Below are 72,089 nucleotides of genomic sequence, written 5' to 3'. Positions count from 1 at the left end.
GTCGGGATGATAGTACGTAGTATCGCAGGCTATGGGGTCCATCACAAGTGAATTTTATCTAAACCAGTCTCATACCTAAATTTGGATAGTCAAACACAATGTGGTAAACTCCTAATCTCTGGTTGGTCGCGCACCCCAACCGAAATCCTGACCATTGCGAAGATATACGTAACAAATAGTTGCGCACCACTATCCTGAGTGGATAGTGAATGAATGAATGATTGAGTATGCAACTCTTGCTCAATAAGTCCACGTATCAGTACTGTACATCTCTGGGATCATCACCGGGGTCTAGTACACTCTACATGCAAATCGCCGCCCACTAAGGTGAGACCATGTAAGTTGAAGAGACCTCACTATCTGCCTGACCAGTAGTCAGTCAATATCTACCCCACACGTCGATAGTGGACCCATTCACGAGCTGGTCAAACTTAGCTTAGCTATGCCCCCTACTCTCGGGCGGGTAAAGCTACACCCCCTCCTAACCTACCATGACACAGTGGGAGACGCGGCCTCCTGGTATTCGGCACTCGGCCGTTCATGTATTCACTCGGTCTCGACATTGGGGCGTCTCCTGGCCACGGAGGTTTAGGACTTTCACCTACAGACATCCAAAGTGCCTAGATGCTCGAACTAAACATTTTCGGTGTCTCATCTATCTATCCACGACATGCTTGTGGAGGCAACGGCTCTGATGTCGTTGGGGCATATAGTAATCACAACACACAATGCAAGATGCATGAGTCATACAATCCTGCGCATACCGTGTGCTCATGTGAGACAATCTTCGCCTATTAGGGAGTCTCATAATAACTTGTCCAAGGACATATGCAATGGTTAACCACATCTCATAATAAATATGCAGATGATGCGTATGGGCATGTACATGATGCTACGCTGTCACATACTCATAATCGGTATCGACAATCGGAATCGGCTTTAATGAGAATGGGCCTAATAAGGCCTAAGGAAAGGTCACAATGTGGACGTTCAACCATCATTACCCATCAATATGGACATTTAACCAACATTGCTCCCAAGGAGTGGCCCACATCAAGCTAAACATAAAGTGGGCCCATGGCCTCATACAAGGGCCTAATATACATCACAATGGGCCTCATACAAGGGCTATATACACAACAGGTGGGCCCTGCACATGTGCCTCAAATACATTGCACGGGCCACAACCCATGGGCCTCAAATACAACAAGTGGGCTGTATCAATGGACCTCACAATAGGTGGGCCCTGCTCATGGGCCTCAAATACAACAAGTGGGTCCTACACATGGGTCTCGTATGCATCGAATGGGCCACGTATCTGGGTCTCGAATACATCAAATGGGCCACGTGTTATGGGCCTAATACACGTCACAATGGCTGCACGATAAGGGCCTAATACACATCATAAGGGGCCTCATGTTCTTTAAGTCGGGCCTCATCATATGGACCTTATATACGCCAAGTGGGCCGCATCAACGGGCTATACCAATGGGCCTTATACATCACATCAGGCCTCACCACTTGGGCCTTATATACACCACATATGGGCCTCACATATGGGCCTCAAATATACATTAAGTGGGCCGCATCAATGGGCCATAAATACATCACATGGGCCTGATTCAAAGGCCATAAATACATCACAATGGGCCTTACACAAGGGCCTTATCATATCGGGGTGGGCCCTACACATTCTAAATGGGCTCCATACACATCATCTGGGCCTCACGTGGCAGCCAAAACGGATGGACGGTGTGGCAGTGAAGTACCTCAAAGTGGGTCCTACCGTTAAATGGACGGTGAGAATATTATGCATACATCATGGTGGGCCACACCTGTCCAGCAAACGGAATGGACAACATGGCTGAAAATACATAACGTCAAGGTGTGCTCCACGACAAATGGACAGTGTGGAATATATTACATAATTAAGGTGGGTTTCAACAACGGGCCTTGTACAAATCAAGGTGGGCCTCAACAACGGGCCTTATTAAATGGGCCCCAAGTACATCACATCGAACCTTACCAAATGGGCTGCATTAATGGGCTAAGTTGAATGGGCCGAGTTGAATGGGCCAATTCAAATGGGTTGAACACAATTCATCTATTTTTAGAGATCAATATAGGGTATTATAAAAAAAAAAAGAAAAAAAGAATCATATCAAGAGATTAACTGGACCATACCATATCTAACAGTGGAGTTAGTGATTTCCACGGTTAAATTCCAATGGGCCCCATCATAGGGTTTATTTTCCATCCAGTCTATTCATAAGGTTAAAAAGACCTGGATTTAGAGGAAAAACAAATATCATATTGGTCCAAACCCTGTAGCCTAAGGGTTTTAATGGTGGACGTTCAAACCCAGTGTTTTCTGCAATGTGGTCCACTTGATCCTAGATCTGTCTTATTTTTAGCCTCAAGCCTTAAGACGAGCTTGCCAAAGGATTGGACGGTTTGGATGCAACACATGCATCATGGTGGGTCCCATAGATGGACGGCGTGGATGAAGCAAGTGGGACCCACAGAACTTGGTGACGCCACTATAGCAGCAGCTATGCAGCTGAAGTGAGATACACCAGTTGTCCCACTCACACATGTGGGGACGGTGTGGGATAAACACAACATCAGTGGGTCCCACGTGGGGCCCATCATAACGTTTATCTGTCATCCAGTCTATTGATAAGGTCACACGGACCTGGATGAAAAGGAAAAACAAATTTCATAATGATCTAAAACTTTTGTGACACCCAAAAGGGTTTCAATAGCAGGCGTTCAATCCCATTAGCCGTCCCACTCACACACGTGGGGACAGTGTGGGATCAACACAACATTAGTGGGTCCCACGTGGGGCCCACCATAACGTTTATCTGCCATCCAGTCTGTTGATAAGGTCACATGGACCTGGATGAAAAGGAAAAACAAATTTCATAATGATCCAAAACTTCTTTGACACTCAAAAGGGTTTCAATGGCAAGCATTCAATCCCACTGTTTCCTGCCGTGTGGGCCACCTGAGTTTCACATACGGCTGATTTTTGGGGTGGCCCATGGCTAGAAAGGACCCGACAAATGCACGATGTTGATGATCAACACACATCATGGTGGGGCCCACGACTGGGACCCACGGTCCCTGCCTCTCATGTTCTAGCTTAGCAGGATGCTGCTGCGCATCCTCTGGACGGCAGCAGCAGCACCTGCTGCTTCATTTATATATATCTTTTTAAAAAAATTATTTTTCTGTGGTTTTTCACAGGTGGGGCCCGCATCAGGGGAATCCGACCCAACCGCCCATTAAGCCCAATATTCGAGGTATTTTGGCGTGTAGAAACATCAGGTGGATTTCATTAGTAGAAAACATTGTTTGTTATGTTATGGCCCACCAGAAAATCAGATTAGCTTCATTTTTCAGCTCAACGCCTAAAATGAGTTGGGAAATAGGATGGACGGCGTGGATTAAATTCATACATCAAGGTGGGGCCTGCATGAGCAGCCCGCCCCAAAGCTTTGAATCAATCTGATATATATATATATATATATATATATATATATATATATATATATATATATATATATATATATATATATATATATATATATATAATGTCAGTACACCCCACTGTCAGCTCACACTTCGCTGTGTGGCAACGTCCAGTGTCCCTGGACGCTGGACAGTTTGCATACAACACCTTTTAAGGTGGGCCCCACCTACAGACGTGCTGTCCAGGTGGGCCACCAAATAGTTGGATGGTGTGAATAAGACATACATCAAGGTGGGGTCCATCCGGGTGGGCCACGCAGCCACATCGTCACACAAAATAATGGAAAAGAGCAGGAGAGATAAAGAGGAGGAGACACGTGCGATGGAGGGACCCCGACATTATGAGCCCTCCGTTCCATGCATTCAATCATACATCAAGTGAGTCCCAATACATGTGGGCCCACCAAATCAAAAATCAACAGTGGAGATTCCTTCTCCACCAAAATGGAAGGTCTAGATGACCTCTTTCAAACTTAGAAAGTAAACATCATGATGGGGTCCATGGAGATTCGCCCCATCATGGAATGATCATGTGAATCATAGTGGGCCATCGGTCACATCTAGGGTCCAAAGTGAGATCCATACCATCAATCGGTAGGCCTCACTTGGCCCATTATCAAACCATGAAAATCTAGCCTATAAAGCACCCACCTTTGATCATGGACTTCTTCTTCCATCAACGCATCCTAGAGCTCCAAGGGATGCATTTCAACAGTGGAGATGATCTTTGCATGGTGGCATTGAGTGGTAGGAAGGTGGGCCACACTAGTTTCTCCTCACTCCCATGAAAATGTTGGACGTTGGTTGCTTGAAGAATGAGGAAGAGAGATGAGAGAGAGAGAGGGTTGTAAGAGAGTGATGGGTGGAGAGAGAGAGAGAGTTGACTTTGGGGATGGGTAGTTATACTTAGGGATGGGTGTGAGTGATGGGAGTGATGTGTACTTAATTGAATGATTGATAAGACTGATGTGATAGATTCTCTTAGGATTTGCAACGCGTGGTATTTTTCTCGAACTAAATACGGGCCTACATCTTCTGACCCGGGTATTGCCTCAGCGCGCGAGACGCGGCATCGGAACTGTGGCGACAACACGATCGCAAGGATACAAGTCTCGGGTCGAGCCGACTCTGATATACGGGACACGACTCAGGATCACGCATAAACGCCGATAACAGATCGCGGGTTGCCGAAATTCGACCAGGAGGACCGCGGAAGCATACGGAATGGTACGGGCTACGATACGGGTCTCACACTTCACCTAGGGCCATTTCTACTTCATTTATACCCCATTTCGAGTCCGTTATACCCTTTTCACTCTCAAGTCATCACCCCATTCTCTTCTCAAGCTCTCAAAACTCAATCCCTAAGTCTCAAATCCCCCTTTCAACCCATCTCCTTCGAAAATTTCACCATCCATTACCTTATTCTTCAAATCTTTCTAAGTAATTTCATATTAGACACAAAATCCTAAAGCTTAAATGATTAAGAACAATAATTAAACTAAAATTTACTATAAATAGTTAAAATATAAATAAAATAGGTTTTTTACCATTAACCTTATGGAATCTCACAAAATAACCAAGTTATTTGGATAGCTTAGCTTCTCCTACCCCAAAATCATATATTGCACGTCGAATAACTCATTCTAGATTGAGAGATACACAAATTTTTAAATATTAAGTGGCAGAGCCACCCCTAGACACCATAGAGGATGGTGGCGTCACCACCAAATCGGCGGCACACCGCTGGTGCACCGAATTTCAGCGGACCCTCGCTGAAATTTTCTGTGATTTTTTACGTTTTCAGGCCGACTTCAAAAAGTCATATCTCCCTTAATCCGATTCAGGTGATTTAAAAGCCAGATTGAAGCTTGATACATTTAGTTTTATATAAAAATAAATTAAAAATAAAATAAAAATTTTAATATAGTTAAATATAGGATGATGTGACAATTATCCAAAAATTATTAGTTCGGACAACTGGTACTTCCAGAATTTTTAGAATTTTTTTAGAATATGAAATGTAATGAAATTTGATGGACATAAAGTAGACCTGATGATGAACTACTAAAAAAATAATTAAAATAATATACATACTAAATGTGCTAAAAACATTATATGAAATAGAGTTATTGAAATTGTAAATTTTCTACAACTACATGTTGTCAATGGGCCGCCGTATCTTTTTCATCTTAGAATTTTTATACTTGGCGTCTTCTTAAAAATTGCTTGTAATTATACTAAGAATCATCCTATATGATTAAATTTAAAATTTCTATTTTAATATATTTTACTGAATCAGGTAGTTTCAAGTATAGTTGAATTAGGGTTCTTGATTAGGGTGATTATGAACGAATCATCATTCTCACTAGTTGCGAATAGTCTACACTATGAAATTAGCTAATCCAAATCCTAATAATTTCTCACAAGAAATCTCGATACCCAATTTATTCCGAAAAGGCCTTAATTATCCAAACAAGTTCTAGACAACTCGTTAGTAGGCCATTAGTTTCGAAATTGTAGAGTAATATCCATCTCACTGGGCTTGATGTCTCACGCGGACGCTAGACCGTAGAAGTTCCCAGAAATAGTCAAATTGCATTGCCCAGCCGACACTTACAAACTATGAGTCGCCTGGCCTAATTTGGGGAAAGTCTGAAATTTACCTATTTAGCCCCGTAGATGATGTTGCAATTGCGGGCTTTGTGTTCGTCGGATCTTTACTAAATTTACACCAAAGGCTGGAAATAAATTCAGGACCACGCCTACAAAATCTGGCCATTGATCGTGAAACAATGACTGTTAATCGCAAACCAGGCCATTCCGGTAAAACCCCGCATCCGTTTTCGATCAAACTTTACCCAGCCCTTCATCGGGCCATGGACCACCTATCCTATAAATTTCATGGCCAAGGGAGCATCAGAGCAACCCCTATAATCCAAATCAGGCCCCATTTGGCCATTTTTTGGATTTTTCAAACCTTGGGGCTAACTGAAATAATCCCACCCATATAAGCTCCAACCCTTCTCTCTCTCAGCCGTTTCCAGTAGCTAAGAGAGAGAGAGAGTGTGTGTGTGAGATAGAGAGAGAGAGGAGAGAGAAAGTGGGAGCCACCACCTTGCATGCACCGCCGGTGGTCGGATCACGCTATCCAATCCCTGTGCTTGTCGGATTCGTGCAAGACCTCGTCTCTATTCTCAATCTCATGTTTTCCATGGATGAAATCCGAAGATTTTGGGTCAGATTCTCCACTCACTTGCTAGGTAAGAGGTTTCCCTACATGTCTTTCCATCTTTTTCTTTCATTTCTTTCATTTTGAGCCATTAGGGTTAGAAACTCCCTCCCCCCCCCCCCATTTTTTTATTTTATTTATTTTCATTGATTCTCGCAAACCCTAATGGCCTGTTTGGGAGCATAGATTCGGAACCCCCAGGATTGGAAACCCCTGGATTGGCAATCCTCTCGATGTGTTTGGCACCCGGAGTGTGAATCAACTTTAATTCAAAAATACCAATGCATGGTATATTTACAGGGGTTTGAATTTAATTAATAAATCAACTATAATATCCCTAATTAGTGAGATATAAATTTTTTGACATTACGGTTGTGATAAGCCCGCTGAAATATACGTTTTGCCTGAAAATGATGAAATTCCAAGTCTCGGATGGACCGCAAGCACAAGATCATGTCTGAGTGACTAACCAACGATTTTTAATCGCTGATTAATATGGACAATGTTTGGACGATGCTGATTTACATGGATAATGTTTGGACAGTGTTGATCATCATTACTGGGCCATGTGCCCAATAGAATGATAGTGTACAGTGACATACATGTTACACATGCAACTATTGAAATGATTTTAGGTGTAATCCAAGCTCTCACCATGGATTGGAAACTCCCTCTAATCCCCTCCAATCCACGGTGCCAACCGACCCCTAATATTAAGATTGAGTATGTTAGGGCTTTAAGTTACAATTATTAATTGGAGCGGTCCATACTCTTGTGGGAGCCGTAATTGAGCCCCATTCCATTACGATTTAGGTTGTGCGCCGATTTCGAGTCCCGATTCGTCAAACCGAGTTGATGGATCAATCAAATTGAGTTAGTTAAGGCATAATTCATTGTTTAATATTTAATTATAAATAAATCCATGTCATTAATGATAGTATTATACTTTAATTTAGGTTTGGAGCATTTTTCCAAATTCTCGACGTTAGGGCCGTATTCAAGTTTTCGATTTTAACTCAAAGGTGAAGATCTACCCCCAAGCTTTTACTTGGCATTTTAGAATAATCAAATGCATTTATTTATTAATTGGTTGTTAACATGCTCAATAAAATGCTTGAATAACATGAAACTCTTAATATTATAAAATTCTTGGATGTTAAATGCTGGGAAATACTAGGATTATTGAATTGTATTGTAGTGGTGGACCGAGCTTTATAAATTATCCAAATATGTGGATAACCCACTTTAGGGAGGCTATCCCAGGCTTATACGGCCGACTGGAGTTGAACACGGACGATCGACAGTAGTTGGAGCTACATGGGATACTTTGCACCCAATGTCGGTTTGCCCGAGGTCCTCTGTAATCGTTCGCATCAGTCTAATGTAAGCTCGATCATTTTGTACTTGGTGATTGTATAACATTCAATAGAATTTGGGATACCACCGTTACTATTGATTTAGTCTACTCATAACTGTTATTGATATGATCTCAAGACTCATGAGCTAGGCATGGTGGCATGGGAAACTATGTTCGAGCTATTGGCCTACGCTGGGGTGATGAGCTTCCCTGTAGTGACCAGTGAGTAACTAAGACTTGGGAGCCGGGCATGGTGGTATGGGACACTATGTCCGTGCTATCGGCCTACGCTGGGGTGACGAGCCTGCCCGTAGTGACTATCGAGCATTAATGGAGGTGAAAGGTCCTTGTTCAAATGGCCCCCGTCAAATTACCCAGCCGATGGTTCCATGTCAGAGTACCGTTCGAACGACCTAGGCATGAATGAAATTGGGTGACGAGCCCCTTTCCTTTGTATTGATTTGGTTTAATGTGATAAGTCTGTACCTCGGAACTAAGCGATCATACTCGGTTTGGGTGACGACCCATATCAGGTTGATTCTCATACATTTAGGTATCATACTATACCTTTGAAATTGTTGATTTATGAAATAAACAGGTGACACCTAAATTTGGATCAAGGGACACTAGTAAGGAGTCGTTACGTGCAGCAACGAGCCACATGATCCGGATAAGGACTCGTGATATAACGTCGGTATCTTAGTTTTGCCAATATGCTAGATGAATTAAACTTAATAATTACTCAGCTAACATAACCATGCATCGCACTGCATTAGTTAGGATGTGCCAAAAAGGCGTTGGAATTGTACCATTTGAGGAAGTGTTGTCATATGCGAAATAGGCTGTCGGAGTCACGTGTGAGGGAGTGCTGTTTGGAAAGGGCATGCATCATGTCATATCTTCATATATACATTTAACAAGAGTATTTAGGAATTGTTTGATTTCTTATTTATCATTAACTGTGCTGATTGTGTTGGTAACATGTGTAACTTTTTTAATAATTGTGCATTAAAAAAAACATGCTTGAGTGTATAAAATGTACTAATATATATTTATTGTGAAATTGCTAATTACTAAAATGTCCCAAGTAACAATCTTGGGGATATTTCTTCACTATGTTATTTTTTGATGCCTTTTATTTGACATATGCAGATAACTCAACAATAGGACCATTCGGTGGTGTGCTCGGGGCGCCCAGTAGATCTCTAGATTCTTCCCACTTGGTAGTTGTTCTTCTGTTCTTATTACAATTATTGTGATTTGTATGATTCTCATTTGGGCGAACACTATATTTTAATTGTATCTTTACTGTCGGCCCCATATTTATTTATTTTTGTTATCTCTACCTCGCTTTGGCTCCGCAAATTTAAATTGTGCTACTCTGATTGCTCGTGTGTGGAACTGATGTGAATCCGAACGAGGTCACACGCATATTTTCATTTGGTTAACACTTGTAAACTCGGGATTAGAATTTATGTACTCAGGTGCCAATTTTTGGGTGTTACAGCGCACTTGATGTATATGAGGTCCATTAGTGCGGCCCATGTGATGCAACCCACTTGATGTATATGAGGCCCATTAGTGCGACCCATGTGATGTGGCCCACTTGATGTATATGAGGCCCATTGTGATGTATTTGAGGCCCATGGGTTGAGGCCCAATGTGATGTATATAAGGACCATGAGTGAGGCGTAATGAGACGTATGTGTGGCCTTTGGGTGGGGCCGAATGTGATGTATATGAGGTCCATTTCGATGTGTGATTCCACCATGATGTATGCAATGATGCTTATGGCGGGCCATGCCTTGGGAGCAATGATGGTTTGACGTCTACATTGTAAGAGTAATGATGGTTAAATGTCCGCATCGGAACTCTCCCTAGGGCCCGTTGTTAGGCCCATACTTGTTGTGTGTGGGCCGTCTAGGCCCATCTTCGTTATGAAAATAATTCATCACCATATAACACATTATTATAACTCCATGATTCATGCCCATACGTATCATATGTATGCTTGATATGAGGAGTGACTGATCATAGCATATGCCATTGGACAAATTGTTTATAGGACTCACTGATAGGAGTTGCCTACATGAGCGCGTAGTACGCATAGGATTGCTGCATGATTGGACAGTGTGATTCATACATCTTGCATTTGTGTGACATGATCACTATACGCCTTAGCGACATTAGGGTCGTGGCCTTCACTGGCATATCGTGGATGGTCGGATTGGATACTGAAAATATTGGTTCTAACACTGTGGGCACATAGGTTGTCTTTAAGTGAAAGTCCCAGAACCTTTTTGGTACCAGAAAATGCTCCAATGTCTAAATCGAGTGGATACATGAGCGCACGAGTGCTGAATACTAGTAGGTTGCATCTCCTACTGTGTCGTGGTCAGTTGGAAGGGGGTGTGGCCTTATTCGCCCAAGTGAGGGGGTTGTAAGCTAGGCTGAGTTTCACCAGCTCGTAAATGGGTCCGCTATCGATGAGCCGGGTAGGTATTGGCAAATTACTGGTCAGGCAGATAGTGTGGTTTCTTTCACTCGTTGGGCTGTGCGGCTAGGGAGGCGGCAGCCAGTGTGGAGTGTACTAGACCCTGGTGATATTCTAGAGAGGAACTGTACTGATATATGTACTTGATGAGGACTGATATGCTTGCGTTGCATCTCGCATATGACATTTAGCTACGTAGGCCCAGCATCGCATGGCCTTAGTATGACCGATAGCATTCATGCCTCGCATCGCATGGCCTTGATATGGCCGATAACATTCATGCCTTACATCGCATAGCCTTGGTATGGCCGATAACATTCATGCCTTGCATCGCATAGCCTTGGTACGACTGGTACAATTCATGGACTTACCAACATATTTTCGCATTACTCTGATATTGCATACTTGACACTTGCCTTGCGCACACACGTACACCGCTGTCTAATCTTTTCGTAAGCTTATGCACGACCGTTGTGTGCAGGTGGCATTGGATCGCAGTAGCAGCACTGAGGCAGGAGCGTGTGGTTGAGCTTTTGGAGTTCCGATATCTATATTTGTATTTTCCCTTCCGCATGTACTTAAGTTTTTTTTATTATGGTGGATATGTTATGATGTTCTTTTGTGACTTTGTTATGCTTGTGATTATGCTCCATTACAAAAAAAAAATCATATTGAAAATCCTTCTTGTAGGATCTCAGGATCGGAATCTAACATATGGGTGCCGGGAGCTGAGAATGGGGCACTACGCAGGCAGTCGGCGTTGGATTCGGCAATTGAAAATTTTGTGAGCCCGATTTCCGAGTTTGGGGCATGACCTTTGGAGCTATTAAGGATGATTTAGAGCCCAGAGGAGTGAAGATTGAAGAAGCCAGGACAATGATGAATTAAAGGGCTGAAAAACAAGACAGTTCGATCAATCGACAATAGGATTCGATCAATCGAGGAATATTTGATCAATTGGGAGAAGGATCGAGAGAATTACGAATTATGAAGAAAACTTGTTGGACACTTTTTAGACACTTCGATCAATTGATGGATTGGGATCGATCGATCAAGAATCCCTTGATTTCTACATATTACTTGTTGGACAAATTTCACTTACTTCGATTGATCGACATGAAGTTAGAATTTAGAAAGTTCGTTACTGGACGTTTTTACGATCATCGATTAATTGAGGCTTACATTGGTGATGTCGGCCGTTGTGAACTCGATTTTTACATGATTCCTCAAGGTCAGTTCGAATTTTCCTATTTAAAGGAGGCTTTTTACACGTTTTAGAGCAACCTAGGATGAAAGAGGAGAGAGGAGATCGAGGGTGGAGCCATTCTACGTTAAATTCTTCTAGTTTTTCTTCAATTCCTAATTTGTTTATGATGTTTTTTGGTGGAGTGTAGTTTATTCATGACGATGATTGGTTAATCTTTTAGATAGGGATAAGAGGTGAAGCTTTATATGGATTTTGATGTTTAATTCAATTTTGATTCAATGAAATATATTTTAATTATTTGTTGATTGAATTCTAAATTGAAGAATATTGATTTGTATAATCATTGATTCATTGTAGACTTTAGACGCATTGGATACTTAAAATTCCCTGCGATTAATTATTGTACTTTTCATGTGAGATCAATCAATTATGATCCTAATATATGTTAGATGTTTGAGTTTATGGTTTAACAGTTTTATATTCCAATTAGAGGGAATATATTTTCTTCTCCAATTGAGTTATCAAGTTAAATCACCAAATTGCTATTGTAATATACCTAAAGTGTATCCTAGGCACTATTGTTTGTCGTGTTATTGATTTTTTTTATTTGTAGAATTCAACCTTAAATTAATTCTAGTTTAGCTCTTTTTTTTTTTTTTTTTTTTTTGGGGGGGAGGACACTCTCAATACACACTCCATTGCTAGCCACCCCCACTAGGAATCGATACCAAGACCTCGGTGTTGAAACGAGGGTATCTTCACTCACTGTACCACCTGAGGTATGAATTTAGCGAGTTTAGCTTAGATCTAGTTGTATTTGAGAATTGTTGTTCACACCGTTTGCGTGAATTGACCTCGAATTTGCCGAGAATATACTACTACGCAACTCTACCCTTAGGATTGTCTAACAAAAACTAAATATAAGCTACATCCTTGAAATAAAAGTAGTCAATGTTCTCATTTTTGAATTGCCTTGTTACTTTTGACAATTGGTAGCTAAATAGTCAGGTTAATCTTCATAGTTCGGGTCTTAACTTGGTCAATTATGTACTTGGGGTTCACAATGGTTCAATTTAATTTGAGTTGAACATGCCTCTGGTGCACCCGACACCTAATTTAATCCAACAAATTTTACAAAAATTGACCCTTTCATTATATGTATGGCTAGTGCCCGGATTGAATAACAACAAAATGGATGGGTAAAAGGAAAGTAGGGTGTAGGGTACCAATTAGAAGGGAAAATCCGATGGTTAGTATTTACTTCTCATCATAATTTTTGCTCATCTCTATTCACAGTTGGGTCAGAGATTTTCACGGTGTGGATTGCCATAAATCTATGCCATATGTACAGTTGAAGGGTTACGGTTGTGTTTAAATAGTGCAAAACTAACATAGAGTCTAACCTCGCATATGTACGTTGATTGATGCGAACGTTTTTCTATGTGGAAAGGTATTACATGGGCTCTGTACCATGAACATATGCAGAGTGGCCGCGTTTCGTAGAAATGCTTTTTCACCACAAGAGAATCTATAGATCCTACTCACCCAATCTATCACATTGGACCCAGATTGTTGATCTAATGGACCCACCCACCCCCATGGAGAGAGAGAGAGAGAGAGAGGCGATTTCTTTCTTTGAATACTCCTTTAAAAAAAACCTTTCTTTTGACAAGTGAGAGAGATTGAGATCGGCCCTTTTGACTTGTGGTAGATTTTGGTAATGTAAGCAGCTTTTTCCCGCCATTTTTTTAATACATTTTATATCATATCAATTCTTAGCATGTTTTAGTTTCATGGTCTACTGTTTGATACTCTTGAAGAGTATGATGCTTGATACACGGGCACTCCAAAATTGTAGACCTACCGCACATGGACTCAAATTAAATTGACTAAATTGTGAAACCCATTGATGATCAGTCAGTCCCAAAATCAGATTGATTGGAAAATCCTAACCTCTGATTTATGGATGCCTGTTGGGATACGATGATCGAACATTTTTCACTTTTAACCGTCCAATAAATGTCCACAAATCGGATCAATGATCAAATCAGCATAATGCCTGGTTCATGATACATCTAAACTGGGACCCTTAATTTGGACAGTTTAACTTAAGTCAATTTCAGGAAAGGTATGCAAATTTGAGGTATTTACTAAGTGATTACTTGTAGTCATTCGCACTCTTCCAGAGTATTGAAGTTTTTTCTTAGCCTACGATATCTACCAAAAGGTCCTGCAAGATCTCAAGAGGGCGGATTTCATCCTTTTTCTCTCTTAAAAACCATTATTCTATTCATTGTCATTCACTCCCTTTTTCTTTATTATCTTAAGTTTTAGAAGTTGCAATCTAGTCTTAGGCCCTGCTTGGCTGCCCCTCATTTTCATTTTTCATTTGGTGCGAAAGTTACTCCGTCCTCTTTATAAAATTAACACGCTAGCAAGACAGTGATTGTCCACCTCTCACATGTGTGATGTGTGCCACGCGTTTGAATTTGAACGGTTCAACTAATTCCTCGTAATGAGAAAGGGCTTCCAACGATATTTCAGGCGCGTTGGACGACCATGTGGACCACAGTCTTTTATTGAATATTAATCATTGGTCCACTTTCGGCTGTAGTTGACGCATGCGTTAGCTTTCGCCGAGAGAAAACATACTAAAACTCATTTCCCACTAGCACTCAACCACTCTCAAATACCACTCATAAATGGAGTGGATAGGTTCTCCCCACATGGACCGTTATAGGATTTAGAGGTATATCTTTCACATGAGTAAATGTTGATACTTGTGTAAGATCCAAACCTTCTATATGAGTAAATCTAATCATAGAAATAGTAATTAAGTATAATTTATGACAAGCATTGACACCACCTATCTTACCTTTCTAAAATGATACAATCATCTCTCCACAACTAGAGCTGGGCACCAGGCGATTCAACTCGCCTGACTCGACTCGTCCAACTCGTTCAAACCTGACTCAACCCGAACCGAATGGTTGAGTCAGTCCAAACCGAGTAGGCTTCGCCCAATCTGAAGTATCTCTAACCCTATACGCCGACCCCGAACACACTTTGACTCAATCCCAATCTCTCTTCGTCCCTCATCCTCCTCCTCTTCCAAGACCCGCAACCACCCACCACCATCACCTCTCTCTCTCTCTCTCTCTCTCTCTCTCTCTCTCTCATCTTCCAAACCCGGCAGCCCACCCCTCCCTCTCTCTCTCTCTCTTTCTCTCTTTCTTCTCCCTCTCTCTCTCTCTCTCTCTCTCTCTCTCTCTCTCTCTCTCTCTCTCCTTTTTACTCCCTCCCTCATCTCTCGATCCAAATCGGTGCCAACTCGAACCGACATGGTACTTTTGATTGGGTCGGACTCGGTCCAGATTAGTCCATGCCAGACCCAAACTTGGATCGGTTTAGGCATGTTGAACTCGATGCTGAGTCGGGTCGAGTGTGGGTCAGTCCTATTTCAAAATCGGATCGAGTCGAGTCAGCCCTAACTCAGTCCGACTCGACTCAATGCCCAGCTCTATCCACAACACAAATGGCATGGTGACGCTCCAATCTAAAATGTCGATCTAATCCTCTAAATAGGTAAGGCTTGAGAATGCTTTGAAGTACACATAAATCAAATTATCCTACCATCTCTTAGTAAAAAGAAAATAGATGGTAGAAAACAAAAAGATTAACAACCAACATTTACAAAGGAGAAAACAAAGAAAACTTATTAATAGGACGATCTATCCTGACGGGACCCACTACACAGACGGTCCCGATATTGATACATTACCCTTCCAATTACGAAATAGGCGCCCGGCGCGGCCCACCCATTGACCCAGCCCATGTATCCTTTATCCTGGTCCTTTCTTCACCTAAAAAAATTAAATGCATGATTAGACATGGCAATGAAGGAAACGGCGCCTAATACATGCTAATGAGATAGATTAGTGGAGAATCAATGCCACCCAAAACACAATCAAGAAAGAAACAGGCCTGCGGATCTGCCTCCGAAAGCATGCGAAGAAAGGAACCACAAAACATAGCATTTTGTCAAACTTAGGGAAATGATTAATGATTATACATTGGCATTGCATGCTCTAGGGTTTGTGGCTGGACCACACATTCCTTTTCTTAATCATCATTAATCCCTGAATTCAGCATTCCTTCGTCATCCAAATCTAATGCCTTTATTTAAAATGGACCTATCGTGGGGCCCACCTATCGACCGGTTGTTGTCACACTGTCCGGTTCCCAAGTAGAAGAATCTTCTTCTGTTTTGTAATAATATAAGTTTTGCTGACTATTGTTAGTACATAAAAAACACTTTTAGTGTTGAAGAAATGGGTGTGTAGGTGCCAAAACTAGCACAAGAATGTTTTATTGGGGAGGAGCCTTGGACACCATCTATCATACAGTTGGTAGGCGGTTTGGATTCCATGCGTCCGAGCCCGAGTTCAGTGATCCAAACCATTCATGATCTTGTGGGTCCGACAGTGGATTGAAAGTTTCCAGAATTGGAAGATTTTTAAATCTGTTGGTTGGATTGTTTTTTCATTTGAATGGGTCCGTCGCTGTATTTTCTTCTCAACCATCTACCTGGAGGTCTTTTATCCATTGCTTATGGTTTCTTGATTGAAAATATTTTCAAGACATCCACCATCAACATTGAGCCGAATTAGATCAACGGTGTGGATCGCCCGATATTAGCCCAACATGCACGAAATCCTGACCAGAGTTCAATTTTTTATTATTTTCGCAGTAATGGACACTTGTTGTGGACTCGGATTCGGTAGTGCTCCCCTCCATTACTGACGTCGGTGCTGGAAAAGCTCTTGTGGGTCCCGCCATGATGTATGTGTTTTATCCATACCGTTCATCTATTTTTTCAGCGTATTTTAAGGCACAAGTCCAAATTAAAAAAGAGGCAGACCCAAATCTCAGGTGGACCACACCACAGGAAACAGTGATGATTGAACGTCCACACCATTAACAACTTCTTAGTAGTCACAAAAGTTTTGGATCAAGATGATATTTGTGTTTTACCTTCATCTATGTCCGTGTGACCTAATCAACAGGTCTGATGGCAAATAAACATTACATTGGGCCCTAGGAAATTTTGTATTGTATTAGATGTTATGATGTGACATTTTGGGATATATTGTATTGTATTAGATGTTATGATGTGACATTTATCGTATTTGGATTAGAGTGAATACGAGTTGAATCCCATGTGCGCGAATACAGACGTGAGCCAAAATTTTAAAGCGACGGTAGAGTATTGTCAGTGGGGTCATATGTCTTTGGTACTTTCTCTTCATTGCGCTGTATTCGATAGTCGACGAGTTTTTCAAAACTCCAGAGACTATTCTCCAACGGGGTTTTTTCTTCTTCTTCTTTTCTCCTTTTTTTTGGTTTTGCTGGGAATGCTATTGTAGTTTGGTCGGTTTCCAGAAGTTGCTAATGACGCGAAGGCAAAGAAGTGAGAAGAAAGGTAAGGAAGTGTGTAGAAGGGGCTCCAATGCTTACTGAGAGCCCTGTGGGTAGATGCTCTGTGGGGTCCACCGAGATGTCTGCATCAGATATGCTCTGTCCATCAGTTTAACAAACTCATGTTACCCATTGAGCCCAAAAATGAGGGACATCCAATACTCGAGGGGTCACTTCACATGGGATGGAAACGACTGCAGTTGAAACCTTGTTGGGCCCGCCATGATGTTTACCTACGTAAGGTTTCCCACATGAACATCAATTCAAAACTTCTATTACCCACACTAATGGTGGGACTCCACCGTCTGTTGTGGTGTGGCCCACTTGAATTTATAATCGCCTATTTTTTTGGGATTGTGCCTAACGTGGGCTGCCGAAACTGATGGACGGACAGGATGTCGCATCGGCACTGTGATAAGTTGGTTGACAGCAAATTCTTGATCGCTTTTGCGTGACTACACGTGGCAATACGGTGGGCCACCAATTCTCGTTTTACATAGTATCCACAACACTAGATGCGGATTACGTCCTACCCCCGCCTAGATGGTAATCCGTCCGGGCAGGGCTCTGTTGGGCTTGGTTGACCATCCGTACATGTAGTATTGAAATTTGTACGATTGTATAATACCTAGATATAATACCTCCTATCCAAACATTGATCTGTATAACGTACTGTATACCATGTCAAACAATACCTCCTATCCAAACATTGATTAGTATCTGATTAATTTGGATATATTCTAAAAACCGTGCAATGAATACATGAACAGTACCCAAATACAATACAATACATCCTAATACGCGAATCCAAACATGCCCTTAACGACTTCTTAGTGGTCACAAAAGTTTTGGATTAAGATGATATTTGTATTTTGCCTTCATCTATGTCTGTGTGACCTAATCAACAAGTCTGATGGCAAATAAACATTACATTGGGCCCTAGGAAATTTTAATGGTGGGCATTCAATCAACACTATTTCCCGTGGTGTGGTCCACCTACGGTTTTTGAGCTGCCAAATTTTTGTACTCATGCCCTAAAAAGAGATGAAAATTTGTTGGACGGCGTGGATAACACACATACATCACGATGGGCCCCACAGCTTTCGTACCATCAACTACCGTCCTGGAGGGGTCACTATAGAATCCGAGTCCACTTGTTATCTAATATAGGCTACGGCGAATTAAATTAAAACTTCCACGTAGTGGAAATATCAAATGCGTTACCATAAGTTTGAGCTTTGTGGGGTCCACCGTGATGTATGAGTCCCATCCAACCCTTCCATTAGATGTGCCGCCTAATGGTAGTTCTAGATACCAAAATCCAACCGTCCATAACTCATGTGGGACACACCAAAGTGAACAATTGGGGGACATTTGGGTAGGGGGCGTCCATGATAGGAAGTTCCAGATGGAATGGAGGGCCCACTATGTTGTTTATATCGCATCTAATCTATTCATCCGGTGCATCTCACCAGGAGGAAGAGACACAGTCAAACTCAATCCATTCAAAAATTCAGGTGGACCACAAAAAATGTAAGTGTATGTGTGTCTATATCTATTCGTCTTAGGTGTGGTTGTACATTGCTTTCTATTACTTCCTTTGGTAGTTATTCTTCTTGGAATTACATGCGTATGTGGGGGCTCATCAGATGGACGGTTTGGATTCCACTTACAAATCACAGGTGGGCCCCATGCAGCTCCGGCAATTACCATCATTCAAGCGCATGTAACCATTCTCAAAAATTGTCTTGACGTGTGTGCGACACCATGCAGACATGTCCCATGCATCACGGACGTACATCTCTTTTTTCCCAGCCTTTCCTCCTCCTTTGGATGGTTGGATTGTGTTTGGATTTTGGTTGACAGAACCAATCCGCATACATTTTTGACTAATGCCCTGCCTTTTGAGACCATTTTGGCTGCATGATTTGATGATCCGTTTGGTAATCTTTGTGGGCCCAAGCGTGATGGAATATGCACCAAAGAATAGTTTAACGTGGAAGATTACAATTTTTTTGGGGTCTTGTCAACTGTCCATTTGAATGCCACCAACAATAAGATCAGTTTCATTCGATTCGGCATCATCGATGAACCATTTCCTATCCATGTTATGGTCTATAAGATGAACGGTTTAGATCATCCAACCATGCATACCCGTGTGCATGTTAGAGAATAGATTGTCAGGTTAGGTTGAGCGCATGGGAGATTTGATCCAAGGGTCTTCGTTGCAGAAAGCTTTGATAGGATAGAAAACTGATCGTATCACGGTTATAATACCATATTGTATTAAGGGCTAGTTTGGTTTCAAATTAGCTATCATTATCATTATCATTTTCGGTTGTTTGTTTAAATTACAGTTATGGCCCGTGAATTAAGACTTAACTACCTTGGTAAAAAAAAAATACAGATAAATTAAATTATAATCATTACATTTATATATTAAAAAAGTTATTTTGGGGTGAAAAAAATAATGTATCAAAATTATTATTGCAGTTATAATGTAAGTGATGTCGCCCAATAATTACAAGAGTAAGTAATTATTACCCCTTTACCATGGTAATTGGAAAGCCAAATAGGCCACCTTGGTGGCAAACTCAGTGGCGGCCCACCATAATGTATGTGTTATCTGTTTTGCAACTACATTTTAAGTCACGAGCCTAAAATTTAAGCATATACAAAGTTCAAGTGGACCACTCTTCTTCAAAATAATCATATTATCTGAACTCATCGTATCCTCACTAATTGGTAAGTGGTACATGGCCTGGGAGCTGGTGTTCACTCTAAGAATGATAGTATTATCTCAACTCACCTATACTTCCCATCATGTAACATAATGTGATGCACAATAATCAATAAGCTACAACCTTGGATGCCAAGTAATTGACTCCCTTATCACACGGTGTCATGTTGTTCAAGAGGACAAAGCAATGTGCTCCCTAATTCTTGTGTTGAAAGAGGTGTGCACTAGTGATCCTCTCCATTGCCATGGCAATGTGATCTGTGTCAAAATCACTTATCTTAGTAATGCCTTGTGTTAGTCAATCATAAAGAAAGTTATGCATTACCTCTTCAATATTCTATTGAGTGACTATTTACACCCATTTTTGGCACCCTGACATGACTCAATAGGGAGCCGCTACATGTTGATATGCCTGGGAGTAGGGGTGTACACGAACTGAGCTAGCTCGGTTAGCTCGCTTAACTCGACTCGAAAAAGCTCAATTCGACTCAGTTTGAAGCTGAGTTCGAGTAGAGTCGAGCTGATTTTTTGAGCTCGAAAATGAGTTCAAGTCAAGTTCGAGCTGGCCTCAGCTCGACTCGACTCGGATCGAATCCAGCTTAAATTGAACTCGGATCAAACAAGTTCGGTGACTCGGTTACTTTGATATTGATGTTGCTCACCAAGTGTTTGATGAAATGACTCAACGAAGTGTGGCTGGTGGTAAGGAAGGTATGTATATGAAACAAAAACCCCTATTTTCTGGATTTTTATGTTGCTTGGAAGGTATTTGATAAAATACTTCAAAAACTTTTGCTTTTATTTTATAGACAGTGGGATTTTGAAGGTGCAGTCCAGGTGTTTGTGGAAATGCCGCACAGGCAAACTCGGCTCGATCTTGGCTCAAACTTGGCCTGAGTTACTGACCGAACCAAGTCAAGCTCGAGGACCGAGCCGAGCCGACTTCGAGCTGAGGCCAACTAGTGGCTGAGCCGAGTTGAGCTGAGGCCAGCTCGACTCGGTTCGACTCAATGTACACCCCTACTTGGGAGTATCTTTGTTTGATCTTTCTTTGGTGTTACACATTCCATTATTAATGCAAAAGCACATACTCTTACACATGCATTTAAATGAACAAATCAACAGAAGGCATGTGGCCACAATTAAACGTGTTAATTAATGAGACAACATACCCAACACATCTATAAAAGACCTACTGAGAGAACAAATTTTATTACATATCTAGTTATGATACACTCGGTGATGCCATCTTTCACAGTCCTTCCAAAATGGGAGATCTTCCCAAAGACGTTTGGAGAGTTTGTAACATTTGAGAAGGTTCTGAATATCAGGAGAACAGACTAATTTACAAGCATAGCCGGCTATGGTTTGGATTCAAATCGGGAGAAAATGGACAGCGGCTACATCGGGTAACAAGCTGTAGGATGATTGGAATAAAAAGAACAGGAAAGCTTGAGGAGCTGATCATGTGATCGTGGTTTGATTAGGATAAAGAGAATGAGAGAATTAAATATAAGATTTAGTTTGACCCATCTTTGATAACATATCGGTATCAGGAGGATCATGTCCATATATCATCTCTAGCACTCCAAACCATCATGGAGTGGATAATTAAATGTAGAAGGTAGCCTGATATGGACCGTCCAACACCTCGATTGAAAGTGTAAGAGGTAGGCCACCAATTGAGTGGCCATGATCGATTTAAGATCCTAATAAGTGATCTCTTGATCATCTCGAATCCAATTAGTAGGACATGAACATCTCCATAAAGGAATCGACTATAAGAAGAGAATCCTAGAAGGCAATAGTTCCGATCTGTTCATGAAATTTTCTTATCCGGAAAGCACATTATAAATGCGAAGGATTCAGGATCAACAAAGAAACCCAACGTAAGTTTTCCCACCTCGACAAGTTATAAAAGGAGAATACGATAAAGAGCTCAGGGCCCTACGCCAAACACATCTATCTATCTTTTCAATTTATCTTTCTTAGCATAACCTAACTTAATTCTAGCTTAGATCGTTACTGCTTAGGGCGTGTTTGGATTTACGGTGAGGCTCTTTTTGCACTGCATTAAATAATAAATTAATGCATTCAAACCGTTTGAATCCGACTTGAAATTTGGCATCTACGCCACCCTCGAATACATCACCGACTCAAGACTTATGAGCTTCGTCAGTATTGTTAGCGACCAGTCCATCAAACGGTGTAGCACATTCATCACACTGCACTGGAAAAGATATTATCAATTTTAAATGCTTCGGTGGTTCATATCCATATTTACTCCTTCATTGCTCCTTCCTCCTCATCTTCACTGTCTGGTACAAACAGCTTGAGAAACATATCTCCCCACCTCGGTCCCTTCCGAAAGGGGTTAAATCTTTGTCTATCATTAGATGACGATGATGGTCGCGAAAGTGGTCCTAGGCTTCATGTGAATGAGGGATCTTAGCATTGGTAAAAAACTTACCTTTTGTTGCACTTTTTACTTGCATGCATTTTTCTCTTTAAGAAAGAAAAGGGGGAATACACTTGCATATAAATAAACAAATACCCATTAAAAAAAATACCCATCCCTACAAGTTGCATCTTTAAGACATGAGGGCTTCTCCATAATGCTTGACTATGTATGTCTCGCTCCATCTACACGAACTCTCAAATCCTCCTAAGGCTCTCTCTCTCTCTCTCTCTCTCTCTCTCTCTCTCTCTCTCTCTCTCTCTCTCTCTCTCTCTGCAGGCATTAAAGAGTCTTCGACAACAAAGCAATCTCTTGTGGCCTGTAGGATAGTTTTTTCAATCAAGAATATAGATAGAGTTGGATGGCATTATCTAGTGCACTTGTAATAAAGACCGATTCCAATTGCCACCATTAAAATTCTTAGTATAGGTGAAAGAGCATGTCAAACTTATTTAATTTTTTTTAAATGACCAAAATAGAAAAAACCACATTACGATGCCTCCGCGTGAGATCAAGTGGATCTTTTCAAAATAAATGATCTAGATAAATCTATCAAAAGTGTTTTGTAATTAAAAAAATAAAAAATAAAAACTCCATAAAACGATGTTCTACAAGTGGGAACCTTTTTAAAATTTTCCAAAAAATAAAAAATTTCAAAAATACGAACACGCATGATATTCGAGACACTAGGCAGTCTTCCATACTTCCTGGTGGGTACTAACATAAAAGCAATAATTGATTTTGATTTTTTCTAAACCTTTAGTTTTCTCCAATATCACAAGTAAAGCATGGGATGACTAGCCTAAAATCTCAATGTCAGTCCGATCATCTCAAAATGTGAACTAAGTATATTTAAGTTAGCACAAACATACTTCAAGTTGTGAGAAAGCCTGTTACAATCATAGTATCAAAATTGAGAATTCAAATGGCGAAAAAATAACCTGAGAAGACTCTAGTCCAAGACACCTGTCAACCTAACTAATTGTAATGCGGGAGATCTATACAGCTGCAAAAAGTGCAGGCAATTGTCTATTACATTGATTAGTCTTACAGGTGATCCTAGGGGATCGAGCAACATCTAGAACTACATTTTTAAATCCAAGTGTGTTGTCCACATAAGGCTGCAAAAAGTGCGGGGGCTCTAACACTTAAATTCTAAAATTGTAGAAACCCTCAATGTACACATGGCAATCACAACATGAAAGGGTTTTGATTTTATGCCTTGTAAGGCCACAAAATGTGGGAGATCCGTACAACTACAAAAAGTGCAGGCAATTGTCTATTACATTGATTAGTCTTACAGGTGATCTTAGGGGATTAAGCAATATCTAGAACTACATTTTTAAATCCAAGTGTGTTGTCCATGCAAGGCTGCAAAAAGTGCAGGGACTCTAACACTTAAATTCTAAAATTGTAGAAACCCTCGATGCACACATGCCAACCACAACATGAAAGAGCTTTGATTTTATGCCCTGTAGGGCCACAAACAACACAAGGACAAATCATAACATTTTATGCAGCCTACACGAGGCATTTGAGTTATTCTTCAACCAAGCAAACCTTTCAACAATGACACTCTGATTGTGATGTAGAGCGGGTCGCGGACAGTTACATGGCCAAGATGGATCAGAAAAGGCCCGGTCGACGACAAAAGTGACCCAGACCATCGAACCTTAAATCGGGTGTATCTTGCAATCCGGAATGAGTTATCTGACGTAAAATATATGATTTTGGGGTAGAACGAGCTACTGAAGCCAACCAACGCTGCTATGCCGGGTTGCGCAGCCCAAAATTGTGAAAAAATCCTGAATCGATGGTCGTTTCCCTGTTTTAATTTCGTTTTTACTATAAATAGTAAGTTTTAGTTTGATTATAACTCTTCATCCGTCGGGCTTTAGGAGTTGCGCCCAACGTGAAAAGAGCTTAGAATAATTAGGAGAATGGTTTGGTGAAGCCAAATAGGACACTTACTATTTTTGGCTGAAAACCTTGCGCACTAGTAGACATCATGACCGTCTATAAATAGTAAGTTTACTATTTATAGTAAGTCGCGGATTCTGGGAGTTTGAGTTGTAGTTTGATTCTGATTTCTTTCCCATTGCTTGTTACCCCTATTTAAAGGGTTGTGAACTCGTTTTTATTCATCAATTAATCAATTTTGAATTTCTTAGAATTTATTTCTATTTTCTGCTTTCTTTCCTCGTGGATTCGAGAAGTCTTTGTGAGGAGTCCAGAGAAGCTCCGTGGATTCGGAGTAGTTATCCTCATCAAGTTCATCTCTGCGTTAATTGGTATTAAAGCGAGGATTCCCTTTGGGCCGATGGCAAACAATGAAGGTATGAATCAAAATCCTGTGGACGGTGATCCAGGGATTCGTTATCTTTCAGAAATAATGGAAGCTTTCCACTGGGAGAGTCAGTTGACCATGCAAGGGCTGCAGGCAACTCTCGACCGTCTTGGGATGCGCTACGCCCGCCCTGAGCCCTAGGCGGTGCTCCACCACCTTTGGTTGCTCCCCCACCCATGGTTGCTGTACGACGCAACCCTAATTTTTATAGAGCACTACCAGTGGCAAACCATAGGGCTACACCAGATGATTCAAGTTTTAGCGACCAGGACCTTAATGAGGGTTTTGCTGGACGACCAATCCATGGAGGTGATCATCTAGATCGTGCTGAAAGAGACTATCGAGGTAAGGCTGAACTTCCTAGTTTTAACGGTTTATTACGTATAGAAGATTTTCTTGATTGGCTAGCCGAAGTAGAGAGATATTTTGATTACATGGATGTGTCAGATCATAAAAGGGTAAAATTGGTAGCGTTTAAATTAAAATCTAGTGCTTCTGCATGGTGGGAACAATTACAACTCTCACGAGCCCGCTAGAACAAGGCGCCTATCTCATCATGGCCACGGATGAGACGTCTTCTTCGATCTCGATTTCTCCCTAGTGATTATGAGTAGATATTATTCCAGCAATATCAAAATTACAGACAAGAAAATCGAACAGTCACAGATTACACTGAAGAATTCCAACGGCTGGCTACACGAAACGATCTGTTAGAATCTGAGTCACAGAAGGTGGTACGATTTATCGGTGGGTTGCGACCGATAATTTAGGACCGAGTTCAGATGTACCCAGTCGAGACTGTGGATGAAGCAGTTCAATTGATGGGTAGAGCAGAAACACAACTTGCAAGAGCTCCTACTCGTCCATATCCTTCAACTCGACCCCCCATGACGGGTCCTACGCAGGATCCAGTGCTGACATGTGGAAAAGACCCAGTACCTCAACTTCCTACAACCGCAAACCGTGATACGGGGAACGGCTCATCCAGACCTCAACGTGCAGCACTTACAACAGCGGGTCCGAGTAGGATTCCAAATCCTTATGCTCGACCAAGGTCAAACAATTGTTACCGTTGTGGCCAACCAGGCCACTTATCAAACACTTGTCCTCAATGTCCCGCAGCACACTTAACTATAAACGAAGGGGGTACTGAAGATGAGGCCGTAGAAGAAGACCATCGCTTTTATGAACATGAACAAATCACTGAAGAAATAGCAGGTGGTGATGAAATGACAGGCGAGGATCGTGGTGAATTTCTAGTTGTGAGGCGATTACTGTATGCCCCACGAAAGGAATTACATCCACAACGACACAACATATTTCGTACTCGGTGCACCGTTAACGGAAAGGTCTGTGATATGATCATAGATAGCAGTAGTAGCGAGAATATCGTCTCGAGAGTGATGGTGGACAAGTTACGACTACCAACGATGAAACATCCTTCCCCGTACTTAATCGGCTGGATAAAAAAGGTGAATGAGACCAAGGTAACTGAACAATGCACTATCTCGTTTTCAATTGACAAAAATTATAAGGATCAAATACTTTGTAACGTGGTCGATATGGAAGCTTGTCATTTGTTACTCGGTCGACCCTGGCAGTCGGACCGTGATGCGACCCATATGGGACGAGATAATGTTTACGTATTCGTCAAGGATAGTCGAAAAATAATCCTTGCCCCTATGGCACCAAAGAACCACCCCGAAGCCTCTAAAGCGGAGGGGAGTTCCCTCTTGACCATTCGGGATTTTATGGAGGAATCCAAGAAAACCGGCGAGGTATACGCTGTAGTGGTGAAGGGCGAAGAAGAGGAACCCTCAAACATCCCTCCAAGTTTAAGACTGTTGCTAAACGAATTCAAAGAAGTCTGGCATGAGGATTTACCTGATGGATTGCCCCCCATGAGGGACATCCAACATCACATAGACCTCGTCCCTGGGGCAAGCCTACTGTTGAGTGTCAAATATTGCATATCAGACCCAGTTGTTACCTGGATTTACAAACATAGTATTGTTTAACGGCCTGATTTAATCATGTTTGTGATGCGGGGTGTATTCACGAGCTTGGACTGGAAAAGGGTACTAAAAGCATGGATTTAACGGTCTGAAGGCACCAAGGCAAGCAACGGACCCTAGGAGACCAAGATCGACAGATTTGCACGCCAAGGATCCAAGAAAATCGAGAAATTGAATCTCAAGTGGCCTGTAAAGTGTCCAGAATGCAAGATTATGGGGTTCCTGTCATCTGATTGACTCAAAACTTCATACATGTGATAAGGGCCATAAATTATCCGTACATATTAAATTTCATCCATTGGATACCTCTGGAAGTGGCCCAACGGACTGATCAGCCCATTAATTCCTTAAGTGGGGCCCACATGGTCTTTGGATATGCCTCAAAGTTGGTGTCAACCCATTACATGAGGAGATACAACAGATGATCGGATCAGATTTTTCAGGAACAATGCAGTGGACCCCACCTAGTGTGGAGTGCGTATGGTGCAAATGAGCACCCGCCGCGCGCCAAACAAGCCAAAACAATCAGGGAGCTCTGACCCGACTCCCTGCCTAACACGGAGTTCTGTTTCCTTCTAGCGCAACAGGGAGTTGCGGGCGATCCCAGTGGGCCTCATCAGACGCCTGGAGTGATGATCAGAGCCGTCCATTCGTTCCACGGGTTAGCCAAAACCCCCGCCTAGGTTTCCTTTCTCCTTCGTGCAAGCATACGGGTGAAGATCTTAACCGCACGCAAGATGAACGGTAGCACAGAAGATCGTATGGGCCACACCGATTCCAGTTCAAAAATAGTCCTTTTCGAATGGTTTTTCGAGGGCATTCCAATGAATGGATTGGATTGTCCTGAACACCTTGATCATAGGCCCACCAATCGTCAAAACAGAGTTCCGGAAGCTCTGTTTCGCAACGGAGTTTGCGAAAAATCATGTTGGGCCACCCTCTGAATTGATCAGGACGATCCAAGCCGTCCATTCGTTCCAGAAGGTCGAACCGACCGTACAAAAGGAGTTCCTCCAAACCCATGCACGCACACTCAGAAAAGTCATGGTCAAACGCAGTTCGGACGGTAGAACAATATTCTTGATGGGCCACACTAAATGCGACCCGAACAACATCAATTCCGACCGTTTTTGCGAGACCAATCCAATGGTCGGAATGGATTCATTGCCTGTTGATCGATCCTAGGCCACATAAAGCATCAGCGCAAGCAATTGGCAACGACTGCATAAACGTAGTCCGAGACCCGGTTGATCAGGGCCATTCAGGGACCCTCGACAGGATCAGTCCGACTATTTTGACTGTCCAAATCCAACTCAGGGGACCACCGATCAAGTTCAAGGAGCCTGGATGGCTTGGATCTAGCGTATGAGGCATCCATGGGCCAAACGCAACGCTCTTACGGTTGCTGCGTAAAAGAAGCGGGCATGCACATGCAAGCTTGCACACCAACTCTAGCCAGGCCTCTCCGACTGCTAGCAGACTATATAAGCAAGGAAAGAAGGAGAAGAAAAGGCATTCTTGGAGGCTGGAACGGGAACGTGAGGAGCAGGGCTTGGACGATTGCAAGGGGTGCTCGGTTCTGGTTTTTTTTCTTCTTCTTCTTTTCCTTTATATTTCTATTATTTTTTTAGACTTAGCCCATATCATGTGTGGCTAAACCTCTTAGGTAGGGCTAAGAGGTGAAGCCTGTAGCGAGATGGGAGAACCTACTTTCTGCCTTTAATTTAAATTTCTAAACTGAATTTGATATAGTTGATTATTAAAGGAATATTTTTCCTAGTCTTTTATGGTCTGTTGTGACTGAAATTACAATGGGTTTACAATGGCTTTGAGTATTTCTTTTCCCTTTTTAAGTTTATGAAGTCAGGAACCCCTGTTGTTCATCATCCTCCCATGGGCATGGTAGGATGACAGTACCCTTCCTGATCCTCATACATTGTTGGTTGGTTGGTAATTAGTTTAATTCTGTTGTTTACTTTGTCTCATGGGCATGGCTTGGTGATGGAATCCATTCTAATTCATACACCTTTCACCTCTTGAAAACTATATCAAAGGAAGTCTAGTTAAATTCCATGATTTCTGAAGCAGGCATAATTTCTCCCTGATCTCTAAAAGTGGATCCTCTGAATCCCTAGTTTCTTCCTCTGAATTCCTTAAAGTTTTAGATAATTATTCCACAATTATTCCTTAAACTCTATTTGGTTTAGATCACATCTTAGTCTAGTTCTAGTTCTACTTGGTTTCAGATAACGTACAAGTATCAGTCCCTGTGGATTCGACCTCGGTCTTACCGAGTTTATTACTACATCACAACCCTATACTTGGGGAGTGAACACCTGCCCAACTGCCCTCATTATCGGATGAGTCTAAAGGAGTGTGAGATACTTCAGGGGCAAGTGGAGGAATTGATCCGTAAGGGTCTCTTGAGAGAGAGCATGAGCTCATGTGCCGTACCAGCATTATTAACGCCAAAAAAAAGATGGAAGCTGGCGCATGTGTGTCGACAGTCGGTCAATCAACAAAATTACCATCAAATATCAGTTCCCAATACCACGGTTGGATGACATGTTCGATATGTTAGAAGGGGCCAAGGTGTTCTCTAAACTAGATCTAAGGATCAGGTACCATCAGATTCGTATTCGACCCGGTGATGAGTGGAAAACGGCATTCAAGACTAAGGAAGGGTTGTATGAGTGGCTGGTCATGCCCTTCGACCTATCAAATACACCAAGTACTTTTATGCGTTTGATGAATCAAGTTCTAAAATCGTTCACTGGCCGATTTGTGGTAGTATATTTTGATGACATATTGATATATAGCCAGGATGAGGCGGAGCACAGGAAACATCTCAGGCAGGTGCTGCAGGTCCTACAAATTAACAAGTTGTACCTCAACTTGAAGAAGTGTAGTTTTTTAACTGACAGCCTGTTGTTTTTAGAATTTGTTGTAACGTCCACAGGCATTCGTATGGACGATGAAAAGGTGCGAGCTATTAAGGAATGGCCGATCCCGACAAATATTCATGAGGTGAGGAGTTTTCACGGGTTGGCGACTTTCTATCGTCGATTTGTACGAGATTTTAGCACCATAGTCGCGCCTATAACAGATTGCATGAAAAAAGGACCATTCCAGTGGACCGATAAAGCTGACGAGAGCTTTCATGAAATCAAGCATTGTTTGTCTACAACACCGGTTTTGGTGCTTCCTAATTTCGACAAATTGTTTGAGGTTGAGTGTGACGCTTCGTACGTCGGAATTAGAGGAGTGTTATCACAGGAAGGCAGGCCGGTAGCCTTCTACAGCGAGAAGCTCAGCGAAGCCCGAAAAAAGTGGTCGACTTATGAGCTTGAGTTGTACGCAGTTGTTCAAGAGCTGCGACATTGGCGGCATTATCTGATTCAAAGAGAGTTTGTTTTGTACACCGACCATCAAGCATTAAAGTTTATTAATAGTCAGACTAACGTGAATCGTATGTATGCTAGATGGGTTACATTTTTATAGGAATTCACGTTCGTTCTGAAGCACAAGTCAGGGCAGCAAAATAAGGTGGCTGATGCACTTAGCCGTCATGCATCACTACTTGTTACAATAAGCAACGAGGTGGTCGGCTTCGACTGTCTCAACGAACTGTATGCCGAGGATGAGGACTTCAAAGATTCTTGGATAAAGTGCCAAGAAGGTCACCCCAGTGACCTTCATATACAGGATGATTTTCTCTTCAAAGGGAATCGATTGTGCATCCCCCAAAGTTCTTTGAGGGAGCAGATTATTCAGAAGCTACATGGAGGTGGCCTCGGTGGACACCTGGGGCGAGACAAGACGCGAGCTCTTGTGGAAGAGCGGTATTACTGGCCGCAATTAATACGCGATGTGGGAAAAGCCGTACAACGTTGCCATGTTTGTCAGACCTCCAAGGGACAATCTCAGAATATGGGCCTCTACACCTCGTTACCTGTGCCTAATAGTCCTTGGGAGGATTTATCAATGGACTTCGTGCTTAGTCTCCCACGAACACAACGCGGCATGGATTCGGTGTTCGTGGTGATAGATCGTTTCTCCAAGATGGCGCACTTTATCCCATGCAAGAAGACCCTTGATGCAACACACATGACGAATTTATTTTTCAAAGAGGTCGTACGGCTACACGGGGTCCCCAAGACCATTACTTCCGATCGTGACACGAAGTTTATTAGCCACTTTTAGCGAACCTTATGGAATCGATTCGATACACGACTTTAATTCAGCAGTGCTTACCACCCAGAGACTGATGGGCAGACCGAAGTTGTGAATTGCACGTTGGGAAACTTCCTTCGCTGTATTTCAGGAGAAAAATCGAAGCAGTGGGATTTGGCCTTGTCTTAAGTAGAGTTTGTATTCAACAACATGGTGAACCGATCGACAGGGAGATCACCGTTCCAGATTATCTATGGACGAGTGCCTCGCCACACACTTGACTTGGTCCCTCTGCCCAAGCACCCAGGTATGAGCATTGCAGCAGAACATATGGCATACAAGATCATGAGTATCCATGCAGAAGTGCAGACCAAGCTACATGCCTCGAACGAGAAGTACAAGGAACAAGCGGATAAGCATCAGTGACAAAAGGTGTTCGAGGTGGGTGACCGCGTTATGGTCCATCTGCGCAAAAAGAGATTTCCGACTGGGACGTACAACAAGTTGAAAATTAAGAAAATTGGACCAGTACCAATCATCCGAAAGATCAATGACAACGCTTATGTTGTTGATCTTCCAGATGACATGGAAATCTCACAGACTTTCAATGTCGCGAACCTGACCGAGTATCATGAACCAGAGCATGACGAGAACTCGAGGACGAGTTCTTTTGAAGTGGAGGAGACTAATGTAGAGCGGGTCGCGGACAGTTACATGGCTAAGATGGATCAGAAAAGGCCCGGTCGACGACAAAAGTGATCCAGACCATCGAACCTTAAATCGGGCGTATCTTGCAATCCGGAATGAGTTATCTGACGTAAAATATATGATTTTGGGGTAGAACGAGCTACTGAAGCCAACCAACCCCACTATGCTGGGTTGCGCAGCCCGGAATTGTGAAAAAACCCTGAATAGACGGTCGTTCCCCTATTTTAATTTCGTTTTTACTATAAATAGTAAGTTTTAGTTTGATTCTAACTCTTCATCCGTCGGGCTTTAGGAGTTGCGCCCAACGTGAAAAGAGCTTAGAATAATTAGGAGAACGGTTTGGTGAAGTCAAATAGGACACTTACTATTTTTGGCCGAAAACCTTGCGCACTAGTAGACATCACAACTGTCTATAAATAGTAAGTTTACTATTTATAGTAAGTCGCAGATTCTAGGAGTTTGAGTTGTAGTTTGATTCTGATTTCTTTCCCATTGCTTGTTACCCCTATTTAAAGGGTTGTGAACTTGTTTTTATTCATCAATTAATCAATTTCGAATTTCTTAGAATTTATTTCTATTTTCTGCTTTCTTTCCTCGTGGATTCGAGAAGTCTCTGTGAGGAGTCCAGAGAAGCTCCGTGGATTCGGTGTAGTTATCCTCATCACATTCATCCCTGCGTCAGATTGAAATAAACCAGAGCGTATCTACAGCTAACTTGAAAGGTGGGGTGTCCACTCATTTTGCCATTTGATTGTCCGCAAGGCATTTGTAGACACCATTTAAAATGAGACTAAACTACTCTTTAGGATTCGATTGAGGTTTGGTGAAATCATCCCTGGCCAACTCAAGAATTAATGAAAATCTAATCGATCAAGAGTGTAGGACCCTCAACATATTTCAAGAACAATTGATGGACTTGATCGACAGACCCGGAACCTAATAAATCATATCATGGCTAATCATCCACTCTGTAGAAACCTTATTTATGCCTTATGTTGATAAAAGTTGTATATATCTAACCTGTAAAACATTTCAAATCTATACAGATTATATATTAAAGATCCTTACCAGCTCTTGGAAGTAGTTAATAGACTGATCAATAAAATAAAATAATAGGCTCGCGATGAGTTGACGGTGACTTTATCATTCCTACTTTCATTTTTCTCTCCCACATTTGTCAAGAAACCTATTTTGTTAAATAAAATAGTGCCAAGTGGACCGTTGGCCCGCTGCAAGCAGACGACTACCTGACTTGCTTTTTACCTAATCGACATCTCACTTCCCTCTCCCAGATGCCAAAATCACAAGGAGGGGTCATACTACCAACCCACTACGATCCAATGATGTCGATATATAAATGCACACAACAGTTGCTAATCTGAGGGTAGAAATAGAGAGGCAAAGAGAGAGGTTTAAAGGAGTGTTGGGGTGGGTCCTCTTCTCCAAATACTTTAGAGATTCCTGATCGATGCTGAGGCCCTACCTGACTTAGGAGGCCAGCTCTAGTGAAAATATACTACTAAAGAAGCCAGTAAAGTCAAGAGTGGAGTTAGAATCGGGGATATCCAACCTTTCGTTTTGAATAAAAAAGGTGTTTAATCTCCCATTTTCTTCCTCACATCTCAATAAAGATTAGATCGCATTCCACTCCACGCATTCCTAATATACATGTATCATTAACTAACACTTTTATTTTCTTTCTTTTACATTCATTTTTCTTCATTACATTAGCCTTCCTAGAGTCATTTGACTCTACAAAGGCTAGAATCCTTTTATTTTTCTTGCCCAACACCTCGTGGGTTATGTAAAGCATGTATAGATATATAGTGTTGAAATTCTATTGAATCCCCATAGAAGTTATAAAATTTCATGCAATAAAGACTGTACGTTGTACGGGTAGAAGAAGGTGTCTAATCCATTTTTCTTATATCACTGAGACCCTTACTTAGAATCTACCATCGTAAATCAATTGCAGGAGCCACTTGAGTCAATGAATTTTACAGTTTCTTAACCTGTAAATAATTCTACAGTTTTTAGCCGCCCATAAATTTCAAGGTTCATTTGGCTAGTGGTGACTCCAAAAATCAAATGCATTTTTACATTTGATTTAATTCCCAAACCCAGTTTCGCGCAATTAAAAGAAGAGGTAAAAGTGATCACTAGCAGCGGGCACGTTCATAACTAGTAAATTTTGTAAATTTTCATTAATCTTATAAAGTAAAGACCACACTTAAGTGCAAGCAGAAAAGATACCTAACACCTTCCTCTATCACCAAGATCCCTTAGAATCGTAAGTCATAGGGAGTCATTACGAAACAGGGAGTCTCTAGATTCTCTGATTTTTAAAGATTCTAAAGTGTCTAAGTGATTGTGAAATTCTGAGGTAACTAGCTAGTGGAAAATCCAAGTCAAGCATATCATATGTACTTGAGTCAACCCACACATAAAGAAAATAAGGAACAGTGTGGGCATCCAAATCACCAACCACTATTAGATTCCACTGTCATCACCACCATCTCTCTCTCTCTCTCTCTCTCTCTCCAAAATCTGTAGTCTTCTACCTAACGGAATCTAGCATTGCCATCACCTAATACACCTCTTTCTATCTTCAATAATAAAATCAGTTAATCAACTTATGAGGCCCACTCGAGGCTCAAAATTATCTCATTTTATCAAAGTATATATTTTATTAGACTTAATCAAATTCAGATTCTTTATGAATATATTACTAAATTCCTCTATATCCAAACTTTAGGCTATTAAACACAATTTTTCGATTCCTTAGGATTCCACAAGGCTTTCAACCACAAGTGAAAATTCCAAATCACTTCAATTTTAGCTTACTTGTGATTCGGATTCTAATGTATTCTAAATACAAGCTACCAAATGACCCCTCATTACATGGGTCGCTATGTGTTAACATGCTAATTTACTACATTGGTGATATGTTGGGCCTACCATTGTATGCATGGCATCCAACCTACCTAATAGGTACATGATTTTGCATTTCTTCATGTGATGTGTACCAATTTATCTTTTGGTAGGGTTGCTTCAACTCAAAAGTTAGTTTGATCCAGTAATCAAGTGGGTCGAAAATGCGTTGATATATTTCTCTTCATCGTTCATTTGTTTTGTGTGACCCACTGGAAAGGGTTGCCAGAGCTCGAACATTACTACTGACCTTACCTTCTCTTGCCTTAGACACTGGTTTATGCTCTTCACCATGACTGATCTTGCGACCGTGACTGTCCATTAGGCTAGAACATGATCCGTTGTTCTTATGCACCGAGAAGTTGCATACATGGGCATACATGTACCTCCCAACTAAATTGCAAATGGCTACCTACTCCATCTTTTCTATTTGGTGGCACCATATCCAATTTCTTTCCTTGGGAGTGGATGTCGTTCTTAACTAACTAGTCAGAAATAAGTCTCTTAATATGATTTTTCTACTATTATTTCGAACCTTAAAAATAAGAACTATTTCTCCAAATATTTTAACCATTTGAAGACTTTCCTTGTCTCTACAAAAGGAGAGACTAGCTTGTCCATAATATATGATCAACCATTATCTTTTAGTACATATACTACATGTGCCCAAGGTTTGCTAATCAGTTTTAAGGCCAATTTGGAACGTGGGGTTAGGTGGTATGGAATTACCTTTGGTCCCATATAAAATCCATCAAGTGTTTGGAATCCACGAGAAGGATTGGATTAATTCAATATTTGATTTTTGAGTCCCATAAGGGAAAACATCAAGCTTTCTAGTGGAATTCAAAATCCACTACATTTATGCGGCCCATGTCGATGCCAATATTTTATCCATGCCCTCCATCTATATGTGCCCTCTACTCATGACACTTGATCAGTTGCATATGAATATAAGTGATTAACATCAATTGTGAAACATGGTCCATTTATTACAACTCCAGCATCCACCAAACTTTGGTTTCACAGATGTACATCTAACTAATTGTCATGTGGGATCCACCGTGATGTTTGTATGACGTCTCGCTTATCCTATAAGGTTGTCCCATCATGAAAATGGGATGCCCCAAAAATCAAGTCGATCCAACCATTAGATGTGCCCCAGGAGAATGAGGAGTTTTTAGGGTGGTTATTCATTTGTTTTCAATGACATGCCCCACCTCATATTTGGATCCACCCAACTTTTGGGATGTCCCATTTTCATGATAGATAACCTTGCTAAATAGATAAGATGTCTACAAACACCATGGTGGTCCCCACATGCGAACTAATTGGATCTACAACTAGTTGATATAGTCTTTACATTAACAATATGTGCTAATTGAAGATAATATTTAGTCTGATTAGATTTTTCACACATGTAACATTAACAATAATGCATTAGTGGATGAGAATAATATCATCTAACTACTTCTGTTTAATATTATGTTGCTATTGTTACTACTTATGATCCATTTGGCAATGGGTATTTAGTGTACATGGAGGAAAAATAATAAGAGTGTGAGCTCTTGTCAGCATGTAATTGAGAAAAATTAGACTTCATTGTTATCCAATTCCTCAAAAATATAATTTTCAAAATATCTTTGAAGACAAGAACCTGAACTAGATTCACATAGATTTTGTACCAATAGTAAAAGAGGCAACCGTTGCAGGCCTATCTCTTTAAAACATGAAACCACCCTCCCTCCCTTAACAACTCTCTCTCTCTCTCTAACTATAAAATTAGTTGGTCCAATTATATAACCCATTTGAGGCTCAAATTACCTCATTTTATACCAAGAATTAATATATTTCAGTCAATTTATTACAATGATTATCTAAAATATCACACATATGTCATTTTGGATATTAAAACTGATTTACTTAATCAGATTTGAATTTCTCTAAATATATTACAAGATTTCCCTTTATCCAAAATTCAAAATGCCAAACGTAATTTTTAAATTGCTCAGGGCTTGCATAGGCGGCCAAATACAATTAAAGATTCCAAATCACTTCAATTTCAATATACTTGTGATTTAGTTCCAATGCATTCCAGATCCAAGTTGCCTAATAAGCCCTTATTTACTACCGTCGTTGCTGCATGTTAACATGCTAATTTCCCAAGTTGGGTTCAACCCACCATTTCATGCATTACATCGAACCTGCCTAAGAGGTACAACCCCCTGAAGAACACTTATTGCTTGAAAAATAGGACTTCCCAAACCACAAAGTAAGCCACATGATGGAAATCAACGAACAAGTGCCCAAAAACCTCCAAATTTGCATCATGGTTTTTTGACTCATGCAACTTGGATGACCCATGCGACCATGGGTCCAATCGCGACTAGGCGAGTCAGATGAAGTCATCCTCTATTCTCAATCCCAACATATACTAATGATCTAGATAAACTTTGACTAGGTGTTAGTTGAGTTCGATGAGTGGTCAATTTATGATTCACATGGCTAAAGGGTCACCCACTGTGAAAATAGGTCCTAAAAGTCATATACTACTCAAAGGCTTTCAGCCTTTTCCATTGTTTTCGTTGGGTGGGCTATGTATTGATTGGTTGGATCTGATTTTTGAGTTGGGTGATTTCCAGCTAGGGCAGCATACCTCTCGGGCCAGCTAGCTGTCATGTACACACCCATAAGGACAACGTGAATAGGATAAATTTCTCCTCAGTAATAGAAAGTTAAGGTGAGTTAGGTTGTACCAAATATCATGAAATTTGCACCCAATTAGACTTGTTAATCATGGAATGTTATACTAATTAATAGTGAAATTTCATAACATGTGGGGTAACCAAAAGCCTAATAAAAGAATGCTTTCTTGAACTCTACGAATATGCATGGCTTAGTGGGGCCCAGTTTTCTCTGCAACACTGCAATACTTGTCGCAGGAAGTGCCGGCATTACACAAGCTTTGTGGGGCTCACCATGACGTTTGTGTGTCCATGTTATGCCATCTCATTTTCATTATACATAATAAAAATTATACTGTCCATTACTTAGGTGGGCCACACCACAAAACAATGTAAAACCAAGCCTTAAACTAGTAAATTCACTCAGCGTGGCTCACCTGATTTTATTTTTGGGATCTCTCTTCATCCTGGTGTAGTTTACCTGATTAACGGCTTGGATGCATATAAACGACACAGCAGCGCAAGATAGGCGTGGATTGCGTGGATTGCCTGCGACGCACTGAAGTAAGATTTTCTGCACTCAGAAGGCAGGTGAGGCTTACCGTGATGTTTGTGAGAAATCCACCCCGTCCATTCATTTTCCTAGCTCATTTTAGAATATGAATTAAAAAATGAGATAGATCCAAGACTTGAGTGGGCCACATGGGAGGAAAAAGTGGGTGGGGAAATGCCTATCATTGAAACCTCTATAATCCACCGTGATGTTTATATGCCATCTATGCCGTTCATAATGTCATTCCTACTGGAAAGAACTGAAAACACAAATATAATGAGTTTGATCACTTGAGTTTTGGATCTACCCAAAAATGAGTTGGGAAAACAAATGGACGGTGTGGATTTCCGACAACGGGAGATTCTGAGTGCAGGAACTGTCATAGACAGGGTGTCCCAGGCAATCCGCGTCCCTACCATGCCTGCCCTGAGCTCGGCAGATGCTGGGGCTCTAAGGGCCACCTTGTTGTAGGACGCGTTGAGTGGGCAACGTGATGTATGGGTTTCATCCATACTGTCCATCCATTTTCACTCATCATTTCATGATATAATTCCAAAACTAAGACACATTCAAGACAAAGGTGGACCACACGATGGGATTAAACTCTTACAGTTGAAAACTTCTTGGGGCCACAAAAGTTTTGAATCAAGCTGAAATTTTCTGTTTTCTATTCATCCAGGTCCATGCGATTTTATGAATAGGTTGGATGGCAAATACACATCACTGCTGCTTCCTGTGGTGTGGTCCACTTAAGCCTGGGATCCACCTAACTTTTGGTCCTATCCATAAAGTGCCACGGAAAAATCGATGGACGGTGTAGATAAATGGAGGTGGGGGCCGTAGGACGCAATCCGCGTTCCTTGACGTTCCATTTTTCCATTTATATCATTTTAGGCCATAAGTTGATCAATAAAGCCGATCCAAAGCTCAAGTGGACCACGTAGTGGGAATTAAATGTCTGACTGATGAAAACTTAGGGCCTGTTTGGTCGGGCAGATCCCATGGTATTAGGGGGATGGGATCAAATTTAAGGTAATGATGGTGGTGTCAGTGGACCGCTGGGAATCCCATGGGATGGACCAATCCCGGAACAGAAATGGAGGGTTTGTTTGGGTCGTCTGTGGGATGTGGGCCATATCTCGGGATCATACACATCAGGCCTGTTTGGTTAGCCGTGGGATTGCAGCAAGCCCTTCCAATTTTACAGCTCCATCTGTATGGCGGGGCAGATCCCATCCCAGGATTTTGAGTATGTGGTTTACGTGGAGACCCTACTGTTGCAATGGTCTGTTGTGGGCCCCACCCTGCTGTCGTGAGGTTTTCTCCCTCCAACGGTTGGCACATACACGTGGGTTAAAACAGTACACAACTTCAAAATATAGCTTGTTGATATATAATAGAAGAAAAGAATGGACAAACAGTTCATTTACCTTTAGGTTTCTAGAGAATTACGGATCATATATCTACATAAATCACCACATCTATATTCAGATGGATGAATGATAACAACCAAAAGAATATGTTTTAATCGAAAAGAATGCCTCCAACAATAGCAGTCGCACCACATTTACATGGACATTATAAAATAGAGGGGGAGAGATCAATGGAAAAAAAAAAAAAAAACTGAATCAATATCGATGGTGGGAATCCATAAGCGCTTAATGGCCTAATGGATTACTACAATGACATTAGAAACACGAAAATCATATCGAAAATACATCAAGATGCCCAAGAATCATAACAAACATTTCCCGATTTCATCTCTATCATCACCCACCTCAGGGCATGACACCGTACCCAGACGCCCAAAAATACCTCAACGAAAACAGTCCAGCAGAGATTATTTTGGACAGAAAAGGATAATCCCAACATCCAAATGGCAAAACCCCCAAATTATAGCATTGAAATCATTCTTGGAATGAACTTGCACGGATCAAAATCCCCTAGAGGAAGGCGTCAACATTGAAATCCACTAAATAAAATATGCAGATAGCAAAACCCCTAAATGAGAAGTATAAAATCATAATTGAATGAACATGCAGGGAGCAAAACAGCTAGATTAATACATCAACACTAAAATCCAGCAGAACAACACGCAAGTAGCAAAACCCCTAAATGGGAAGCTGTAACGCCCTGAAAATCGGGGGTCGAGCATAGACTCAACTCTCGAGTTCCAACGCATCACTTATGCAATATAGAAAATGATGATTTAATGTTGTCCGTATTAGTGCATTAAACATGAGTGAGATTAAGCTAAAACAATATGTCATACTCCAAAGGCATTTAAATTACGCAAGCGGAAGACTGTGATATGTATATAGATCGTATAAGTGAGTGTAAGTCTCCAGAGTATGAACGTCCCTAAGTTAAGTAATTACAAGTATATTTCTAAAATAAATAAAATAATGAAGTGTCATGCCATCTATCCATGCCCATGTAGCCCCCGTCTACGTAAATCTAGGCCTACATAAACCCGCCTGCCAGCTGCATATACGAGAACGCCTCCTCATCATCTGCGAAGTCTGGTTCCGCCTCGTAAGTCGAGTCATCCTTTGAAACTACAATAGAGTCTGGTGGATATTTAAAACACCGTCCCAGAACGTGGGAGTGAGTGATCAACTCAGTGAAGCTATAAGGCAAAGGTTAACATGTTATCAATTCAATCAAGCAGTAATGATAAAGCAGTACAACATTCAAGTCCTAAATACTCTTGTTAATGCAAGAATGGTATACGATAATGATGCATGCCCTCGCCTACACTCCCTTAGCGTCTTCATCTCACGGCACGCATGACAATCTCGTGAAAGTGCTCTTCCTTGCCAAAGCACATGTAGTGCGGTACATGCTCATGTTAGCCAATACTTATTTAGATTGATTCATACAGCAGTGTTGGGAAGCCAAGGTACCTCCCTTGTATAATTTGCCCAAACAATGATCCCTTCTAGGGTCATCAGTCCTAGCTAGTCTCATACGATATTACGGTTCTAGGTCACTACAAAGGGCTCGTCACCTCGATGCAGGCCTAGCTTATATTCTAGTTACTACGGAAAGGCTTGTCACCTCAACGCAGGCTCAGATTATGCTTGAGGTCACTACGAGTGGCTTGCCACCTAGTTGTAGGCCGACAGCTTAAATACAGTGTCCTATACCACCGTATTCAGCTCACGAGCTTAGGTTGCTCACTGGTCACTACGGGTGGGCACGTCACCCCGATGTAGGCTGACAGCTCAACCACGGTGTCCCATACCACCATGTCCGGCTCATAAGTCTTAGCGGATCGAGGTATCAGGGTTAACGGGGCTTCTAACTGGTAAGCTTGGTACCTTAGATTTAAGCAACAGCGTCCATAGATGGTGAACATACATTGGGTCAATCGGGTTACATAACGAGCTCGACTAGTACGAGCGCACATCGAGTTAATCGACATGAAGTGCGTTAGCACTTCGTATGGCCTAACCACTGCCGACAACTAAAGTATGGCTCGGATTCATCGGCCACGTCTCGTGTGGCGAAGCAACCTCAGCCACCAAACCAGGGCCGATTACCGATTGCCTGGACTATATCATAGTCCCAACCACGCTCAATTCCAACAAGTAATCATATGAGATAGTCAGAGCAGTAATGATCAAATAATTCAAATCCTACAACCATTTGGGCATTGTATGAAATACAACATAAACATGAATTCACACATACGCATTCCATAAGTAAAACAGACAATATAATATAAGTTACATGGAGAGAATCATACACATAGTTAAGGTAGTTGAGAATCTTATCTCAACACCCCTATAAAGTACAATTTACCAACTACTTGCTCGTTCGGACATTTGTACAAACACTTAGGCTACATATTTCAACATACATGACGTATGTTGATTTCAACATACAATAGGGCAAATCCTTTCACCGAGGAGTTGTCTAATACACATCAATCATGTTCTTACATTCAATACACATGGTAGGCACAAATCATAAATCCGTATTCATACAATCATTTCGACAAACACTTAGACTATACACTATAACATACATGACGTATGTTGGCCATAACATATATTAGGACAAGTCTTTTCGCCAAGGGGTTGTCACACGTTTAACAACCCTATATCCACAACGGACAATCATGTCAAGCACGAATCCAAATTTTATACGCATGCAATCGTTTCAACTAACACATGGGATACACTATATTCAACAAAGTTCATATATATATTTGTAAAGCGAAGGAAACATCGCATTTAGCATGTGAAATGACACCCAAATCAGTTATAAATTATTAACTGACATTGAAAGCCCTGAAAACCATAACCTAAACATTATAGTCCGCACCTTTCGCCGGTAGACAAGTATCGAACTCAGTTTGTATACCGAGTCTTTGTCTTCGGCACAACGGCAACCTACAGTATGAAATAGGTTAGCTATTTCATCACTTACACTATTTGAAACCTTAAAACAGATTAGGGTTAGGCTTTTCTTACCTAAGAACGGTATCGGAATCGCTGGAATAGCGATACAGAAGTGGCAGTTAGGTACGTGGAGCAATGAGATTGAATTCCAAGAACGATCTCCCACTTTCTCTCTCACTTTCTCTCTCTTTCCTTATCTTTTTCTCTCCTCTTCCTAGGGTTTAGAAATTCTTATGGGAGAGAGAGAGAGAGAGGTGGGTTTAAGACCCTTATATAGGCTCAGAAGTGATGGGAATGGCCCCAGGGCCAAGGTATACTTAGGTTACAACTAAATAGTGTCTGTTCTGATCCAACAGAGTACTTTTGGAGGCCCCTTTGCTGAATGTGGTCGGACTTAAGCTCTCTGACCATGGATCTAGGTCAGGCGAAGTTTTCAGTCTGATCGGGTTTGCAGATTGACCGTGGCGAACCAGTTTCAGTTCAACGGTCACCGGTGCTCGATCAGGGTCACAAGCACACTGACCTGTGTTGGGAATTTTTCCTGATCCGAGAGTATAATTGGGTCAGATTCCAACGGTCAGAATCCTTAGATTTGGCCTGCAAGCAAACCGACTCAATTCACTTAAGTTTTAGTTCATTTCCTAAAAATATTCGCGTTTCTCACACCCTTCGCTCCGGGCTCAAGTTGTGGGTTTCGGGGTACTATTAAGACTTGATTTCCGAGATGGTTGTCAAGTCCAACAAGGCAGTCATAACCGTATAGGTTCGGGGTAATCAGACTTTCTACGTGCGGTCCAGGTCCGATAGGGAGTTTCATGACGCTCCCGAGAGCAACTGGGTTTAGAGATTGATCCTAGATTTCAGGGTAATGTAGCGTTAATGATTCTACAAGTTTTGGGTCTTGCAGATCATATTTAAAGTGATTAATATTAATTTCATAGCTAATCTAGTTTAACACTTAGTTAACTTTGTCTAATTTCTAAAGGATTCGGTCCTGAGTGATTTCTACCTAAGGTGGTACTCGGGTCTTTGTACGGATTTTTTCGAGACGTTACAGAAGCTTCAATCCATATTTAAATGAACATACAAGGACTAAAACCACCTAGAGGAAGGCATCAACAGTGAAATCACCTAACATCCTCATCTAGAAGACATTAATTTCTGAAAACGAAGATGACAACATGCACGAGGCAGAAGCGCTAATTTCTAGCAGAAATTGATAGCTAGACCATACATGCAGGAAGAAATCCCCAATCAGGAAAGCATGAATATGAAGTTAACACATGAAATACAAATGTGATTATCAAACAAGCGTAGATAGAGGCTTCCCTTCAGAAGGAGATGAACGCGTACCTTCCAAAAGCCATTCCTCAGATCAAACTCATAGGGACGAAGACTCACGTGGAGGCCCGGGTCTTTGTACACATACCGGATTCGCGCCAGAATGATGATATCCCACCATCTCCAGCAACTTCCTGACCGCGCTTACAGCTCCATCCTGTCGGTCCGTACACTGGATGGGAGAGGTTTCCATGGGATGGGCTCAAGGTCGCAGCGCGGGATGGCAGAGCATCCCGAGAGCGATATCGCAATCCCTCGGAAATCCAGTGAAAAATGACGTTTGCCGCAGGATATATGCCTCCCCAAACAGACGCGTGGGATCAACGGACGGGATATGGTGATCCCATCCCTCCAAATACTGTCGGATTTGCCTAGCGAAACAGTCCCTTAGGGTCACAGAAGCTGTGGATCAAGCTGATATTTGTATTTTCACTCCATGGATGTTTATGTTAGGTTATGAATAAGTTGGCTAGTAAATATCACACAGGTCCCGAGTAAAGTTTTAACAGACGATGACATTATAAATGTTGATTCCTATGGTATAGTGTAACCCACTTGAGCTTTGAATCTGCAGATTAAGGCTACAGTTGGGCATGGGATGACTGGGCTCGCTTGACTCCAACTCATTCAGACTCGACTCGACCTAAACTGAATGGGGGCTTCGCCTAATTCAAATTCAAACCGAGTCAACTTTGAGTTACCTAGTAACTCTACTCAACTCGACCTGAAACTCAATTTGGTTAGACTCAACTCGATCTAAAACCGACTCGACTCGATCTAAAACCGACTCGACTCGGATTCGGATATATATATATAATAAAAACTCGAATTTTTAAGTATATCTAACCCTACGTGCCGCACCCGACCACGATCCGATCCCAAACCCTCTCGCTACCTCCCTCATTCCCCTCCTCTTCCAAACCCAGCAACCACCCATAACCATCACCACCCTCCTCTCCACTCCCTCCCTCCTCTTCCAAGCCCGACAGCCATCCACTACCATCACCACCCTCTCTCTCCCTCTCTCTCTCTCTCTCCCCTTCCTCTTCCACGCTCGGCAGCCACCCACCACCCTCCTCTCTCTCTCTCTCCTCTCCACTCACTCACTCCCGCCCTCATCTCTCGATATGAATCAGTGCTAACTCGAACCGACTCGATACTTTTGACCAGGTCGAACTCAGTCCGGATTAGTCCGCTCCAGACTTAGATTCGAATCGGTTCAAGCATGCTGAACTTGATATGGAGTCGAGTTGAGTTTGGGTCAAGCCTATTTCAAAACCGGATCAAGCCGGGTCAACTCTAACTTAGTCCGACTCAACTGGATGCCCAACTCTAATTAAGGCCTAACTCCGATTAACTACTAAACTTGATGGTAGCAGTCTCACTACTAAAGTGATGTCATCATGTTCCGTGGGCCTACCATGATGTATTTGTTGTATCCACACCGTCCATTCATTTGGAGAGATCATTTTAAGGTATTAGCAAAAGAGTGAGAAAAATCCAAAATCAAAGTGGACCACACCACAAAATAGTGGGATTGAACGCTTACCATTAAAAATTTCTTTGGGCGACATAAGTTTTGGATCAAGCTAATATTTATGGTTCACCTTAATCCATGTCAGTGTTAACTGATAAACAGGTTGGATCTCAAATAAACATCATGGTGGGCCATATGACAGTTTCAACATAACTTTGGATCTGACTCACTCCTTGGCTCATGCCTTAGAATCTAAAATGATATCATCAAATGGATACAACAAATACACGATGGTCGGCCCACAGAACGTGGTGACGTCACTTCAGAAGCTGAGTAGCAGGTTCAGTAGCTAATCCGCGTCCGTTCCTTCCCATCCCCCGGTTCCGGCCGCGTTGTGCATCTGAGTCCTGGATTTCCCTGATTTTTGGGCTTGTCCCAACAGATGGACGGAGTGAATGTCGCACATCCATCATAGGGGCCGCACCTATCTCGTTCTCTGCATGTTCTTCCTGCAACACGTGTGGCTGAAGAATCAGATCCACCTGCCCAGGCGCGAATAATTCCTCTTTTAAACATCGACGTCACTGAGGAATTATATCGTCCTGATGCATCAGGATTCGATCGTCGTGAAAAGGGTATTGGATGGTGGTATGATATGACAATCGTACGCGGATTTACTGCGAAAGCCCATGCTCCTGCGCTGGAAATCTATGTGGGGTCCACCGTTATGTATACGAGAAATCAACCCATCCATCCGTTGTGTGAGCTCATTTTAGTATACGATACAAAAAGTGAGCAGATCCAAGACTCAAGTGGGGCGTACTAAATGGAAAGGTGGTGGCGGAAATTCCTACCGTTGAAACCTCCCTGGCTCCACACTGATATGTACATGCAATCCATGCCGTTCATAACGTCATTCCTACTATATTAGAATGATTCAAAGCGTCCGTGGCCTCATGAACGTTTCAATTGTGGACGTTCAACTCTCATTTTTTCAGCCAACTCCAGTAGTAAATCTGGCTCATTTTTGGCCTCATATTCTAAAATGATCTCAAAAAACGGATGATCATGCTTCCATCTCATTAGCTTCTTTCGAAAGGCTTTAGCAGGAGATCTTTATTTATTAAGAGGGACTCGGTAACTCACAGCACCAAGTTGCGTGGTTCGAAAAGCTCTGTGGGCCCGACCATGATGTAGGTGTGTTATCCATGCCGTCCATCCATTTTTTCATATCATTTTATAGCATGAGCCAAAAAATAAGGCAAATCCAAATCTCATGTGGACCACACCACATAGAACAGTGGTGACTGAATGTTGATCGTTAAAATTTTGTCCGGGCACATTATAATGTTTACTGGCATACATCGTTTTGATTAGATCACGCGAATTTGGATGAAGGTAAAACACAAACACAAGCTTTGTACAAAACTTTTGGCAGCCCCGAGTTCATGTAGTATTTCTTTAAGGGGAAGTGTTCGGTCACCACTGTTTCGGTGGGGTCATGTAGTGTGGGTTCATGTAGTGTTTTTGGGCCCGTTTGACCGGTCGGATTGGAAGGGATTGGATGGTATTGGAAGGGATTGGAAGTCAAATCCGGGGATTGGCCTGGCGTGCCAAACAGAATCGGTGATCTGATCCCAATCCCAGGTATCTCAAAACAATCCGCTGACATCACCATCATCCTTAAAATTTTCTCTGGGCACATTGTAATGTTTACTGCCATACATCGTATTGATTAGATCACGCGAATTTGGATGAAGGTAAAACACAAACATAAGCTTTGTCCAGAACTTTTGGCAGCCCCGAGTTCATGTAGTATTTTTTTAAGGGTAAGTGTTCAGTCACCACAAGTTCCGTGGGTTCATGTAGTGTTTTTTTTTAAGGGTAAGTGTTCCGTCACCACTGTTTCGGTGGGGTCATGGCATATAAATAAAGTAGATTGAACACTCGGGTGGAACGCACCGAATAATAAGCTCAGGTAGCATTAAATGCATAAAATAATAAATACAAGTTGCATTAAATACAGAAGTAGTGCAATACACTTCAGAGTTGAATTGCTCATTTTTAAATAAAGCCGATCTAACTCCGGTAGAACAGACCAAGCAATAAGCATGGGTTGCATTAAATGCACAAATCATTAAATGCAAAGGTATTAAATACAAGAGTAGCATGGTACGCTTTAGAGTTGATCTGCTCGTTTGTGTGCTCGTACATTAAAATGATACGGTAAAACAGATAGCATAGATCACATCACGGTAGGCCTGCCCACGTAAATGTCCATTTGTGACTAGAGATGGCGTGGTAGGACGCAATGGCTTTGGCTTGGGTAAAATATAAACACCGTGGCGAAGCCTACAAAGGTAACATATAGTGTAAACATTAGGAGCCATGTGCTACACTAGGCAATACCAGTGTGTTGATTGCTAATGGCCATTACAATATTTAAGGATAGAGGAGGGGGAAAAAAAACAAACTCACTTTTAAATATTTAATTTTTTAGACTTCTAACACCATCTTGAATTTTTTATGAACAAAAATGCTCCTTCGTATTCTTCTCTGTACCATTTCTTTTATACTTGTTTTATGACTAACTCTTCTTTTATCACTATACGGTGACAATTTTTTCTTGCCTTCTGATAACTATCTAGTGATCTTTTATGTTTTTCGATTGTCGTGTCTGACAAGAACTCCTTTTTTTTGTTACAATGAAATGGGTTTGTTTGGGATAAAAATAAAATGAAAAAATATTTCAAAAATTATACCTTTTAAAGATAGATTCTTCTTCTTTTTTTTTTCAAAAGATTGTGTAGATGGATCTTTTGCCAATAAATATATAAAAGAAAAAAAAAAATGAGATGATAAAAAATTCACCTTTAGAAATTTGGTTATTCATTTTATAAAAAAAAAAAAATTAGATGTGTTTGCTCATAAAGAAATTGATAGGAGGAGACAAAAGATATAATATATAAAAACTCTATTTAAAAAAATGAGTTCTTTTTTCAAAAGATTAGGCTTAGATGAATTTTTTAATAAGATTTGGACTTTAAGCTCACTTTTTAAAAAATAAATAATATGTAAATGAGATTATTCTAGTCCTATTTGAAAGGTCTGAGAACTATCTATTGAGGGACTGCGGTAGTACACAGAGAAGAATCAAGTGGAGTAATCCAATCACACCAAGCAAACACAAAGAGAACACAACAATTTTAACGTAGAAAAACCCTTTCGAGAAAAAATCACGGCATAAAGTGACAAATAATCACTATAAAAGCAGAAATTATAAGAATTTTGAGAATACCCAATTCGAACAAGCCTCAAATCACTTCAAGCTATACCCTTTAAACCCTAGAACAAATTAGAAACCCCTTCGATACCTCTTAATTCTGATTGTAACAAAATATATAGCCTTTGGAAGAATCACAATCGAAATAGGAAACAAATCTTCTGCAACTCTGCGAAAATTTGCATGAAACCGTTTGATGACATTGAACACTCTTCGACGTCATTGAAACTTAACCTTTGATGACATCGAAGCCACTTCGATGGCATCGGCATATTACCAAAACATTCCAGCAACAAAACATGAAAATTAGATTTTCTTCGATTGCGTTTAGTCATTTTCGATGGCATTAAATTGTTCCTTCGATGTCATCGAAATCGAAAAATCATCTAGTTAGTCCAGCGACCAACTGGAGAAAATTCAAAAATACTCGATGACATCGAGCTTGTCATCAATAGACTGTTGAATTTATAGATTTAGGACATCTAAAAAATAACAATGTTCACCATGTCTTCAATCATCAAACGTGTAGGTTATTGACCTGTTCTTTCATCTCTGCCTTGCATCATAGCTCTATCATCATTTCTCGTGCATACTCTGTCTTCCTTTTACGCATTTGTTAAGCCTAGAGAAATCGCACAGAACTTGAACTTCTTTGTAGGAACCACCTTGGTTAGCATGTCCACTGAATTCACGATGGTGTAAATATTCTCCAAACTCACACCTCATTCCTCAAGTACTTATCGAATAAAATAGTGACAAACATCAATGTGTTTAGTATGTGAATGATAAACATAGTTTTTAGTCATATTAATAGCATTCTCGTTATCACAATTAACTGGTACGGCCTCCTGCTGAAGCCCCAACTGATTTATCATGCTTCTCAACCAGCACCTTCTTTGAAAGCCTTTGTCACCGACATATACTCGACTTTGGTTGTGAAAAAAGACATCACAGACTGAAGTTTCAACATCCAATCGATTGTTCCACTTACTAGTAAAAATGAGTAACCTAAAGTCGACTTTTTGGAATCCACACTGCCTGCGTAATATGAATCTACATACCCGACCAACTTTGCCCACGTCTTCTCAAAAGTTAAGACGTAGTGTTTTGTACCTCGAATATATCAAAGTAGTCATTTCACCGCTTCTCAATGTTGTTTTCCAAGGTTTGACATATATTTGATCACAACACCAACTGCCTATGAAATATATGGTCTCGTACAGACCATGACATACATTAAATTGCCAATAATATTCGAATAAGACATATGAGACATATCCTATTTTTCCTCATTTGATTTAGGACATTATTATAAGGAAAGTTTGAAGTCAGCCGCGTGGGGAACGTTGGTCGGCTTTTCCTTGTCCATTCCATACTTGATCAACACTTTCTCAAGGTATTCTTCTTGGGATAACCAAAGCTTGTTCCTCTTATTGTCTCTATGAATATCTATACCAAGAATCCTCTTTGCAGCCCCCAGATCTTTCATCTCGAATGTCCATGATAACTGGGTCTTCAGTACATCGATTTCAAACATGTTATGACTGACAATCAATATTTCATCAACATACAATACTATGATGATAAACTTGTCATCACTCAGTATCTTATAATAGACACAATGATCATATTCACTCATAGTAAATTTTTGACTCAACATGAAAGAATCAATTTTTTATACCAATGTCTAGGCGACTGTTTAAGGTCATACAACGACATCTTTAACCTACAAACCTTGTTCTCTGCCCCTTTAACTTCGTAGTCTTCCGGTTGCTTCATAAAGATGTATTCTTCGAATTCCTTATGTAGAAATAGTCTTCATGTCCATCTATTCCAGCTAGAGATCGTATTGGTCAACAAGTGTCAACACGAATCTGATAGACACTTACTTTACTATTGGCACAAATATCTCTGTGAAGTCCACTCCTTCTCTCTGAAAATAACCGATCACTACCAACCTTGTTATATATCTATCCCGTTTCTTCTTGAATATCAACTTACACCCAATCACTTTTTGCCCAACTGGAAGCTCAACCAGCTCTCATGTGTAAGGCCCGTATCCTAGCCTGTACTATTCCGGAGATTTTGCCGTCCTTTCGGTTGAATTCCGACGACTCGTGATCTGTAATCGGCAGTTGCGCACAACCTTGAGTCGTATCCCATTTTTCAGAGTCGGCTCGACCCGAGACCTATACCCTTGCGACCTCATCGTTGCCGCGATTCCGACGTCGCGTCTTGCTCGCCGAGGCGATATCCGTGACAGGAAGTGTGGGCCTGCGTTCAGTTCGAGGAAAACACCGCACGTTGCAAATTTCAAGAAAATCTATCAAATCCATCACATCAATCACATCACTTGTCAAAAGTACACCCATCACTCAACCCATTACTCTCCCCATGCCCAAGTACAAAAACAACCCCAAAAAGTCAACAAGCACCTTACCTCTCATATCACTCCACCATCCCTCTCTCCCATCACTTCTCTCCTATCACCCATGTCTTTCTCATTCTCTCTCTCATTCTCCAAAGACAAGCAACTCCAACGTCCATGGCTTCCATGAAGAACCTTGGTGTGGCCCACCTTCCTATATCCCATACCCACCCTCCGAAGTCCATCTCAACCGTTAAAATCCAACCCTTGAAGCTCTAGATTGCATCGGTGGAAGGATGAGTCCGAGAAGATCAAAGGTGGGTGTATTCTATGATTTGATTTGTGCGATTTTGATGATTTGAGGGCCCACATATAGTGGGACCCATCATGATGTATGCATTGTATTGAGGGGCCCATAGTGGCGGGGCCCCTCCATCCATCCATCTCTCTCTCTCTCTCTCTCTCTCTCTCTCTTATCTTGATTTTTTTTATGGCCCACCTGATGTGTATTAATCCGGGCCGTCGTGACGGTGCTAGACGGTGTGGGACGCATGTTGATGCAGTGCTGGATGCACCTTGTTGAGGTGTTGGATGCACCTTACTGGAGTGTGGTGTTCACACTGTCCAACATCATGGGATGGTGGGACCCACTAGATATATCTAGACAGTCCGTCTATTTGCCAGCATGGGTCCCACATGATATGTGTTATACTGTCCATCTGGACGAAGGGGAAAACATATATATCAGCTTGATCCCCAATTTGGTGGGCCACACTGACGTGGCACCACCCTGTGGTATGTGTTTCATCCACCGTCCATCAGGGATGGTGGGACACCACCGTGATGATCTGTTGCATCCAGCCGTCCGTCCATTGCTGGGCGCTGGATGCTGTCCGGTGTTTTAAAAAAAAAAGAGAAAAGAGAAGAAAGAAAAGAATATATTATATACTCATATAGATATATGTATATCATTGTGGTGGGCCCCACGTGGGACCCACCTGTTGATAGCTGTTGGGCTGGCCTGTACGTAGCTGCTGCTGCAGCGTGAACCAGCCCGTGGTTGGACTGTGATGTATGTGTTCTACTCCCACCGTCCATCTGCTGTCTGGACGGTGGAGATGTGGGGCCCTATAGGTTTTATCAGATCGTCCATCTGTTAGGATGTCTGCGAGTTATGTGGGTCCCACCTATATCACGTCAGCAAGTATCGTGGACCACCATGTGATATTCGTTAATCTAGACCATCCATTTGTGTGCGGGCCCCACCATGATGCCGTGATTGTGACTGCACCATCCATGCAGTAGCCCACCTTGGTGCTTGTGTTACCACACCGTTCATCCGTTTTGAATCCCCACCATCTATCTGTTTCGATGGTGGGCCAGCAACCGATGCCAGTTGCTGCTACACGTGCAACAGCAGTACTCTGGGACCCACGTGATGTATGTGAATTGCATCCAAACCGTTAGTTCAGGGTCTGGACGCCGGTCCTATTAAAGGATATGATATTATATTATATATATATATATATGATGTGCCATATATTATTATAATATATTATATTATATTTTATATATGTTGTACATATATATATATATATATATTCATGCGTGTGGTGGGCCCCATGTGGGACCCACCCACCGGACAGGTTGGCAGAGGTACCGTCCACCTAACTGGTGTAGTGACGTCTGGGTCTGATTATCCAGACTGTCCATTTACGTGGTCCCCATTAGATGTATGTGTTATATCTGCACACCGTCCATCTATTTCATATCCAAGCCATCCGTCTGATGGATGGTGGACCTGCACACCAGCTATATATATCTGTTGTATTTACAGCAGCAAGTCCTGTGGGCCACACTATGATGTATCTATCCACACCATCCAACTGTCTGGACAGTGGGGAAACCACAAATATCCGCTTGGTCCCAAGCCGTGGCCACGTATCTGGGACCCACCTGACGAGTAGATTGGCTGGCGTACCTCTCTCCTACCATTAGCACCCCACCTTGATGGATGTTTTTCATCCACACCGTCCACCCATTTTGCTGGGACAGGGAGGAGCTTTGAGCAGCCACCATGGTGTATGCGTTGTATCCATACCGTCCAACCATTTATGAGATCATTTTCTAGCATGGGAAAATGAGTGAGTTAGGTCCAAAGTTCAAGTGGACCCCACCATATACAATAATAGTGGGGCACATTGTCATCCACCGTTCAAACTTCTTAGGAGTAACGGTAGTTTCCGCTCAAGCTGATATTGGATTTTCACTTCATTTATCTCTATGTTAACTTATGAATAGGTCGGATCTCAAAAAAATACATAAAGGTGGGCCCGACTTAATGTGTATGAGGCCCATTGATGCGGCCCACTTGATGTGTATGAGGCCCATTAGTGCGGCACATTGATGCGGCCCACTTGATGTGTATGAGGCGCATTAGTGTGGCACATTGATGCGGCCTACTTGATGTGTATGAGGCCCATTAGTGTGGCCCATTGATGTGGCCCACTTGGCGTATATGAGGCCCATATAATGAGGCCCGACTTGATGTACACGAGGCCCGTTATGATGTGTATTAGGCCCTTATCGTGCGACTCATTGTGACGTGTATTAGACCCATGATACGTGGCCCATTTGATGTATGCGAGACCCATGTGTAGGGCCCACCTATTATGTATTCGAGGCCCATGGGTTGTGGCTCATTATGATGTATTTGAGGCCCATGGGCGAGGCCCAATGTGATGTATGTGTGGCCGTTACGATTACATATGAATCCCTTATGTGGGCCACTCCTTAGGAGCAATGTTGGTTAGTTGTCCACATTGATGAGCAATGATGGTTAGATGTCCTCATTGTGACCTTCCATTAAGCCTTGTTAAGCCCATTCTTACCGATTTACCGATTCTGATTATCAATTGATTCCGATTGTCATGACCGATTTACCGACTCTGATTTCCAATCGATCCCGATCGTCATGGTTGATTGCCGATTTTGATTATCCTGACCGATTTGCCGACTCTGATTTTCGATCGATCCCGATTGTCATGGTCGATTGCCGATTTCGATTATCGTGACCGATTTGCCGACTCTGATTATCGATCGATCCGATTGTCGTAGCCGATTGCTGATTCCGATTGACGTGACCGATTTGCCGACTCTGATTACCGATCGATCCCGCTTGTCATGGTCGATTGTCGATTTTGATTATCCTTACCAATTTGCCCACTCTGATTATCGATTGATCCGATTATTGTGACCGATTGCCGATTCCGATTGACGTGACCGATTTGCCGACTCTGCTTATCGATTGATCCAGATTGTCATGACCAATTTACCGACTCTAATTACCAATCGATCCCGATTGTCATGTCTGATTGCCGATTCCGATTGTCATGACCGATTTGCCGATCCTAATTATCGATCGATCCCGATTGTTATAGCCGATTGCCGATTTCGATTGTCGTGACCGATTTACCAACTCTGATTATTGCTTGACCCCAATTGTCGTGACCGATTGCCGATTCCGATTGTCGTGACCAATTTACCGACTTTGATTATCGATCAATCCCGATTGTGGTGGCCGATTGCCGATTCCGATGGACGTGATCGATTTGTCGATTCTGATTATCGATCGATCCCGATTGTCGTGACCGATTTGCCAATTCTGATTATCGATCGATCCCGATTGTCGAGGCTAAGTAGCGAGGCCGAGTCCGAGTGTCAATTTCGATTGTCGAGGTCGATTTCAATTGTCGAGACCTATATGTTTTATATGCGACTCGTGGTTGAGGCCCATTGTGATGTATAGTTGACTCATATTTTAAGCCTAATGTGATGAATTTGAGGTCTATGTGATGAGGCCCATTGTGATGCATTTGAGGGTCGGGCGATGGAGCCCATTGTGATGTATGTTAGGCCCATGTGAAAGGCCCATCGTGATGTGTATTAAGCTGTTGAGTGAGGCCCATGGCATTGTATATCAGGCCCTTTGTGAGGTCATAGGTCCACTATATATTAGGCTCTATGTGGGTCATTCCTTAGGGGCAATGTTGGTTAAATGTCCACATTGTCGAGGCCGATTGTTAATGCAGGTTATTGATATCGATTATGAGTATGTGACAGCATAGCATCATGATACATGCTCATACGCATCATCTGCATGTTTGTTATGAGATGTGGTTGACCATTGCATATATCATTGGGCAGGTTGTTATGAGACTCCCTGATAGGCAGAGATTGTCTCACCTGAGCGCATGGTATACGTATATTGATACATGACTGGATTGTATGACTCATGCATCTTGCATTGTGTGTTGTGATTACCGTACGCCCTATCGATATTAGTGTCGTAGCCTCCACAGGTATTTCGTGAATGGCCAGATGGGACACCGAAAATCTATTCTACATGGGGTGTTATAGATATCCCTAGGTGAAAGTCTCTAAACCCTCTTGGTTCCAGAGGTTGCTCCAACATTTAGACCGAGTGGATGCATGAGCGCACGAGGGCCATATACCGTTAGGCCAAGTCTCCCACTGTGTCGTGGTCGGTTAGAATGGGGTACTGTCTTACCCGCCCGAGAGGAGGGGGCAATGCTAGGCTGAGTCTGACCAGCTCGAGGAATGAGTCCACTATTGACGAGCCGGGCCCGATATTGGCAGGCGGATAGTGAGGTCTCTTCCACTCACCTTGTTGTACGCGATGGGGCGGCAACCTGGTTTAGAGTGTAATAGACCCTGGTAATTTTCTAGAAAGGAACCGTACTGATATGTGGACTTATTAAGTAGGAGTTGCATATTCATGCATTCATTTCATTCACTATCTACTCGGGCTAGCGGTATGCAACTAATTATTGTGTACCTTCGCATGACCAAGATTTCGGTTGGGCGCGCGACTAACCTTAGATCAGGAGTTTATCACATTGAGTCTGACTATCCAAATTTAGGTATGGGATTGGTTTGGATAGAAGTCCCTTATGATGGACCTCATAGCTTGCGATACTACGTACTATCATCCCGACTTCGCACTCCAGCTTGGTCATTTCATTCACATCGCATATTGCATTGCATCCTCAGCACATAGTATTTGGCTAACTGTCTTCGTATTGCCTAGCTGATCCACATTGCTTCTTCAATATATGATATTGGTTATTATATTTTTGCATCGCATATCCTGGATAAGGCTGATGGTATTTATGGGCCTGTCAGTATTTTCGCTTACTCTGATTACTCTAATATTGCTTACTTGACACTTACCTTGTGCACACACTTTCACCACCCACTAAGCTTTATATAAGCTTATGCACGATGGATGTGTGCAGGTGACGTTAGGTTACAGCAGTATTGAGCATGGAGTGTGCAGCAGACTTATGGAGCTTTAATTTTTAACATATATATTTTCCTTTCAGCACTGTATTTAACTATTCATATTAGTGGATATGTGATGATGATGTTGCCTTTGTGAATTGGGTAATCTTGTGGTTATGCTTATTACGAGTTAAATGTACAAAAAAAATCCTCCTTGTAGGATCCCAGGATCGGAATCTGGCATATGGACGCTAGGAGCCGAGAATGGGGTACTACGGAGGCTGTCGGCACCGGATTCGGTGATCGGGATTCCTGTGAATCCGATCTCCGGGTTTGAGACATGACGCATGTCTCGTTCTTATACAAAAAATCCATCTCATGTATCATTTATCGCTACTTGTCATTTTCTACATCTGGCTCATCAAGAGCCTCCTGAAAAGTAGACGAATCTCCCTCATCTATAATGAGGGTATATGCGATATTAGAGTCATCTCTGTATCTCGTCGATAACTTATGATCTCACGGCAAATTTCTTCTTACAGGTGGTTGCTCCATCTACTCATGTACTTTTGTCTGCATGTTTGTCTCTACTTAAGTATCACTTATATCAACCTGTACATACACGACTAACCTTTCCGTTTCCTTTTGCTCATCCTGATCATTTTTGTGGAATAGGGAGCGTTTGTCGAATTTGACGTCACAACTAGTGATGATTTTATGTGTAACATCGTCATATAATCTTTAACCTTTCTCACCAACATTATAACCAACAAAGATATACTTTTTGGCTATTTGGTCTAACTTATCTTTCTCAACTGATGGTACATGAGAGTAAGCTTCACAACAAAAAATATGCAATCCAAGTAGTTTGATTTCTAACTACTCCATACTTCCTATGGAATCTTACAATCAATCACCTTAGAATGTGACCGATTCACAAAATAGCAAGCCATGTTAACGGCCCCAGTCCGTAGGTCCTTACCCAACCCAACATTACTAATCATGCATTAGGCTCTCTCCAAGAGAGTCAGATTCATCCACTCAGACACACCATTTTGCTTGGGCGTGTGACACACTGTGTTGTGCTTTGTAATATATTCATCCTTACAAAATTGATTAATTTAGTAGAAGTAAATTCACCACCATTATCAGTCCTTAGAACTTTCACTTTTCTCCTTGTTTGTTTTTCTACCATGGCCTTCCATTGTTTGAAATAGGTGAAAACTTCATATTTATGTTTTATGAAATAAACCCAAACTTTTCGGGAGTAATCGTTAATGAATGTAACAAACCATGACGACCCTCCAGCGGAAACCTTAGACGACGGCCCCCATACGTCAGAATGCACATAATCAACCACTTCTTTACATACATGTTTTCTAGATTTAAAAGATAACATAGATTGTTTACCGTATATATAATGCTTGCACATATTTAAATCAAGACTTTTATAATATGGAATTAAGCATCGGTCAAAAAGTACCTTCATGCCCCACTCGCTCATGTGGCTTAAACATGTATACCACATACGTGTAGACGTGGAATCTGCTACTATAGCTGCAGCTCAACCTGTTGAAGTGCTTCTGATCAACCTATAAAGATTATTATGCCTGTGTGCTCTTATGACTACGAGCACCCCTTTAAAAACCTTAAGAACACTATTGAAACCGATGAACTTGCACCCAATCACCTCAAGTGCACCAAGAGATATCAAACTCTTCTTCATATTAGGAACGTGCCTTACCTCAGTCAAGGTATGCCCCATCTCATCAAACATCTTGATACAGACAGTACCAACAGCTGCAACATTACATGCATTGTTATTATTTATAAATACCTATCCATCATGGCATTCCCTATAGCTGGAGAACTAACTCCAATGAGGAGTCATGTGATACAAAGCCCCTTTGTACAAGATCCACCTGTCCCTACGTTCATCGTATAAGTGTCCGATCATAAACACTGACAACACATCACTTCCGTTTGTTTCTTCATCAGACGTGGCAGTATTGACCTCCTTGAAAGAAGCAGCTCAGTTCTCTTTCTTCGCTTTAGGATTGGTACAATCCTTCTTCATGTGTCCCGACATCCCACAATTTCAGCACTTTAACATTCCTTTGCCCTTGCCCTTGGATTTGAATCTCGATCGAGAAGATCTTGTGTCCCGTTCTGAATTTCGACCCCTCATAAAGAAAGCATCAGTGGATGCCCCCATGCTACCGTTTTTCTTTCTCATTGCCTTTTCTTGAAGGGTTGAGATAACAGTATCAATACTAAGGGTTGTGTTACTGGTATATGAGGTGTCTTTAAAAGACTCATAAGAAGCAAGGAGTAAATTTAACAAGATACATGTCCAATCTTCTTCATCGACCACTATTTCCACATCCAATAATTTGCAGATCATCTCGTTAAATTGTTAATGTGGGCTTCAACATCTCCTCCATCTGTCATCTAGAAGTTAAACAACTGTAACTTCAAGGGACTTCTTCGCATAGATGTCCTCTAACTTCGCCCACAAATTTGTTGCGGTTTTCTCCCTCAAGACATTATAGAGAACCCCACCCGTTAAGCACAATTGGATTGAGGATTTAACTTTCTTATCCAATTTCTTCCATTCATCATCATCCATAGATTATGGTCGCTTCTCAAGGACCTCATCCAATCCTTGTTGAATCAATAGGCTAGTCATCTTAACCTTTCATAATTCAAAATTATTTTTCTCGGAGTATTTCTTAACATATAACTTAGGATTGCTAGCCATTGATACTCACTTTTAGATTCAAGCCTACACCCCAACAATAGCTCTGATCCCACTTGTTGGGGGGCCGTGGAAGCACATAGAGAAGAATCAAGTAGAGTAAACCAATCAAACTAAGCAAGCACAAAGAGAACACAACGATTTTAACTTGGAAAAACTCTTTCGGAAAAAAACCATGGCACAAAGCGGAAAATAATTACTATGAAAGCAGAAATTACAAGAGTTTTGAGAATACCTGATTCGAATAAGCATTGAATCACTTCAAGCTACACCCTTGAAACCCTATAACGAATTAGAAACCCCTTGGATACCTCCTAATTCCGTTTGAAACCAAATATATAGCCTTTGGAAGAATCACAATCGAAATAGAAATCAAATCCTGCAAAATCGCAACTCTGCGAAAATCTGCGCGAAACCGTTCGATGTCATCGAAACTTAACCTTCAATAACATCGAAGCCACTTCGATGACACCGAAATAATACCAAAACAATCCAACAACAAAACATGCATATCGGATTTTCTTCGATTGCATCGAGCCATCTTCGGTGGCATCGAACTGTTCCTTTGATGTCATCAAACACTCATTGATGACATCGAAAAATCACCCAGTTAGTCTAGTGACCAACCGGAGAAAATACGGAAATACTCGATGACATTGAGCCGACTTCAATAACATCGAAACCTACTCAATCACATCGAACCTGTTATTGACAGACTGTTGAATTTAGAAATTTAAGACATCTAAAAAACAACATTATCTTTCTAACCAACCCAAAATCATCCTAAATCGATCGATAACATGGGAGTTATGACCATTACACACGCACACACATATACATAAAACAATAACTATCCCTATTTTATTATAGCATTGATCATTATTGTAATAAAAGAGCAAGTTGTTACATAGGAGCAATCACTGTTGTAATAAAGGAACGGTCGCTATTGTTTCATATGAGTACACAGGTGCGATCGCTATTGTAACTGTTACACAGGAGTTCACATGAGTGATCACTGCTGTTACACAGGAGCGATCACTAGTATTACACTGGAGTGATTGTCGTTGTTCTAGCAGTACGAAATCTCACAAAAATGCTTATAATTCTCAGTATAAGATGGATCGGAGTGGTCTTGGGTTCATTGGAAAGATAATTCGATGACCTTTTAAATAAAACTGGAATCATCTCATTTGGACACCATGTGACATTTAAAAAATGGGCCCAAAGTCTATATGGCATTCACTTTCATTTCTAAACATAAAGTTGTCGATATCTCTTATCTTTACTTCTATCCATTTCTTAGCAAAAGTTCCATTTAAGTATGATCTTACTAAGAAAGAAGAAGAAAAAATCTTTTAAAAGTGAAACTTTTTAAATATTAATTTCGTTTTCTCTCATTATTTCTATTTTTTAAATAAGAAGTGTTATCTTGAATCTCTCCATAGACATAGGGTTTACTTGGGAAAACAGCCTTAATATTTATTTTTCATCTAACATACTAATTAGGTCACAAACTTATGACTTAGTAGTAGACTCACAAGATTTTCAATCAGTGGGTATAGTTTTTCAACACTGAGATCATGGTTTGGAGTGCCTAATAGCGCCCAGTGTGAGTATGTTAATAGACTCTTAGGGCCCATTTGGACGGGAGATTTGAAAGGGAGTAGGTTGTAATGGGGTGGATTGCACAGAAACCGATACTCTTAAATACAAGTCAGTGGATTGTCTCTAATCCCACTGTATTGGATGATCCAGCGTCCAATGGATGCGTCTGTTTGGCTGGCCGAGCAGATCCAGCGTCCACTGAGCTTGTTCTCTTGCAGTCGAAGCTCGATCAGCACCGCACGATGCTTGATAGAGAGAAAGATGAAAGAGGAGAGAAGGAAACTGCTTGGAGAGAGATGGGTGTTGTGAGAAATGCTGTTGAAGAAGGAGAAGGAGAAGGAGGTGAAAGAGGGAGGAAGATGGAGTGGGAGCAGCAGCAAAATCCGGTTCGTGGATGTAAGAGAGAATAGATTCTCGAAGCTTCCACTTTCCGCTCCATTGCTTACTTTTTTCATTCTTCTTCTTCCGTTTCCGTTCTGAGAATGTTTTTAATTCCTCTTTGTTATTGGATTACGATTTTCTTTTGGAAATGATATTTTGTGACCCCAAATTTTGAAAGATCCATCCCTTTTTTCTACTTTTTTTTTTTTTCCTTTTTTCTTTCATTGAAGGTGGAAATGCGGAGGAAGCTGCAAGGACTGTCGGAAGGGATGTTGGAGAGGATGGAGGAGTACGGTTCTTCAATGCTCTTGAGTAGTAGTTCGGCCGCTAGCTCTGCTTCAACTCCCTCCGAATCTAGCAATAAATCCTCCGGACTGTCATCCACTTTATCTCCTCGCCCTGCCAAACACGTCGTCGCCCGTACACCCTTGGATTAGACGAGCTAATCCCATATACTACGACCTACTCCCTTTCAATTCTCCCGTCCAAACAGGCCCTTAGGAGTTTCAACACCTGGTCGAGGGTTCGAGTATCCATGGGTGGTGAAATCCCACTATGGCGTGAGTGTGTGTGCATGTGTAAAAAAAAAAAGGTTACAGGGACCAAGGATATGGGAAAATACAAATACCAGTTTGAGCCCAGACTTTTGTAGTTCCTAAGAAGATTTTAACGGTGGCATTCAATCACCACCGCTATTTTCTATGTTATGGTCCATCTAAGATTTGGATCAACCTAATTTTTGGATATCGTAGAAAATGAGCAGCATAGCAGATGACGAATAAAACGCATACAGCATAGTGAGGCTGATGGAGCTTTTTCAACACCGACCAATAACTAGGTCGGTGCTGTGTGCTGCACTATCATTTTAGTCCACTTAAATGACCCGTCTAGATGGATGATTCATATTCCCTACTTGTCCGAATTGACCGGTCCAGGATGAAATTCACGTCCGATTCGACAAATGCCTCCCACATCGCCGGACGCCAATTACCTGAAACCGGGGTTACACGGAGCCGCAATATCCCTAAGTTCGTGGGGCCCACAGAGATGTACATGTGGCATCCACTCCGTCCATCAGTTTCATTGGATTATATTAGAGGTGAGTCCAAAACTTCAGGCATATCAAATACTCAGGTAAATCACACCACACGAAACAGTTGGGTACACCACCGTTAAACCATTCTGGAGCCGCAGAGGTTTGGGAATACCCGTCGTTTTGGTGGTAATCACCTTACGGAGGACGCTATTTGCTGCAAAAGCCTTTCGCAGGAAGTTCCTGCGCTGGTACGCAAGGTGAGGTCCACCGTGATATTTATGAGAAATCCAACCAGTCCATCTTTTTTTCGAGCTCATTTTAGGACATGCGATAAAAATGAAGGGTATCCAGAACTCATAGGATGAAACAACGGCCAATGGGATCTGGATCTTCTTCATTTTGTGGTGTGGTCCTCATAGGATTTGGATCTTATTCATTTTTTGAAACATGCACTAAAAAGAGCTGTAAAAACGGATAGACGGCATGGATGTAAGGTACATACATCACCTTGGGCCCCACATTCAGGGAGCCACCTAGCTCGAAGCCGCTTACAAGCGTCTCCCATCTCGGAGTGTATTCAGTCCGTCGACCGTGGGCCCACCTTGAAGTATGTGTTGTATATCCACGCCGTTCATCCGTTTTACCAGCTCATTTTAGGGCATGTACCCAAAAAATAAGCCGATTCAAGTCTGAGGTGAGCCACGCCACCACGTTCACTCGAATCCGAAAGCCAGCTAATCTCACCAATACACGCACCTACTCGTGCGTTCACCAGCACGTGCACAGTAAATATCAACACGTGTATTCTCACCAACCCACCGAAAAAACTCACCCACGGCAAGTGCTCGCACGTGTTTTCCGTACTTTTAGGTGTATCACCATGGATAGTCCTCCACCGGAAAACCATATGAATCAGACGGTCGAAATTCTCATAAAGCGTGTCCCACGAATGGATACATTTACAACAAAGATGCGAGCGGGTGACATTCGACAAATCTTCTCAGAAACAAACACCGATTGGATGGTAAGGATGATTTGGGCTGTTGCCCATCTAGAAAGTGACCCACCAAATGGATGGCAAGGATCATCGCACAGGTGGCGGCATGCACACCAATACGCATAAGGGCAGTTTTTATAACCTGGCCCACGCGAACAAAAATAGGGCCATGGCTCGCACGTGCGTGCATGGCCATCGCATATACTTACCTCAATCAAAAGCATTCAAATGATGTGATCGTTAGAGGCCAACTTAAAGGATGATCCTGACCGTAAGATTGGCATCCACAAAACAAACGGAAAATTTTATAATAAAAAAAGTTGGATTTTTCAAAAACAAAATTTATGATTTTTAATCAATCTCTTTTCTGAGGGCATGCTTTCCTCAGTCGGTCCATCATTTAAGGCGTGTTCGGGCAGTGGGATGAGAAGGGATTAGGTGGGATGGGATTCATCTGGTCCCGTGCCAATTCCACTCCATGTTTGGGAAGAATGGAAAAGCTTGGAATTAGATTAGATGGAATTGTATTGGTCCGTGCCAATTTCACTCAATATTAGCAAGGTGTGTAGGTCCCACCATGATGTGTGGGCTATATCCACACCGTCCACCCATTTTTCGAGATTATTTTATAGCATCAGCTAAAAATTCAGGTAAATCTAAAGCTCAAGTGGACCCCACCATAGAAAGCAATGGGTATTGAATACTTATTGATGAAAACTTCTTTGGGGCTACATAAGTTTTGGATCTACCTCATTTTTAGGCCCATGACATAAAATGAGGTTACAAAACAAATGAACGATTTAGATATAACACAGGTGTGTTATTCTATATAATTTAAAATGATGGTGGGTATATCCATTCAATATACCACCATATTACCAATAAAACTTGGCATTAATCTTACCCACGGCAATGTGTTTTGCATCCCATCCCACCTAATCCCTTCTAATCCCACAGACAAGCTAGACGGTTGGTATTGGTAACCGCCTCTGCCGGTTTTGAACGCAGATTCGGTGAGACCGTAGAAACACCGACTTTTGCGAGTCGTGACGGTGGGGCCACCTCGATGTATGTGATGTATGTCGACGCCGTCCATCCGCTTTTCACCCCTCATTTTAGGGCAAGAGCCCGAAAATGAAGCTGATTCAAATCTCGGGTGGACCACACCTAGGAAACAGCGGTGATTGAACGCTCACCATTCAAAACTTCTTAAAGGCCAACACAGTGTCGGATGGAGCTGATATTTGTATTTTCCCTTCGTCTAGGTCCGTGTGACCTAATCAACTGGTTGGATGGCAAATAAACATTACCGCGGGCCAAGAAAGCTCTTAATGGAGAGCGTTCAACCACCACCGTTTCCTATGGTGTGGTCCACCTTAAATTTAAATTGATCTGCTTTATTTTCGAGCTTATCTGCTAAAATGAACTGGCAAAATGGTGGGTTCCACGTAACTTTTCCAGCACCGACCGACTTGGATTGCGTAGTGTAAACGCAGCACGAGTGTATATTACGTGGCGTCTACCATGAAATATTTGTTATATCCGCACCGTTTATTCATCATGTCAGGTTATTTTAAAGCATGATCCCAAAAATAGTTAGATCCAAAGCTCTAATTCGACCACAACCAGGAAAACAGTGGAGATAATATCTTCCACCTATTGAAAGCTTCCAGGGCCCACCATGATGTTTACTTGCTATTCAACCTGTTCAGTAGCTCACACACGGGGAAAAATACAAATATCAGCTTGATCCAGAACTTCTGCCGCCCCCAAGAAATTTTCAATGATAGGCTTTTAATTCCTACTTTTTAACATGGCGTGGTCTTCTTTAGATTTGGATCTGCCTCATTTTTATATTCATCATGGCGGCCATAGGTAGCTTAGCCACGCCAACACAGTATAAATCCACGTTGTGTTATACACAACGCAATCCGAGTCTACTTAGTCGGCAGCACGTGCGAGTGAATGCACCACAGCGTCTGGACACCTTTGTCGCGTCAAGGAGGCGTCAAGAACGGCGAGTGAGTGGGGTCCACAAATCTAGTCGTGAGCTGTCGTGGTCCCTTTACTAGCTATGACGTGTGGACGAAATTTAATGAGATTCTGGGTACTTTGACGATGGACGATGCCATCACATCCACTTTTTCTCCCTCCAATTGTAGGAATGTTCACATCGACTTCAGTAGACCACAAAAGTACCATCCATTGAGTGCATGGGCCCCACCTAGAAGATTATCGAGAGAAAAATATCAGGCCAATCCATTCATCAGATAGGCTGCACCGTTGAAAATGAAATATGGATTGCCACCTCATCCACTCAACGTATACATGCGCACACGTGATGAATGGATGACCTGATTTTATTAGGTATAGGGAATGACCATGTGAGCGTTTCTATGTGGGACTTACCGTAGTATGTTGGTAGCATCCAAACCGTCAATTTAAATGAGTCCCTCAATGTTAGATTAGATGCCAAAATATATCCTCGCATTCATAATTCGGGTGAGCCACACGAAATATAAAATATTTGGGGACATTGGAGGGGTGAGCATAGAGACTTCCACATGGAATGCGGGGTCCACCATGCTGGTCATATGTTGTGGAACCCAATAATCAGGTACCAGCCACCAAGATTAAGGGGCACAAAAAACTTAAACTATTCCATAATTTAATTAGTTGGTATATATATAGAGAGAGAGAGAGAGAGAGAGAGAGAGAGAGAGAGAGAGAGAGAGAGAGAGTCATGCAGAGAGAGAGAGTCATGCTCCCCTGCGCACCTGCGCACATGCGCACCTTTGCACACGTGCCATGGGTGTCTAATCTGAACGGTCCATGTGATGCGGAATTCCATAAAACCTCATGTGAAAAGTTTTCACCCCGATCTAATATTCTGGTAGGCCATAAAAAAGAGAAACGAAAATCAAGGGAGGAAACTGTTTTTATTTTTCATGGCCCATAAAAGTTTTAGATCAAATTAAAACTTAGGCCTGGGGGGTTTCAGGAGGTGCTGCTTCACATGAACGGTTCAGATTTTGGATCCACATCACGTATAATGGGTTCTCAAAAAAGTTCGTAACTGGTTCGCAGGTGAGCGTTTCCGTGTGTGTGTGTATATATATATATGTGTGTGTGTGTGTGTGGAAAAGGGTTATATGCGGTCCTGCTCATGGGAACTTCCATGAGGTCGAGTTGTGTGGGCCCCACCGTGATGTTTGTCGAACATCAACACTTTGTATTTGATGGGTCCCCTTTAAATTATGGGATATCCCAAAAATCAGCTATGCGGATCTTAGGTGGGCCATACCATCTAAAATCATGTGAAGACATGCCTAAATAATATATATAAAAGCACTTGGTGGGGCCCACCTGAAATTTGGATGCATCTCAAACTTGGTCCGACCCCTCATCCAAGTGGGACTCACATAATGGATAGGATGGATTTGTGAACCATGGTGGGCCCAACAAATGATTATGAATGTTGTACTGGAGGGTTACCTGTCTCAACTTTTGTATGTAGTGTGGCCCACACAAATCACAAATTAACTTGATTTTTGAGGCCTAGGCCACCATGGAATGGTGCATCTGCACTGATGGGGTAGATGTATATGGGAAAAGGTTCTATGCGGTTGAGCTGATGGGAACTTCCCATGAGGTTGAGCTATGTGGGCCCCACCGTGATGTGTGTTGACCATCTACCCCATCAGTCAAATGCACCATTCCATGGTGGGACTGGGGCTTAAAAATCAAGTGAATCCGTAACTTTTGTGGGCCGCACCACATACAAAAGCTGAGAGGGGTTACCCTTCATTAAAACATTCATAATCATTTGTTAGGCCACTGAGATATGGTTCACAAATCTAGCCCATCCATTATGTGTGTCCCACTTTGATGAGGGGTCAAATTCAGTTTCAAATGCATCGAAATTTCAGGGGGCTGATTTTTGGGATATCCCATAATTTAAAGGGGACCCATTTCACACTGTTGATGGTCGATACGCATCACGGTGGGGCCCACACACACACACACATATATATAAAACTTCCCCTAAGGTTGAGCTGTGTGTGCCCCACCATGATGTGTGTTAAACATCAACACCATGCATTCGATGTACCATTCCACGGTGGGCCACAGACTTAAAAACAAGTCAATCCATGACTTGGGTGGGCCACACCACATACAACAGTTGAGAGGCATTATCCTCCCGTCAAAACATTCATAATCATTTATTGGGCCCAAAAAACTTTGGTTCACAAATCTAGACCATCCATTGTGTGTCTCACTTAGATGAGCAGTCGGACCAATTTCAGCCGAATCCAAAACTCAAGTGGGCCCCACCTAGCGCTTTTATATATTTTAAGCATGTCTTCATATGGTTTTAAATGGTGTGGCTCACCTGAATTCCATATATGGCTGATTTTTGGGATATCCTATAAACTAAAGGGGACCCATGCATCAAATGCATGGTGTTGATGTTCCACACACATCACGGTGGGGCCACACAGCTCGACCTCATGGGAAGTTCCCATGAGGTCGACCTCATAGTACCATTTTCATATATATATATATATATATATATATATATATATATATATATATATATATATATATATATATATATATATATAACCTAAGTTTTTTTTGATAAGTTTGATTATTGACATCTCTAGCTCCCAGACTGTAAAATGATTGAGTTCTGAGGTCAAGTTGATCTAATAATCAAGTCGGTCACACGTGTAAAATGTGGGTCGGTGGTCTTCACCGTTCATTCGTTTCGAACACCCATGACCCACTGGAGAGGGTTGCCAGAGCTTGAACATTGCTATTGACCTTATCTTCTCTCCCTTTCAAAGCCGGCTCTTACTCTGTACCATGATTAGTCTGGCGATGATCGCAACCGTCCATTAGCTAGAACATATGCTCTATTCTTATACACATTGAAAGTTGCCTACGTGGGCATATATGTACCTCCCAACTAAAATGCAAATGGCTACCGACTCCATTTTCTTTCTTTGCGGTGGAAACAGTTCTTAACTATTCAATTCGTCTGAGATAAGTATCTTAATAGGTTTTTTCTACTATTTATTTGGAATTTAAAAATAAAAACTATTCCTTCATATCTTCTCATCATTTGAAGGATTTATTTATTTATTGTTATTTTATTTCTATAAAAAAGCACACATACTTGCTTATCAATGTTATGATACATGATGGGACATTATCTTTTGGTACATATGCATGCCACAGGTGCCCAAGGTTTGCAAATGGGGCTTAGTATGCCTTATCCGTCCAAAAGGGTAGCTTTGGGTACAACACCAAGATCAGATTCACAATGCAGTTGCCTCTCAGTTTCAAAATTTGATCACGCGTGATCTGCGAGGTTGTGTCATAACCACCGACTGTGTGACTCGATCAACTGCAACCGAACAGCTTTAACCCCAGGCACTAAGATATTATGATATGTCAGAATTGACCATATATGATTGGGGAGACCTCTATCTCATTCAGCCACTAGTAAGATGATACTTAAAATACTTATTCAGTCACTTGTAAGACGTTGTTTAAAATGATAAGACGATTATTATAGGGTAGGGTTTATCCTCAAAAAATGAGTTGAACCTTACCTTTAGTACGAAAGGACTTTCAAATAGAAAAATAAATAAAAAGAAAATACTTACATCTAATTACAAAGAATAATTGTAAAGTACCGTTCTAAGAGAATTGCTTGTATTACAATGGAAGTTGTCTAACATAGGAGTGTAGACTTCGATTACAGCTAAGGATTACAACTATTGGATTACTGTTACTCCTAATATAAGATTAGGCTACTAGTTATGCTAAGAAATATAAATAATAATTGATAGATTTGATTTGCTTGATTAGGTTGATATGAGATACTTTGTTTCGTTGAACTCCTTTGCTATTTATAGATCTCCTTAAGATAGCCATCTATATGCTTCTTCCCACGTTCAATCAGTTTCATAAACTGCTTTGGCACCACTCTGCCTTTCCAGGCTCTTCTTCGAAGCCTATCCTGATAACCACTTCAGCACCGCTTTTCTCTCGACCAAGTTATGTCTTTCACTGCTCGGCCACGCTCCATCTTTGAATAACGTGTATTATCCAAAAAGCATCCGTTGTAATTTTATAAAAAATGCTCAAAATATCTTCATCGATCTTATACATGTTATATATTTCTTGTGCAATGACATGTCCTTCCCTAATTGGCTCTTTTATGTGGTTTAATGTGATAAACGCAATCAACCTTCTCTCCATGTGTCAACTCCTTATCGATTCTGCTCAACTGAGATGAAAATCGAATGATAGTTTTGATTTATCTTATGGCTATTGTTATGACAAATAACAAATGATTGATTCATATGATGAGTCATAATGATCTTTTTATTAATGCACATGTTCCTGACCAATATATACGCAATTTCGAATCGACTTTTATTTTTTATGCCTTTTGTTCTTTTTAACCATCTTCCTTCTTCTTCCCAAATTCTTCACAACCCAAGCTTGTTAACGCTGCTGCCATAACTCCCTCTTCGTTTTCTACCCCTGCAACCTTCCATCAAGAAGACCTCATCAGAGAATTCTTTCCTCCACAATTATAAACGACATCGTCTTTGATGTTCTCCTCAACCAGAATAGGACATTCCCTTCACTTGTCCCGACCTTTCACCCCGAAATCACTTACTAAGAAATCTCTACAGTGGATCAGTTTTTTCCTAGTCATCCAGTCGAAAGATTAGTATTTCGATTTAATTTCACCGATCCTGCAAACACCTTCAAAGCTTCACTATCATCGCCAAAACTAATGAAAGGGTGGCCAGAATGGTACTACTAGTTATTTTAACAATAAGGTAATACATGGAGACAAGCTGACATGTATGAATGCATTTGACTTTCTTTTCGAATTTCCAGCACATACTAATCTACTAATCGCAACTTCAACTTTTTAGAGCCGATCGAACAACACCTTCCACTTCAGTTGGGGTCCTATGAGCCCTACTGTCATGGATGTTTGTGCTCTAATACACCTTCTTCCTTTCGGCAAGGCAATCTACCCAAGCTTCACTCAAGATGACGATCACTACTTCATCTTTTTAAAAATAAATGGAAGGTCTTATTCCAACTTCATACTTATTCAACGTAAGAAATTTGCAAAAGTCAATGATCAGAAACACACTTCGTTCCTGTTGATGTGGATTTTTCGTTATTTCCTCTGCGTGAATGCCGTACATATCACGGAAAGAGTATGTTCATATGGCTGAGGCGCTAGCTCAATGATGACAACTAGCTCTCGCTTCATTTGTGCTTGGCCATCTGTATCGCGGCATGTATGAAGTAGCAACAAAAAGTTTTCACCATAGTTGAGAATCTCTCTCGCTTCTTCGAATGTGGTTTTATGAATATTTCCATTCTTTTACCCGCAATCCTAATTCCTCCATCATTTATACCTCCTCCGGTGTTCACACCCCAAGTATAGGGTTGTGATGTAGTAATAATCTCGATAAGACCGAGGTCGAATCTACAGGGACTGAACCTTGTACGTAATCTGAAAGTAACTTGAACTAGAACTAGGTAAAGATGTAATCTTGTAATGACCCTAGAAATTTTGTGCTTATCTTTCCCTAAGTAGTTGTTTTGGGGTAATTAGCGCTATACTCGATTGCTTGTGAAATCTGCATCAATCACTTTAAATTCGATCTGCATGACTCTAAACTTGTAGATTAGTTAGCGCTATGTTACTCTGAAATCTAGGATCTATCGCTAAATCCAGTTGTTCTGAAAATTTTTTGAAAGTTCTGGATCGGACCTGGACCGCGCGTCGGAAGTCCGATAGCGATGATCTTAGGCTGTTGCGGTCACTATGTTGGGCTTGGTCATCACCTCGAAAATCAAGTTCATGTGATGTTCTGGGTCGATTTGATTGAGTTCGGAGTGAAGAGTGTAAGAACGGTTGGAAATTTATTAAGCTTTTATGAAATCTGAGTCGTGTCGCTTGCGCGATGATTTTAAGCTATCTGACCGTCGAATTCTGACCCAATTTCACCCTCTGATCAGGGAAGGTGGCCCAGGCATGTCCTTATGCTTGTGGACCTGATCGAGATTTCGTGACCATTGAATTGAGTGTGGTCCGCCACGGCTGATCTGAGGAGCTGGTCGGTACGAAAACTCAGCTTGACCTAAATCCATGGTCAATGAGCTTAAGTCCGACCTTTCGTGGTTATAGGCCCATCAGAAGTGCTTCGTTGGATCGAGAGAAGCTTACTTTGGTTATAACCTAAGTATACCTTGTCCCTGGGGTTATTTTCATCAAAATAGGCCTATTTATAATCCTTAAACCCTAGCTCTCTTTTCCATACGAATTTTCTCTAACCCTAGCTTGGAAAGAGAGTGGAAAAGAGAGAGATAGTGAGAGAGAAGTTGGTGAATCATCTTGGATTCTTTCCTATTCTTCTACATCTTTGAACCTTCACTTTGAATCGTTATTCTGACGATTCTGAGTTCATCTTGGGGTAAGTTAACCTAACCCTAATCTGTGTTAGAGCTTAGAATAGTCTTGGTGTTGTATCTCATTTCTATTCTTGCTTTAGGGTATTCTATCGCCGTTGACGAAGACATCTTGTCTTAATCAGTTCGGTGTTCTTTTCTGGCTTAAGGTGCGGACTTTAAGTGTATAGGTTATGGTTTTCAAGGCTTTCAATGCCAGTTAATGGTTTATTCTTATTATAGATGAGATTTCACATGCCAAATGTTATGTTTATGTTGCATTCCTTATATGCATGTGTTATATTGAGATTTGTGTATTCTATGTGTATGTATAAAGTACTGTGTACGTATAAAATATGCACTTGTGTTTGCCATGATTATTGGTCATGTATGTATACTAGATGTGTGTATGACAACTCCTTGGTAAAAGGAATTGTCTAAATGCATGTATTTCAACATATGTCATATATGTTGTATTGTGTATTCTAAGTGTTTGTAGAAATGTCTAAATGATCTAAGGTGTGATATTTTAACCTAGTATGGGCGTTGAGAAGTGATTCTCAACTCTCCCACTAGTGTGTATGATTTCCTTCTTGCTAGTTACATTCCTTGTCGTTTAAATTCAAGCATTACTTATGCTTACATTCATGTTAAGTTGATATTCTTCAAGTGCTTATGTACCATGATTTGAGTTGTTGTTCCTTTACTGTTCTACATTCA

The sequence above is a fragment of the Magnolia sinica genome, chromosome 1 (genome assembly GCF_029962835.1).
Source record: "Magnolia sinica isolate HGM2019 chromosome 1, MsV1, whole genome shotgun sequence".
In the NCBI taxonomy this organism is placed as follows: domain Eukaryota; kingdom Viridiplantae; phylum Streptophyta; class Magnoliopsida; order Magnoliales; family Magnoliaceae; genus Magnolia; species Magnolia sinica.
The sequence above is the reverse complement of the archived record's forward strand: the minus strand, read 5'-3'. Positions refer to the sequence as shown.